At 47.2% G+C, this 64533-nt stretch overlaps 1 protein-coding gene across 5 annotated transcripts; it reads right to left on the bottom strand.

Moving 5' to 3' along the window:
- Window positions 1–28568: 28568 nt before the first annotated feature.
- ZDHHC7 (zinc finger DHHC-type palmitoyltransferase 7) lies at window positions 28569–62048 on the bottom strand. 5 transcript variants are annotated; one of them, XR_010024658.1, is made up of 9 exons: window positions 61834–62048; window positions 45341–45426; window positions 41064–41398; window positions 35189–35313; window positions 33076–33172; window positions 32438–32519; window positions 31486–31616; window positions 29897–30696; window positions 28569–29257 (listed from the first exon to the last, which is right to left on the bottom strand). XR_010024658.1 is itself a non-coding variant. In XM_063112125.1 (8 exons), exons 3-8 carry the CDS (start codon window positions 41379–41381, stop codon window positions 30520–30522), a joined length of 930 nt encoding a protein of 309 aa, XP_062968195.1. In that variant the 5' UTR covers window positions 41382–41398; window positions 45341–45426; window positions 61834–62048; the 3' UTR covers window positions 28569–30519. The 5 variants fall into 5 exon arrangements, 1 of the variants encoding a protein (XP_062968195.1); XR_010024660.1 differs by having other exon boundaries at window positions 28569–28951; XR_010024659.1 differs by having other exon boundaries at window positions 30297–30696.
- Window positions 62049–64533: the final 2485 nt, after the last annotated feature.

Raw genomic sequence — 64533 nt, 5'->3', positions numbered from 1 at the left:
TGCCGTACACAATCCTTTTACTAAACTCTCCCTAAATTACCCTAATTCAAGTGTAGGAACTGCTCTGCCCAGGCCCTGTCCACTGATAAGTGGCTCTCTCCTGTGACCTTGACAAGATGCCAAAGCCAAACAGAGAGACCCTTATTCTGTAACCACCCTGGTGCCAACCAGGGGCTCCAGCAGGAGCTGAGAACAGGCCCTTCATGCTGGTGAGTGTTTCTCATAGCTGAGGCTTGGCTCTTTGAGTTCCCAAACCCTGTCACCATTTTTAGGAGGGAACTTTCCAAAATGTGTTTCTGAAAGGTACGTGCACATGGTGAGAGGCTGGACATGAAATAAAGACAAGAGCGTGCACTTAAAAGTCAGGCAGACCTGACCCGCCCCTAAGTACCTATGAATGGTACCTCTATGAGCCTCCATTCTTCCCCAATAAAATGGGGAGAAACATCACTGCCCAGATGATTGTTGGGAGGAACATTAAGAGAAAGCACAGCTTTATCTAATGCCCAGGCACATCTCGCAACTGTGAAGACAATTGCTGATAGTCGAAGCTGCTGTGTGCACTGTGCCCGGTGGGACACATGCATTGCCACACTGCTGTTAGCAGGTACTGTTATCACCCCATTTTACAGAAGGGAAAATCGAGGTACAGAGAGATCAGGTGACTTGACCACAGCTAAGCTGATAGTGAGTGGCACAGCCAGCCTTGACCCAAGTCCACCTTGTTAGATGCAGAAACTGAACTTAGTTGAACCTTCTCCGGGAGAGTCAGGGTTCACTTGGTGAATGTCACACGTGTTAGTCACATCCCAAGGGCTCTGCATTGATTAAAATGTCATCTGCCCCAACTCCCACATAGCTCCTCTAACTCTCGGGTACATTGTATAACATTTCTGCCTCTGACGCGGTGGTGAGGAATCAGCCCTGATGCGCAAGTGGCCAGATTCCAGCCCTCAGAGAGGAAAAGACAGAGGCGAGTCCTGCAGACTCCAGGAGGTTGCCCCTTAGTTTGCCCTACGCACAGACATGTCTCTTCTTTTCACATGAGCACTCCCCCCTGCAGCCCAGCCCCCCACACACCCCACGGCACCCCACCCATCTGCCCACCAGGCTGAACTAAAATACCAACCACGCTGACACACACAGCTCGGCCCGGGACTGCAGCAGGATGGTTTGAGAAGATGTAACATGTTGGTGTGTTTTCCACATGGGTGTTGAACACACTCTCCATCTGACTCATTTGGGGAAGACACTCACATGGGCAGCCCCCCCAACCCCGGGAGGCCCACAGGCACCGAGAACCCAACACAAACTGCTCATCTCTCTTCCAGAAGCTTCTGGAGGCCTCGGTGCCCCTGACCCCCATGAGCCCCACCATCACCCAGGCCTCCAGAAGCCGGGGCATCTCTACCCTTTCCTCTCCCACCAACCCCCACCATCGGGGGTGCCCACCATCGTGAATCCGCACACCCCGAGGTCCTCTCGAGCCCCTCCCCTCCCGCCCTTGCCCGTTCCCGTCCGACGCACTGCAGCAGCTTCCCTGTCTCCCCGGGCCGGTCCTGACCACGGTGGGATGTTTTGTTTTGTTTTAAATAATTAATTGAGATGAAATCACATAACATAAAATTAACCATTTTAAAGTGATCAATTGAGTGGCATTTAGTACACGTGATGTTGTACAGCTACCAACTCTGTCTAGTTGCAAACATTCCCATCGCCCCAAAGGAAAACCCCGTGCCCATTAAGCAGCTTCTCCCTGTTTCCACCTCTCCCCAGCTGCTAGCAACCGCCAGTCTGCTTCCTGTCTCTATGGATCTGCCTGTTCTGGACACATCATAGAAATGGAGTCCTACAAGACGTGCGTCTCTTTTCTGCCACTCGGGATACTTTTTTTCAAGGCTCCCCCGTGTGGTGATGTGTATCAGAACTTCGTTCCTTTTCATGGCCAAATAATGTTCGATTGTAAGGAGAGACCCCTTTGGGCTTATCCATTCACCTGTTGAACATTTGGGCTGTCTCCACCTTTCAGCCGATGTGGACAGTGCTGTTATGAACGTGCAGGCACAATTCTCAACACCTGTCTTCAGTTCTTCTGCGTCCACACCTGGGAGTGGAATTGCAGGGTTATTTGCTAATTCTGGTCTAACTTTTTCAGGAACCCACTGTAGCAGTTTTAAAATATGTCTGCACATTCTCTGACCTCCTCCCTTTAAAAGCTGGAGCACGATTCCCTCCGCTTGAGTGTGGCCCAGACTTAGTGACCGCTTCTGAACGTAGAATGTGGTGGAAATGCTGCTGTCTCACCTCCGAGGCTAGTCCAGGAAAGGACAGCCTCTGCCAGGCCCCCTCTCTTGGCTCACTCCCTCTGGGGAAGCCGGTCGCCATGCAATGAGGACACTCAAGCAGCCGTGGAGAGGCCCACGCAGGAAGGAGCCAAGGCTCCCACCAAAGGCCGCTCCAGCCCGACAGCCAGGTGAGTACGTCTCCTTGGAAGCGGAACCTCTGTTCGTAATCAGGTCTTCAGACCAACATGCTAACCCCAAGAAACCCCAAGCCAGAACTGTCCCCCCAAGCCATTCCCAAATTCCTGGTCCATAAAAACCATAAGAGATGATAAATGTTTACAAATAAGTTTTGCGGTGATTCGTTGCACAGCAGTTGATAAATAATACACCCACCCACCCCCATTCATTCGACCCACAGCAGCGGAAATGATCCTTTCAAAGATCCTCCCCCACCCTGCCAAAAATCTTTCATCGCTCCTGTGGTTTCTGGAACAAAGTCCAGGTTTCCTGTCCTGACTTACATGGAGCCTACTTATCCTTCTGGGATCGTCTTTTGTCTACTTCAAACACAGGCACCCCAACTCAAGCTCCCAAAAGGAATTTTCCAGTTCCCCCAAACACATTCTGTGTGTCAATGCTGCATGGAATGTTTCTTTCTCTTCTTTTGCATCGATTTCTATTCTTCAAATAAATCACCTCCCCCAGGAAGTCCTTCCTGATTCTTCCCTACAGCTCTGGCTCTGGATCCTCCCGACTTCACTTTCCCGGCCCCATGTGGATCTCCATGTTGGATCATTCGTTACACTCTAACACAGTGGTTCTTGACCAGGGAGTGTTTGGACATGTGGGGGAGGGGATGTCACACCTGTCCTGGGGGAGGGAGGTGATTGGCATTGAGTGGGCAGGGCCAGGGATGCTAAATATTTTGCAACATGCAAGAAGGTCCCAAACAGAAAAGAGTTGTGCCACCCACAATGCCAACGGTACCCACTGTTGAGAAACCCCACTGTATTCTTATCACTCTAGGTGAGCTGGACCAGGCTGAGGACTGCACATCAAAGGCCTGCAGGGGCCAGAGAGGTGCTGTAAAGGAATAACACAGAGGGGTGGAGAACAGGGAGCAGGGGGTCTGTGGAGCAATGGAGACTGCCCTCCCCATGTGGAGATACACCGGTCCAAGTTCACAAGAATGCAATACTTGTCAACTACAAGGGACCAGAGCTCCTGGAGAAAAGGCTGATTCCAGGGTTGGGGCAGGAAAAAAGATGAGCTGAAGACGTCTTACTGCCCCAGAAAAAAAGAAAATTCTCAAAGAATGTTGGGGACATGTCAAAAGGAAACCAGCTTGCCCAAATCTGGAACAATATGAACATCAACATAAATATAGAAAAGAATTATAACCCGTTGAATAAAATAAGAATCCATGAGTCCATACTGATATCAATAAATGAAAGAATAAATTAATAAACGAGGGAGAAGAGAAAACTCTTTTTGAAAGAAAGCTTCTCTTTACCAACTGTATTTCTGCCAACTAATATATTTCCCGACTAACAAGTGTATTAGGAATAGTGGATTTCAATCACCGGTGCATGCTAAAAACTATTGAATGACAGTTTTTGAGTAACAGGATATATATGGTCTCAACATCTTTCCCCACAAATTATTTATTATTTACGAAGGGGGGATAGGAACTTTTCAGTGGAGAAACCTGCCAGACACAAGCTTAATCAAATGATCAAGACTGACATCATCAATATTGGCACAAACCAACATCACGGACCTCCCAATACGAGGGACCAAGGACATAACATCATTTCAGTGCCATTCCCACCCAAAACGCATGACCCACGTCTCTGGGAGACAAACCCAAACCGAGAAACATTTTACAGAATAATTGGCCTACGTGCTTCATAAATATCAGCATGATGGGAGACAAAAGAGGGAAAAAAGACCAAGGAACTGTTTTGGATTAAAGGAAACTGAAGAGACACGACAACTAAATGCAACATTGATCCCGGATCAGATTTCAGATGAGGAAAAGAAAACACAGCTGTAGAGGCCATTATTGGGGTAGTTGATGGCATCTGAGTAGGAACTAGATTATGAGCCAGAACTAGGATGGACTGGATGATAGAACTGCACAACATTAATCTCCTGCGTGTGACTGTCACAACATGCTTATATAAGACATCGTCCTTGTGCTCAGGAATTATCCACTGAAGTATTTATGGGTAAAGGGGTCTGATGGCTGCGGTTTACTCTCAAATTGTTCAGAGAAGATACGTGCACACTCACACACGGAGGGTCAGAAAAGCATGAATGAAGAAGCAAACGGGGCAAAATCCAAGCAATTGACGAGTTTGCATAAAGAACATACAGAGTTCCAAGTGCTATCCTTGCGACTTTTCTGTGAGTTTGAAACTCTATCAAAATTAAAAGTTACCAATTGAAAAAACATTCAGCTCAAGGTGGCCCTCAGGCTGCCAGCTTCAGTATCTGTTCTATGGCGCAAGCTCCACAAGGACAGACCCTGTGTCCTTTTTTCCCACCCAATCGCCAGCACCTAGCACAGTGTCGGTCACAAAGTGGAGGCTCTTCACTAGTCCTCGGATCAGAGGGAGAGAAACTGGAACAGGTGGGACAGGAGGAGTCCTGACAACTGTCCAGAGAATGGAACTGGGGAGTTTGAGCCCTCTCAGCATTCCTCCAACACACCAGTTGCCTCCTGCCTCAGGACCTTTGCACTTGTTGTGCCCTCTGCTTGTGAATAAAAGGAACAAAAACTCCTGACTCCCCAGTGCCTAGCAGAGTGCCTGGGACATGGCAGGCATTTAATATATTTGGGGAAACAAAAAATAAGAAGAGAAGGAGGGAGGGAGTGAGGGATGAAGAAGGAAGAGAGGGAAAGAATCACAAATCTCTCCACCTCCTAGGCCTGGCCCTGAAGCTTCTTAGGCCCCATCTGGGGGTTCCTCCAGGCCCCCCAATTTCCAAATGCCACGTAGGAGCTGGTCTCCAGTTTGGGCAGGCCACGCACAGCCTGAGGCTGTTGGCCAAAGCACAACTTGGCCCCTCTCCAGGGACTATGTCTTCTTCCCAGAGCCAATTGATATTTCCACTTAAAAAGACATTGTGCAGCCCAAAAAAGCCCGGGACACGCTTCCTGCCCGCTGCTTACTCAGCTGTGGCCTGGGCCAGGCCGACTCTGGCTTTTCATCCTATGAGTCCTTTTCAGTGAGGGCCTGGCCCCCTGTTCTGGCCCATTTGGGGCCGCCTTTCACCCACCTGCCATCTGTAAGTGATTTCCCACTGCTGCTCACATCTCATGAACAAGAGGTGAGCTGGGAGCCCGGCTGCAGGGCAGATCCCGGGGGGATGAGGGAGCTGGGCCGGGCCACAGCCTCGCACTTTGTCTGATCGTTCTTTGATTCCCCCTCACCCCTCCTTGGTCAGAATGGATTGTGGTTAACCTCATGCTGTGCACAGGCCCCAAAACCAACCAGAAAGAAGCTGCATGTCAGAGGAGCCAGGCTCTGATTTGGAATAACAGCTGACCTGACATGGTCTTGTCCATCTGAAGCTCAGCAGACCCAGCAGGCCAGGCCCCTACTCCCCATACACTTACAAGGGGGGAAACCGAGGATCCTTCCTGTGCCTCATACTGACAGAGGCAGCTGGGTAATTCCCTTTCCCTTCTCCTTCCGTATTGGGACAAACTTGTTAAGATGTTTTTCCTCCCCAGAGCATTTACGTGCATATCGTGTGTTGTGGACAATGCTGGTGATCCACGGAGGTCCCCAGAGATGCATGTGTGCTAAGGTTTCCCTGGGCTAGCACCTGCGACACCCCTTCCAGGGACTGCCCTGGGGCTACGGGAGGCTGCTTCTCCTGCAGACATGGGCAGACGTCCCTCAGGGGTGACTCGACGGACTGCAAGACACGGAGTCTGAAGTCCCAGCTCCCATATCCAAGGCCAAGAAACACTGAGGCCTATCTCACCTCCAGAGCTGCCTATGAATCAGGCTGCATCCAGGGCTGGGCCGAGATGCTGCCCTTGCTCGGCTCCATCCTGGTCCCCATTCTATGTCCCCACCCCCATACCAGTTCACCCAATGGCACATCTGTACAGCTTGTGCACAAAATCCTCATCTCGGGCAAACAGGGGAGATGTTTCATTAATGTATCATCATGCTCATTGCAGACACTCAGGGCCTGGCTCATCATGACTGTTGCCAAGGGCCATGCCATGCCAGAGGGTCTCGCATTGGCAATGAAATGCTCCAGTCCAGGCAGTGACATGTGTCTCTTGTGCTAACATGATTCGTTGGCTGTATGTAGGGAATGAGTGCCATGTCCCAACCATAGTGGGGCAGAAGGCATAATCCTAGCAGCAGCAATGTCTACCATAGGCAGCCTTCTGTTAGCATTCCATGCAATTCTGCTTTCCTGAGTATCTCCTACGTGCCACGTGTGGTGCTGGGCTGGGGAATCAGTGGTGAACAAGGTAGACTCAGACACCCACAGTCCAGCCGAGGAGACAGACAGTGCACATGCCTTGACAGAATGTGGGGCTCCTGAATAGCAAACAGAGTAACATGACCTCACGGGGGATGTGTTTGAAGGCCTCCCTCTGGGACCAATGTTAGAGATAAGACTTGGATAAGTAGGGGTTCTCTAGGAGAGGATGAGTGGAACAGCCTTCTGAGAAGCAAGCAGAGCATGTGCAAAAGCCCTGTGGCTGCAGGAAATGTGGTCTTTTCCAGCAACTGTGAGAAAGCCGGTGTAGCTGGAACTGAGAGACCGGAGGAGAATGACATGAAGCTGGAAAGGTCAGCAGCCAGATCATCCACAGCCTTGTGAGCTGGGTTTCTGACTCTGGCCTTTATCCCAAGAACCCAGGGAAGCCATTGAAGGTTTTCAGAAGGGCAATGGGGACGTGGTTTGGAACAGCACCCTCTGGTGGCTGCGTGGGGGATGGGACTCTTCAATGCACATGGGCAGCACCAGGCTGCAGAGACAAGTCCTGGCTTGGTTTTAAGCCTTCCTTGCAGTCCTTGCTTCTACAGGCCTTCTGAGACTTCCTGTCCCCAGTCCACAAGGCCAGACTCCCAGAAAAGGCAATAACAAAGTCTCCAGCCTGCAGGAGACATCTGAGATGGCATGCCACCAAAGTCACACTCTCCAGGAGACACCAGCGCTGCGTGGAACAGACCCAGACAGTGAAAGGTCTGACTAGCCAGGGTTTTCTCCACTGGGTGCCTGACTTGGGCCTTACTTCAGAAGTTGAGCGGCGGGGCTGGGGGGAGGCTGGAATGCTGACAACCTTCCCTTAACCATCCCAGGGGTTCTGTAATCTCAGACCTTTCACACGCATGTGCGTGGTTTACAGACAGACAGACAATGAGCACAGGTGCAGTGACAGCAACTCCAAATCCTCCTCACAACAGATGTGAGATAAACCCCAACCCACTGGACAAAGGGGATCCAGCAGCTGCCGCCGGGTCCTCCCTCACACGCTGGAGCCTGTTCCTGCTGGAGACCACGAACACTTGTCACAGATCACAGGCAAGTTATCAGTCACAGCTCACAAACTTCTCAAAGTACAGCCTTCAAGCAAAAAGACCTTTATCTGCTCTTTTTCTTTCTCCTTTCAGACAGGATGAATTGAGCCAACTGACCTTTTCTGGAAAGAGAAAAGAGAAGGGATTTTTTTCCTTCTTCAGTTTCAGAAACTCATGCACACGCCTAGCATAACAGTGCAAGGGGTGGTCAGAGAACAGAGTCTTCTCTCACCCTGAAGCCCATCTCCCTTCTGCATTAGGGGTCCCTCCTGTCCTTCCAGAGAGACAAGGCACGCAGCAGCAGATACGCACCTGTGAAAAGCTTTGCTCCCATGAATCTGATCTGGCCCTTGCTGGCTTTACTTCTAGAGGGGGGATGTTATGAAATAGCACATTAAGTTCGTTTTGGGGTTCCCCCATCAGTGCCCCTTCTATCACTACCAGGCCAGGAAATGAGGCTTCTTGCTCAGGAAGAGGGGTCCACACTCGGCTTTGAGCATCGATATAATGTCTTTTGAGGTTTTCTTTTTTAACGTTCTTGATGAGACAGTGAAAAGCCAGGCTTTCCCGGAATTCCCAGAGCTGGTCTCATGAAGAGCCCAACATGGATAACTGACCTCCGCTGAGAGAGTCGGGGCAGGAAGGCAAGATACAGCTCAAGGGAAGCAAATGCCCAAGTGATGTCCTGAGGCGGGTGAGGGAGAGCCGGCCAGCTGTGCTGCAGCCCCGGGCCCCCAGGTGGAGGGATAGAGACGGAGATGGGCAACAAATGTGCACCCAACAACAACAAAAGCCCTGTTCTCGGGCAGCGTGAAGTCAGATGCCCTCCCGTCCGAGAAGCCAGCCTGGGTTTTGGATTTCAAGCAGGTTTGTGAGAGAAGAAATGGGTCTGGTCCCGTGGAAATTTCCTAGTAAGGTTTATTTTGAAGCAAAGGTTTGGCAGAGCTGATCCAGTCTCCTTGGCTAGACAGGGCCTCTTTGAAAAGAGTCAAAAACAGCAGAAAGATGGGAAATGGTCCTTGGATGAGCTGGTTTTAGTGGGATCCTCTTCTTCCAAAAAGAACTGCCAAAGACCAGCCTGGGCATCCCTTGCTTTATGGAATTCAACTCAACTCACTGGTGGTCAGGAGAATAATGCCCCCTCGCCCCCAGATGTCCTCTCCCTAATTAATTCCTTGGAACTTTGCTTATATGACCTGACATGGCAAAAGGGACTTTGCAGGTGTGACTAAGGTTAAGGATCTTGCTATTGGAAGAGGAGCCTGGGTTATCCAGGTGGGCCTAATCCAATCACAGGAGTCCTTAAAAACAGAGAACTTTTCCTGGCTGTGGTCAGAGGGAGCAGGGACAGAAGGAAGTAACGCAGCTGGATTTGAAGGTGGAGGAAGGGGCCGTGAGCCAAAGAATACAGGCAGCCTCCAGATGCTGGAAAAAGTAAGGAAACAGATTCTCTCCCTGAGCCAGCAGAAGGAACCAGCCCTGCTGATACCTTGATTTTAGCCCAGCAAGACCCATGTTGGACTTCTGACCTCCAGAACTGAAAATGGTAAACGTGTGTAGTTTAAGCTGCTACATTTGTGGACACTTGTTACAGCAGCCATAGAAAATGTGTCCGTCACATTTCTTGAGCACCTCCTATGTGCCCACACCTAGGATGTGATCCCTACTCTTGGGACCACCTGTGAGACTGGGCCTGTGGTCCCTATTTCACAGATGAGGAAACTGAGGCTCCATGAGATGAACTGACACCCGCAAGCGCCTGAGTGGAGACAGGGACCCTTGGCTGACTCCAGGCCCCCTGAGCCTCCAGGAACTCACAGGTGCGATGGGCGTGTGACTGCCCCTCGGGGAGAGGCAGGGCTTGAGTGAGAGCATGCGAGAAGCTTCCAGGAATTCAGTTGTGTTCATCCTCTCACCCCTCCTCCCAAACATCAGGTGTCCCAGCTCCAGCATGGCTGCTAAATGGGTGATCTTTTCTTCCTGTCTGCCACTATAAAACCATTATAAAATCGACCGTGGGTTCCCACAAGCAAAACATTCCCCCACTGGGCACCATTTGGTGAGTAAAAGGTTAAGAGGCTCTCATGGGCAGGACTTGGAGTCAGGGGCCCTGGCCACTCATGTCTGCCCTGCCTGATCGCTGTGTGACCTCAGGCTGGTCACTGCACCTCTCTGGAAAGTGGGTTGCTTGGGCTGGCAGGGCTCTCAAGACCCCCTGCAGCTCCAGCTGCCCAGGAGCCAACTCTGCTCCCCACCCAGAGGACAGAGGATCAGGCCAGGCTGGCTGCTGTGATGTCCACACCTGTGGCCTGGGAGGTGACCCAGGGGCCCACCCATCAAGGTCAAACCCTTTGGCCATGAAGTTTCAAAAGACAAAAGTTTGGTTTCTTCCCACCCTGAATTCCTGCTCTCGCCCATCTCTTGGGTAGGTCCGCATCCTGGACTGGAGCTGGACTCTGAGCTCCCTCCCCAGGGGAAACCAGCTGTGGCCCGGCCCTAAGGCTCTGTGTGCCAGCCTGGCTTTGCCACCAGGCAGCTGGCTGACCTTGGGAGGCAACAGGCAGAGCTGGCAGCTCCAGGGAAGGTGGGATGGCAGTGGTCCCCAGTGGACCTCCCAGGCCAGGAGGGGCTCAGTCTCTCTTACACTTTGCTGGCAGCATGGGGACGGTGTGGCGGGGGGAGGGGAGGGGCATAATGCTGGTTGAATTGTGTCTCCTAAAAATATATGTTCAAGTCCTAACCCCTGGAACCTGTGACTATGACCTTATTTGGAAATAGTCTTGGCAGATATGATCAAGTTAAGGTGAGGTCCTTAATCCGGTGATTGGTGTCCTTACAGAAGAGAGAAATGTAGATACAGAGAGTCATGGGGAGGAGGCCGTGTGAAGACAGAGGCAGAGACTGGGGTGATGTAGCCACACACCAGGGAATGCCCAGGACGGCCAGCAGCAGCAGAAGCCGGGAGCACGAGACAGATCCTCCCCCAGAGACTTCAGAAAGAATGTGGCCCTGCTGATGCCTCGACTTCAGACTTCTGGACTCCGAGACTGTGAGAGAATAAATTGCTGCTGGTTTTGTTTGTTTGTTTGTTTTTGTTTTGTTTTGTTTTAAAAGATGACCAGTAAGGGGATCCCAACCCTTGACTATGCTGTCAGCACCACGCTCTCCCAAGTGAGTTAACCAGCCATCCCTATATAGGGATTTGAACCCATGGCCTTGGTGTTATCAGCACCACACTCTCCCAAGTGAGCCACGGGCCGGCCCTCCATTGTCTTTTTTGGAAGGGATGGGGTTCAGAGCTGGCCGTGGATCTCTGTCTGCTGATCTTTTGTTAGTTCTCAAAAGGTTCTTCTGAATTTGTATGAAACTCAAAAGCCTGGGGACATGGGCTTTGGGTTCAAGAGAGCTGGGCTCTGTGTGACTTTGGGGGGACTTGGAGGGGGTCGTCCTCAGGGTCTGCCAGTCATCCTGAGGTCTGGAGTGAGGACAGCTCCTGGCCAATCGTCAAGTTCCATATAAATTGGTGCCACCTCACACTGCTCTTCCCGCCTCTCCTGGCTCATCCTTTGAGCCTCCCTCGGGCACAGGCTGGGTGCCCCAAACAGGCTTGGTTTCTTAGGACAAGTGCACTACAAAATAAATAAGTAAATAAAAAGCAAAGTTCTTACGCTTGCCCTCCAGAAGCTTCGAACTCCCCCTGGGGTCTTGGCTGCTGAGGCGGCTTTCCTTCCCTCTCCCAGTGGTCTGGGTCAGGCAGGACTCCTGTGGTTGCCCATGACAGAAACTCAAACCAGAGGAAGCCTCAGCCCCAAGGCCACTTTGGGAGCTACAAAGGCTGTAACCAGGGACCTCAGTGCCCTGAAATCTCCTCTCTTCCCATCTTTCCCTGTCTTGGCTACTCTGTGGGACCCTCATTCTCTCCTAGAGTGGACAGGTTTTTCTCCTAGCCGTGGGAAACACAGTGCAGGCAGCTCTGTCTTAGGTCCTCAGGTGGGTGAAAAAAGAGAAGAGAGAGCATCTCTCTAATTATTGCAGAATATAAACTCCCAGGGAAGGACTTTGATGGGCTGGGCGTGGTCATATGACTATCCTGATCATGGTGGCCAGGGAGCTAAAATCCTATGATTGGCCATCCCTGGGTCACATGTTGGCTCAGGGGGAGGGATCCTGCGATTGGCAGCTCTGCCAGCATCACATGACTGAAATAAGGCAAGCAGCTCCCCAAAGGCTGGAAAGAAAGGTGGTCAGACCCAGGCCCCAGGTGCACTCAGGCCCCCTTCCTCTCTGCCCTCTCACCCCAATCCAAGGGGCCTTCGACTGGACATCAAAGTCACGAGATCCTGGACTGCTGGTCAATGGGTTTCTCACATATCTGTAGCCTCAGGACATATTCTCAAGTGGACTTTTACTTGGAAGACCAGCCAGAGAAGCTCTAGTTGAGGCAGAAAGGGGAGGAAAGGAGAAGGGAGGGCTCAGAGTCCCCTCCCTCCGCCCTCCTCCAGGACTCCGCAAGAGGCACCGAGCTATCCCATCCCCTGGGAAATGTGTGGAAGTGAGATCCCATTTTACAGATGGAAAAACTGAGGTCCTGAGAGCTGCATACCTTGCCCAAGGTCTCCAGCAAGGGAAGGAATGAGGCCAGTTCATGACCACATCTTACTCTGCCCAGTTTCGCTGATTACATGCAAGCAGGTCAGTCTCCTTTTGGCCCAGATGTTGGACCAAGTCCTCTGAATTCCCAGCAAAAGGGAGAGGTCCACGAGAAATTTTAGAGCTCAAATTAGGACAGTTCACTCTGGCTCAGTTATCTGCCATGTGGCGAGCTTGGGAAGGGACCCTGTGATCCAGCAGGCTGGTGGGTAACTTCATCCTGGGCCACATGGCTTTTTCATGAGCATCAACTGCCCTCAGCCCTGTAGAAACAGGAACCGGCTCTGGGCCTGAGGTTGTGCCCACAGGACCAGCCGAGCCCAGCAGGTCTGCCCAGCCTGGGACGTGGAGCCACCAAAAGCCACAGAGTCTCCCCACCCCAGTGACCTCTCCTGCTCCTGCAGACCACACTCCTGCTCTGTTGTCTGCTGGCAGTGCCCACTGTGGGCCCCCTCCCAGGAAGGGGGCATGCCGGGGGCGGCCACCCCGTCCCTCCGGAGAACACCTCAGGCACACACCAGCTGCCGGGAAGGCCCTGCGGGAACATGTGTGGATAGTGTCTGCAGAGCTGCCAGGGGCCGGGAGGGCCTCCATTAACCATGACCATGAAGCCCGTAGCCACCTTTGAGCCCTCGAACCCAATATTCCAGAAGAGAACACAGAGGCCCAAGAGGAGGGACAGGTTGCTGAAGGCCCCCATGTTGACACTGAGGCAGGGTATGTGCTGCAGGCTGTGTGTGGTAGGTGCAGAAAGTTTGTGGTGTGAATGGGTGTGGAGCCTGGGGCAGGGACTAGGAGATGACCGGGAGGGTGTATAAAGGCCGCGGGGACCACTTTGGGAATCAGAACTTCCCTCTCGAAGGACCACAGCAGGGTGTGATGGGGTGGGCTCTGTATTTAGTCCAAGCTACACTGGAGGAACAGTTCCGCCATTGGAGGCCACATCTCCATTCCTGAAGTTATGTCTGGCAGCTCATTGGCTGTTACCATGGAGGCTCCTCCACTGTCCTGTTTCTCAGGCTCAGAAGTCATCCTTGAGGACTCATGTCCATGCATCTCACATCCAAACGCTGGGTCACCTGTTGCTCCACCTTCAAAATACACCGAGTTCCCTGCTCCTCACCAGCCCCACTGCCCCCACATTGCCCAAGCCGCCTGGAGGGCAGCAGGGACCTCCCCTCCCCGCTGCTCTGCTGGCGAGTCCTCCTCTGCCCCAGTGTCTGTCTCACCACTGCAGGTTGAGGGTTGCTTTGAAAGCTTGAAATCACTTGGCCCCTGTGCTTCTGCTGCCTGGACGCCTCCAAGATCTGTCCTGTACTGGGGTGAATGGCGTCCCCCCAAATTTATGTCCACCCAGAGCCTGTGAGTGTGGCCTTAGTTGGAAATAGGCTCTTTGCAGATGTCATCAAGATGAGGACATACCTGATAAGAGTGGGTCCTAAACCTACTATGACTGGTGTCCTTATAAGAAGAGGAGAGACACAGAGATGCACAGGAGGAAGGGACACATGACTATGGAGGCAGAGACTGGCGTGATGCAGCCACAAGCTGAGGAGTGTCAAGGATCGCCTGCACCACCCAACGCTAGGAAGAGGCAGGAAGGATCCTCCCCTAGGGAATTTGGAGGATGTACTGCCCTACAGACACCTGGATTTCAGACATCTGGCCTCCAGAACCAGGAGAGGGTAAATGTCTATTGTTTTAAGGCACCCATTTTGGGGTAGTGGGTTATGGTGACCCCAGTACCTCACTGTCAACACGGAGCCTCACGGTCTGCCACTGCCCACCCCACAGCCCCCATCCTGCTCCCGCCCCTCACTCTTGCGGCTCCAGCTACTTGCTGCCCCTGGAACATTCAGGCACACAGTCACTTCAGGGCCTTAAAGGCACCCCCCTCTGCCTGCCACATTGTTCTCCATGACTGCGTGGCTCACCCCTCTACCCCTCAGTTTCCCTTCTGACCTCCTGTCCAGGGTGCAAGCTCCTGTCTTTGTTTTCCTCTCCTCGGCTTTCCATTTCCCCGGAACACTTGTCCCCATGAATAAATGATGTATATCATTTTTTATCATCAGTCTTTCCTTGCTGGCATGTCAGCTGCAGGGGAGCAGGGATTGTGTCACTTTTCTTCCCTGTGGAGTCCAGCGCCTTGTACACTGCCTGGCACACAATAGGTGCTCAATAAATAGTTGTGGCATGAACCCATGGCAGACTCCAATTCAAAGTAGCTTACTGGAATATGAAATTGTTCGCACTTGTATACGAATTATCTCATACCAGCACACAAACTACACAAGCAGAACACCTTCCAAACAATAAAATCAGTGCTGAAGTACTCGCTGCAACAACCCGTGCTCACCCGTAATTCTCAGTCCCTCTGGGCACCTCTCTCTGACTCAGTACCTCACCGAACGCTTTGGCAGAGGTTTTCAGACACATCCAGCAGGTCAGGTGCCAGACCCTGTCTTCAACACTTTGTAAATATTCTAGCATTCAATCCTTGCACCAACTTCATGAAGGAAGTAAAACGACCCTCCCATTTCACAGATGAGGAAACTGAGGCTTAGACAGAAGTGACTTGCCCCAAAGCACCCAGTGAGGGGGTATCAGAGTGGAAATACAAACCCAGTTCTGTCTACACCCAGAGCCCAGGCACTTCCCCTCCTGGCTGCACCAACAGCTCCTTCTGGAAGGGAAGGGGGCACTCTTCTAGTCCGGGGGAGGGAACTCATGGTTCCTGGGGCAGGTTGCTTTGCCCCTCAGGGCTTCAGTTCCCTTATCTGTCAAACAAGTTTGATGATCACGTTTTGCTACCAGGGATACGTGGTGGGTGGGGATAGGAGAAGTGATCGGGCACACCCAGGAGGAAGAGGGTGCCCAGCCCAGAAGAGACACCCACACACAACACTGCTCGCTGCGGTGGTTGCTGTGCCCCCAGGGCTGTCCGATGCAGGACTGGACCATGGCAACGTAGCCTCGCATGATCCTTAGCAGGACCGGCAAGCACGCCGTGAGAAGGCTGCGTGGTCTACAAAGCGAGGGGCCTAGGAGACCCGGCTCCGGCACAAACTAACTCTGGACCTTTGCACAAGTCCCTTCCTCGCTCCAGGCCTCAGTTTATCTACCTATGAAACAAATAAGAAGGTTGGGCCACAGCAGTTTCTGGTTGGGTATTCTTTGGGGCATCATCCCACCTGCTGTGGCACCCCAAAAGGCTTAGCTGCTATGGGGGACTGAATGGTGGCCCACACAATATGTGTCCACGTTCTAATCACTAGAACCTATGACTATTACCTCATATGGCAAAGAAGTGACTGATTGCAGGGTCTTGAGAGGAGATTGTCCTGGATTATTCGGGTGTGCTCTAAGTATAACTACCTGTCTTTGTTCAAGAGCAAGGCAGAGGGAGTTTGGAGACAGACACACGGAGCACTGAGACACACAGAAAAGGAGAAAGAGACTGAGTTTGGCGTGATGTAGCCATAAGCCCAGGGCCGCCAGGCATCACTGCCACCACCCGGGGTGAGGAGGCGGCAAGGGGCAGGCCCTCCCAGAGACTCCTGAGGGAGCATGACCCCCTGCACCTGGACTTCAGACTTGGGCCTCCAGGACGGGAAGGGAAGGATTTCTGGTGTGTGAGCCACCCAGTTTGTGGTGATTTCACACAGCGGCCCCAGGAAACTAAAACAGTGGCCAAATGCGGTGCTGAGACACGGGGTTCTCCACCTGCCTTGTGGAGTCTGGTAGTGCCCGTCATGTAGCAAAGGCTCTGAGGAGTCGTGCAGGGATGAAAACGTTCCAGTGTCCCAAGCTTACTCAACCATGAAGCATCTATTCCCAACCGCCCATTAACTTCCCATGGGATACACTTTGGGGAATGTTGGACTAGAAAACCCCTAAGGTCTTCTCCAGATAGAACATTCTGTGGCTTAAGAAGTTGGAAACCAAGTCATAAAATAAATAGAAATCTGCATGCATAATTAGATGCTATTTTTTGTAATAGCCAAAATGCTCTCTCATTTTAGAGGGAAGCAAAAATCAGTCCAGGGGAGAACATCTTCTCTAGTTAATCAGACGTGAACACCGTTGACCACGGAGCAGCCTCAGTCTGATTGGATCAGTGTGTGAACGAGCACAGTTGTACTGTGCAGGATTGTTTCCTTAGGCTGTGTTTCTAGAAGTGGAGTTGCTGAGTCAAGGCTTTGTATTTTTAGGACATTCGGTTCATCATGCCAAATTGCCCTCCAGAACATTACATGGATTGGCACAGATGCGTGGTGCTCCTTTCCCCATCCATGCCAGCACTGGGCGTTATCATATTTTATGTCTTCAAATTGCCCCGTGTGTTTGTACCACAAAGGTAAATACATGTTTGTGTGAGTTATCTGAGTTTCCATTCAGGTGTGCCCCTGCCCAGCACCACCAGCAGAGGACTCTGCCCATGGCCAGGCAGTGGGGCCCTGAGGTCAGGCCAAACTTTTCAGAGGAAAAAGCAAACCTCACTCAGATTTGGCTTGAAATATTAAACTCTGAAAAAAGGACCATTCAGAGTCATCGGATCCTTCCCTAGGGTCAGAGCTGGATAGAGAAGTTGGGATTCGGAGTCAGGAAAACCTGGGTTTGTCCTGGCTCAGCCCCTTTCTACCTCTGTGACCTCGGGAACTCACAGGACCTCTTTGTGCCTCAGTTTCCTCGTCTTTGATGTGGCATAACAACAGCCACAACCTCTCTGAGTTGGGATGAGCTCTACATTACTTCCTTGCTGAGACAAAGTCTTTGCAGATGTAACCCTAACATGGGCCAGGGCCCCAGACAGCCCAGTCCAGAGACAGCCGCGAGCCGCCATAGGGCCAGCCACCAGAAAGGACCGGGAGGAGTCTGGACTTGCACTCGCCTTTCTCTAAAACACTGAGAGGAATCCGCTTCTTAACCTGCAGTGACGTTTCTCAAAGTCCAGCTTCCTCCCTCCCTGATTCTCTTCTATCCTGCAGTGACTCCAGAACCCCTCGTTCGCTCAGCCCAGAACTCTTACCGATGTCGGCCTTCTCTTCTGCCTCTCGCCCCCTCCCCAAACCTCCCCTCACCCGCCCGTCTTTGTTATGAACACGAGCTGCTTCTCTCTCTCTCTCACTCATTTTGCTTATGTTCCCGTTGTCTCGTGTAGAATCTATTCTCCACCATAAAGGGAAGAATCCTCACCTGTGTTCTCCCGCCTCTCAGGGGTCCTGTGTCCCTCTTCTCATTCCCTTATTGTGCCTCAAAAGTGGAACCAGCTGGCAAAAACAGATCTCATTGGAAAGCAGAGGAGGAGGAAAGCTCAGTGGGCAGAGACAAGGTAGCCTTTCAGGGGTGGGAACCGCTACATAAATCTCGTACACGCGTGACTGTCCAACCGGCCAGCTTGCCCCTTGCTCCCATCCATCGCCTTCTCGTCTTCAGCTGAAGCATTTCATCATCTTTAAAGCTTTCCCCCTGGTGAGCAGGTTCTTTTCTCCCTCCCACTCTGCCCAAAAGAGAGATGAGAGGGCAGATTGTAACCTGAGCTTTGTGGCCTCACAATATGGCAGCCCCCAGCCTTGGGGGGGCAGGTGTCAGCGGTCTTCAGTGGCTGGCTCTTTCTCCAGCCCCTTTCTTCCCATTGTTGAAGGATCTTGGCTGGTTCCCAACCTCGGTGTGTGTTCAAATAATACCCCACCAGAGGGCCACCTCTTTCTCCCCCACCAGGACACCGGGAGGCCTTTCCCACCCTCTCCCTGAGCTGCATTCTTATCCTTATCATCTGGAGGATGCTTTGCTCTCATACGTCCCCCTCCAGCCCTGACGACAGGGTGGGAGCAAGATTTGGGGTGAGAAGGAGCTGGAGGGGTGGGATAATCCCACTCCCCCACTTAGGAGCTCTGCAGCCTCAGGTGGGAAGTTGAAACTCCCACAGACTCGGCTTTCTCGTCTATAAAATGGGTGTGATTATCTCTACCCACCTCCTCACAGGGCTCGGTGGAATCTGAAACTGCTAGGACCACTTTAGGTGTGGTGCTGATGACGACAATGTGACATTGGTTATCCATCCATTCCCTCACTACACTCCAGGCATTCTTTCCCTATTCATTCCCTACACTGTGCTAGGCGTCCATAACAGAAGGAGCAGAAGCTGGCCTGTTGGCACAGACTGACACAGCACCTTCAATTACACACAGGGGGCTTAAGTGCTGTGACGAGGGGCCTGTGGGACCCAGGTGAGGGGACTTAACCCTTTCTGGGGTGACCAGGGAAGGCTCCCTGGAGGAGGTGGTGTCTGAGCCAGACCTTAAACAAGTGAAAAGTAGCCATTCATTTTTTTTATTTATTTAATTAACAAGCATCTACTCCAAGACTACAAGATATGAATGGTGCATTAGGTGTCAGAAAAGCCAAGGCATGTCAGGTGCTGGTCCTGGGAGGTTTGAGGACATCTCTGACCTCCCTTTCCAGGCCAGCACTGGTTCCAGGACATGGCCAGGATGGGTGTGGGAGTGGCCAGAGCTGGCCCACACCTGAGGGTTACAGAGTCAAGGGGGCCTAGGGGACTCGTCCCATTAGGTATTGTATGGCCACACGGTGAAACTGTATGCAGCAGGTTACAAATAAGGATTGAGTTCTCTGATGTTTTGATAAGGAAGGATCTCCAAGACACAGTGTATTGTTTTTTGTGGGGTTTTTTTTAAGCTTATTTATTATTATTTTTTTACATTCTATGATGTTATTGAGCAGTAGTTGGGGAGAGGGGAAGGAAATAGGGTAGGAGAAGGATGAAGGAGGAGGAGCGGGATTGAGGCCTGTGGCACCCCCCTCATTCCTGCAGGGGACACCAGGGGAATTCCAGTGGTAGCTTGGCCATTGCTGGATGGGGTGCAGATGTCAAGGGGTGTGTGGCTGAAGCCCTCACCCCCCACCTCCCCAGCTCGGGAGACAGGGCATTTCCTGCAGCATCTCGGTGGTTGTCGCTGGGCTGGATGTGAGTGTCAGGGGAGCATGGCTGAGGCCAGAGGCCCCCCCACCCTCGGGACTATTTGCGGGTGTCAGGGGGCATGGCTGAGGCCCCCAACCCTCTCCTCTCCCTGGCTTGGAAGCCCAAGGAACTTCCAGTCCTTCTAGGTGTTATAGATGTTCTTTGGTGATGTGAGACCTATACTAGTTAATATCAAACTTTGTCTCTGGTTGTGGGTACTTTGTTTTTTCTTTCAGTTCTGCATTGGATTATTTGCTGTTCCCACCAATTAAACTCTGCAGTGGAACTGATTTGTTGTCCTTTGCTTACTTCTAAAATGGGGGAACTTCCTGTGGGGAACAGCACTTGAGCCCTGTGGTTGAGCTAAATTGCTGCTTTGCTGCTGATTCCCCAGGGAAGGCTTTGTGTGCAGCTCAGATTTTAATGGTTGACTCTGTAGGTACTTCCGGATCTGGTGAGATCTGGTGCACCTGGGTTGTATGGAAACTCTGGTCTGGGCCTTAGTCTTTTCAGCAAACTGCACCCCCTGAAGTTCTGTATTCCTGACCAGTCTCCACTGAGTGGTCCTTTGCTGATTGGGGGGCAGATCAGCTGTCCTTGCTGTGCCCCAGTGTTCCCCTGATGGGCCCCTCTCCCCCACTGCCCATGTTGCAAACACTTCCCATGGGGCAGGCTGTACACTGGTCCCTTGTGATGACTCACCGGCCTCTGAGTGGCTCCTTTTTTTCAGTTATTGTGTCTCCTTGCTCCTATGTGGGTCCACAGGAACCCTATTAGTGGTCTTGCTGGCCTGGGAGTCACCAAGGCCCTCTTCTCCCCTGCCTGCCACCTCCAAGCAACTTCATCTGAAAGGCACAGCTGTGACTTTTGCCAGCTCCTGCTCCATGTGCTCAGCAGCTCCAGCCTGGAAGTGGCCAGGATTCGAAACAGTCAGAGAGGTTCTTTCTTTCTCTCATCATGGCTTCTCCTACCTTCATGTACTCCATAGGTCTCTCCTCCTCCTCCTCTGAGCTCTAGTGGCCCCAGCTTGGCTGTCATTGCTTTTTCATAGTTGTAAATTGGTTGATTTGTGGGAGAGAGTGACACTGAGGACCGTCTATTCTGCCATCTTGACTGGAAGCCGACATGGTGTATTTTAAGTGAAACATTGCAAAGTGCAGAACAATGATATGCCACCACTTGTGCAACTGACACATACACATGTACACGTACATGCATCTAAATGTGTGTATGTGCACAACCACTGTACAGTCTTACAAAGTCACATGTCCATGCAAATCGTAATCTCACAGACATTCAAAATCACATACAAATCATTACATGTATGCAGATCACACTTATATGAGGGTACTTCACTAAGTTCAAGGAAAAATATATTAAAAGATAATGTGAATCTTTCCAAGAATTTTTTTTTCCCAGTGGTTGGCCAGTATGGGGATCCGAACCCTTGACCTTGGTTTTATTGGCACCGCAATCTAACTAAGTGAACTAACTGGCAAGCTCTGTGAGCTTTTTGAAGTACCCTCATATAACACAAAGAAGTGATGCTCACACAGTCACCCACGCAACCACACACACAGTCACACAGTCTCACACACCCACACCCACACAATCACGCAATCTCACACACATCCACACACACAATCACACAATCACACACAACCACACACACAGTCACGCAATCTTACACATACAACCACACACACAGTCATGCAATCTCACACACACACCTGCACACACACAATTCTGCAAGCCCAGCTGCTGAAGGGCTCAGCTCAGTTCTGGATGAACGGTGTACCCCAATCCAGCCCAGCCCTCACTGCCCACACATGAAAGAGGAGAGGTCAGGGAGGGCTGGGCCGGGAGAGGCAGCCCAAACAGTGTTGCCCCTGACCCACCAACCAGAACCCCAAAGGCTGGGCTCAGAGCCCGAGGCCCCAGCAGGGAGCCCGTCTGTAAGGCCCCCAGCCCTGCTGACCACTCATGAACCCCAGCTCAGCAAGGGCTGCTGCTCTGCCCTCAGCCTCCCAGGGAAGGATTGGGCCTAGGGGCCATGATGAGCCAGGACAGGGAGGGGCCCGACCCTGCGGCACCCACTGGGGTGGACCAGGGCAGAAGTCAACTCTGCGAGTGGTGCCTGTCTGCTTGGCCCCTTCCTGGAAGCACCGTGAAGCTGCAGTTCTCTGCAGGAGGCCTCACCTTTTCCATTCGAGACACTGGGTATGACAGGGCGCCCCCAGCTAGTCCCCTTCTTCCTATGGGCTGTGTCCCCCTGGAGAGGAGCACAGAGGGGCTTAAAACGCAGAGCACAGCAGAACCTGACTCTATTCCTAAGGAGGCATCAGACAAGCTGAAAATGAGGAATATTCTACAAAATAGCTGACCAGTACTGGTCAGGAAAGACAAGGATAAACTGAGAACTGCCCCCTGCTGAGGGGTCCAAGGAGATGTGACATCTGACAGCAGCATGCAGCTGGACTGGGGCTGGCCTGAGATGGCCCCGTGGGACAGCGGGCGGGTGTGGGGAGGGCTGCTGAGTGGGGATCAGGATGTCTCCAGGCTGGCTTCTTGCTTCCAATCGCTGTTCCGTCAGTAGGTGGGATGCTAACATTTGGGGAAGAGGGATGCTAACATTTGGGGAAGCTGCACTGGGAAATACGGGAAATCTCTATACTGTATTTGCAACTTTTTTGTAATTCTGAAGTTATTTCAAAGTGAAAAGTTAAAAAAAAACGTTTCCTAACAAAACACAGCACACAGCTAGGAAGGTAAACACGGGCTGCCTCAGGCATTGGAAACTGGGCTCCCGGGAGGACGTTTGCTGACAATCTGAGTGGCTCATGGAGGGCAGCCGGCCAGGCCTGCTGGAGGAGGAACAAGACCCAGAGGGGGCAAAAAAGAGCCCACTCAAGACCCACCCTGCCATAGAGGGTAATGCCTGATACCGTGGTTAGATATGCCTTTACTTAGGTACAAACACAGGTACAAACATGTTAGTGGAATATTACTCAGCCATGAAAAGGAATGAAGTTCTAATCCAGATAACACAGGATGACACAGTTCTGACCACATGGGCGAACCTCAAACACATGGTGCTGAGTGAGTCAAGCCAGATGCAGAAGGCCACAGATCACACGACTCCATGCATACGAAATGTCCAGAATATGCAAACCCTGGGGACAGAAAGTAGTTCGATGGTTGCCAGGGGCTGGGGGGGGGGGGGGGAGTAAGGGATGGGGAGTGACTGCTAATGAGGACGGGGTTTCTTTTCAGGGGATAAAAAAGTTTTGGAGCTAAAGGTTGTACAACATTGTGAATGTACTAAGTGCCACTGAATGGCTCACCTTAAAAGTTGTTTTTATGTTACGTGAATTTCACCTCAATAAATTATCTTTTTTAAACTAACTCAAATGTTGTCCTGGGTGAGCGTGCACAGGCACCCCCCGCACCACGAGCTCCAGCCAGTTTGGCCAGGAAGAACTGGGGCCAAGAGAGCTACGAGTTTGAATTTCTCAGGGAAATCTCATCTTAGAGATCTTAGCCACTGAGTAAAGGCATCTCATCAGTGCTGTTGGGGGCAGATCAAGGTCATAGCCACCAGCTTGTAGCCTCAGCCCAGGATGACCCAGGGTGAAGCACCCATGCTTGGTCCAAGCACCTGGGAGACATTGCCCCTGCCCCTCGCCTCCTCGGGCTTTGCTGAGAGAAAGGAGGACAGATGGAAAAGTACCTCTAAGCTGAAAGCAAAGCCCCAAACACGAAGATGTTAGTGGTTTTAAAAGACAAGAGCTGCAGCCTTTAACATTCCACAGGCCTCTCTGCCATGGATAAAGCGCTTTCTGGGGAGATTGTAAATGTTTGACCTGGTGGGACTTTGTTATAAATGGACTTGGTTTTGTTTAGTTGGTTAAGTTTTTATTTGGTTTAAAAAAAGAAGAAACCCACAAAAAAAAAACCTGCAAGACCATCTTAACAGAGAACACCATGTTAGTCCAGAAAAACCAAGTAAAGGGTAAACAAGATTGGCCAGGAATGTGACCTCCCGCTCACTGCTCCTCGGGTCTGGCTCATAGTCTTGCCGTGGCTGCAAAGCCCTTCGCTGGACCATCCCATAATAGTCACTCGTTTCTCGAGTGCCTGCTACGTGCCCAGCATCCTCCCAGCCCTTCACAACTCATTGCACAAGGCGGGGGCTGCTACTGGGTGCCACAGATGGTGAGCACAGCACTGGGATCCTGGACAGCAGGTCCATGACCCGACTTGGTGTTCTCTGGCACTGCTGAGCTCGAAAGACCTGCTCCCCTCCACTCTTCTTTCCAGTCCTGTGTCCCATCGCAGTGTTTCTCAGCCCAGGGTATGTTGCCGCAACAGACTGCCAGCCCGGCCATCTGAGTGGAGTGTCTGATTCAGGAGGTCTGGGGCGGGGCCCAGGAATTCCATTTCTAACAAGCTCTTGCTGGTGACACACTTTGAGAACCACTGGCCTAGAGAACGTCATCAAGCTCCTTCACACCAAGGTGTGAGTGACATAACAGCTTAACTTAGAGCCCTCCCGCAGTGAGGGGGCTGGGGGAAGGAAGCCCCCCCAACTCCATCCTGTCCAGGGGCCTGCAAGAGAGGAGGAGGTGCAGCAAGAGTCCTGGCCGCTCCCCCAAGCCCCACTGACATGTGTGTGGCTATGTGGGGTTGCTCTGTCTGGCCAAATGGAGCACAAGCCCCAAGCAAGTGTAGCTGTGTGGGCCCAGGGACCCAGCCCTTCCCCTGTGCTTCTGGGAGGGGGTCCCTGATTGGTCAGATCAGGGAGATTTCCAGTGCCTGCAGCACCATTGTGGGGGCTTCCTGAGATCTCCCGGGGGGGCTGGGCCACAGCCAGCCTTTGAGGCCACCCAGTGAGCAGTTGTCCCCTGGTGCTGCAGGTGGCCAGGCTTCATCCAGGCAGAGACTAGAGAAAGACCATGTGCAGACCCTCCTGGCCTCTCACACCCCCACCCACCCTGCAACTGCCCTAATCTTCCCACCCAAGAACCTAACAACCCACCCAAGAAGGAAATGTCTTTGAAGTTGCTTATCTTCAAAAGTCTGTCTGCTTTGTTCCTGGGCTTGGGGGGAAACAGCTAACCCATCCTTTAAGAAATCTAGTTTAGATGAGTCTCTGCCCCAAGGAGCCCAGTGACCCAGTGACCCTTAGTGCTCATTAACCCCTCAGTACCTGCTTTGGCCCGGCAGGCTGAGCTGAATGGATTCTTCAGCTCTTATAGCCCCAGTATTCTGCAGTTTTACCAGCTCTAATTCAATGTTGATTTTAGAGACTAAAACTCGCTGCCCACAGCGGGTGAACTGCAACTTGCCCAGCCCTTCCCTGCCCCAGGGCCTTTGCACATACTGTTGCCACTGCCTGGACTATTCTTCCCTGATGCTTCCTCCTCCACGATGTCCACCCTGATGTGTCCTCTTCCAGCTGCTCTTTTCTTTCAGAGCACAAATCACAGTATATAATTATGTATTTAATTTATTGTATTAGTGTCAATTGAGGGCAGAGACCTTGCTGGCCCATAGTAGATGTTCAATAAGTATCTGTGCACCAACTGATATTAATAAATATCTGTGGACCAACTGGATGGATGAGCCAGCTGTGGATTCATTTTTTGCAGCCTGAGCAGTGTGTGGGCATTTGCTGTCTCGTGTTGCCCTCTGGTGGTCATTATGCAGACAAATGCTGAGGAGCCAGCCCTCTCTCCGCCTTCCCACAGCTTCCATCCCTCACCCAGCGCCCACCTTGGATGTGGCCACACATTGTGTGTGAGTCCATGAAACAGCAGCTCTTGGTTGTCATGGAGTTCTCTGCCTCTGGATGATCAGGTGAGTTGGTAGGCGGCCCCCCACTACACAGCTTCTCACATTATTATTATTGATATTAAATAGGAGTGTGCTTCAAAAAGTTTGTGGAAAAACTTGTATTATCTTTTAGTTCTATTTTTCTACAAACTTTTTGAAATACCTTTATAGCTAATGTTAATAATGTTAAATGTAATACAAACATTGTTTGCTACGTATGGGTCCCTGACCCATCTATGAAATGCTGACAATAGGGTCAGGGAAACTGTACATGTTAAATCTTAGCATGGGACAGAGACAAAGTAAGTTTTCTATAAGCAATTGCTGTCATGAGTATTGGGGGAAATGTTCACCTGAGTGTAGGCTAATGTACCATGAGGAAACGCAGCCCTGTCACCAGCCCAGCTGGGCATGTCAGGAAACCTTTGCAGCCTCTATTTTCCCACCTGTGAAATGGCCACACCAGCTATGCCACCTCCCAGGGAAGTGGGGAGCACTGGGGAAGACTCGGAACTCGACAAGCAATTATTGGATATGCAGCTGGGGCTGGAAAGAGGTCTCCATAAGAGGAGGTCAGATGCCTAGGTACCACTCCCTGATCCCAAAAGAGAGGGGCTGTTTATTCCTGGGAGATGCTGGGTTCAAGGACCCCAGGCACAGTGCAGAGCAGAGGGGAGGCGCTAGCCTGAAGCAGGGAGAAGGGGCTAGCGAGGCCTCCGGGCCCTTCTCCACCAGCCCCAGGAGGGCCAGTAGGCATCTTCCACCCCAGGCAGGAGATGAGGGGACCTTCTGGGAGAATCTTCTGGGTCTTCCTCGTGGAAAAGCTGGTTCCCCCTCCCTGGTCCTGCCAACCAGCTTGCTGGTGTCTCACTCTAGGTTATTAGGCAAAACCTCCAATAGGAACGAAAGCCAGAGAACATGAAAATAGAGGAGAAAATGAGGTGGGGTAGGAGCTGAGAGAGAACAAGCAGTCCAACCAAGCACCAAAGGAAAACTCAAAACAAAGCAAAACTCCAATATTCTGAGAGAGGAGACGATACTGCACCCTAGAAGAAAACCAGGAGGCTGTTTCTTGAAAAGGACAAAGGAACAATAAAAAGCTCTATTAAAAGCATCACGACCTGAAATATCCAGTAGCGGGCTGGCCGGTTACTCAGTGGTTAAAGTGTGATGCTGATGACACCAAGTACAGGGTTTGATCTCTGTACTGGAAAGCCACCAAAACACAGACAAAAATATCCAATAAAAGAGTCAGAAGACAAAGTCACTTTCCAGAAAACAAAGAGTGCAAAACAGGAAAGGAAATTAGAAGATCAGTGTAGGTGGCCCAAGATCCAATTTATAAGAGTTAAAAAGAAAACAGAGAGGAGGAGATTGCCAGAGAAGTAGCAGGATGTTTCCAGAACCAAAAAGCTGTGTTTCAGATGGCAGGGGTCGGCCAAGCACCGGCACAACAAATGGCAGGGTGAGAGACTACTGTTAAATTTGAGAATCTGAGTACTAAAGAGAGGATATTAAAGGCTTCCTGAGATTAAAAAAAAAAAAAAAAGTCACACAAAATAGGAACCAGAAGGGCATGCACCCACTCAATGGCTGTACTGGGAGGCAGGAGACGATGGGGTTTATCTTCAACGTTCTGAATGAAACATAGTAGCCCAGAATCCACGGTCTAGTTAAGCCAGCAACCAACGGTGGGGGCTGAATAAGGCATTTCCCGACAGGCTACGGTCCTGAAAAACCTGAGTAACACGTCCTTCTCCAGCAACTACCAGGAGATGCATCACACCACTCGCACCAGAGTCCAGAAGGTGTGGGAGCCGGGACATGAGGAAGCAGTTGCACAGTGCCCCAAGACACAGGGCTACCAGGGGTGGAAGAGCCCAGTGATGGCTTTAAATGGCAACAGGAGGCAATTTCACCTCTAGGAAAAGCAAAAAAAAAAAAAAAAAAAAAAAAAAAAGCATGAAAAAAAAAGCCATAGAACCTTACTTGCTTATGCAGCAGAATATCGTCATAACAATCTAAATTGTGCAATGAATAAAATGTGACAAATACAGATTGGGTGAGTGGGGAGTTGAAGGGAGAGCAGGTGGTGTGTCCCAGGGCCAAGAGGAGCTCCGGGAAGCCATGGGCTCTGGAACCTTCTTCCGTAACTTCCTGGACCCTTCAGGAAGCAGTCTGTCCACTTGGCCTGCCGCCCAGCCATCCATTCTCTTACAGATCAGACTCTGGCTCAGCTTTCAGATCACTGGACTAGCCGCAGGTCCATATTATCACTTGTTTGCCTTTGTGTCTTCAGATTGTGACTTTGCTTAAATTACCAACTGGATAAAGAGCAATTAGTCTTAAATTGCGTCCTCAGTAGATGCTGTAGGGAGCTTACCCTTTTACTGGGAGATCCCAAATGCTACTTTGGAATCATCATGGATTTTATGGGCATCCAGCTTTTGATGTGCTTTTCCCTGGCTATCCCTTGAGTTATCTTTTCTGCTTATGTAGCCAAACTGACTTCACACACAATAGAAGACAGGATTTAGCCACCTTCCTATTTGGGTATTATTTTCATTTTCATTTCCTTCCTATTTGGGTATTATTTTTCATTTTTCATCAGACTTCTATATAATGAGCCTACATAGTATCCTAATTGAAGGAATCAAATACTGCAGCAAAATCCTGCAGAGCTACAAACACAAGCCCGAGTGCTGCCGCCTGCCTGGTGTCCTGCAACTGTCCTTGGCATGTACCTTCGTGTTCCAGGATCCTGTTTCTGAATGTTTGGAATGGCAGCAAGGGCCTGTGAGAGTGCATGTGTGTCACATGCCCCCCCACCCATCTTGCCTACACAGAGGTAAGAAGGCTATTTAGGACCCGCACAGCACAAATATTAGACAAATTTATTGAATGAATTAAGTTGTAGGTACCTGAGATTTTGACTGTAGAGAGATTTTTTTAAAAATTGTTTTTATTTCAACATGCACTAAAAAAATGATTACAGGACCGCTTAGGATAACACTAAGTAAAATGATGTGAGGCAACAGAGTAAGGTATTCCACAAACAATGGTATGTGGGCAGGGCAAAGTCTGAGTAGCACTTGAATGCCCAAGTCATTTGTCACAGGTGCAAAAGCACACAGAAGGTTTTGGATACTGTAGAGAAGTGACTGTAACAGCCCCGTCCAGGTCAAGAAACCAAGACAAGGCCAGTCCCTGCAAACACACTGGCATCCAGTAAGAACAGCGCCACTTAGTAAACTGTTTGAGAACCATCAATTAGTGACTTTATTTCATATAAAAGTTACACTGAGAGAAGAGGTTGAAAAGTCAAGTACACTTGATTTGCACGTACTTGCCGAGTCTCACAGGATTCAACCACTTGGGTAATTACTTTATTGATTAACAAGATATACATATTAAAGCCTCACATTGAAGCCCAGTACACACGTCCTCCCCAGACAACAGACGTGCAAATAAACACGCAGAACAGTCTCTGTGTCACCCTCGAGACGCATCCCATCCTCTGGCTGTGAAAGTTCATCCCTAGTAGCTCACATGTCTTCAGTGACTCAGTCCATTTGAAAAGCACCTACAGGTCTGTTCACTCGGCCACAATTGAGTGTCGGGTAGGTCCATCTGTGGTTCTGCGCGGACAAAGGTAGAAGCCCTGATCAGAATAGGGTACAGAGTAACTAAAGACAAAACCAAACAGCTCACAGATGAAGACATAGGCCAACAGTTCCCAGGAGGGAGACACCAACTTTTCTCAGCACAGGAGGCAGGCTAAAAGGAAGACCCTCAGACCGTGTTTGTGTCAGATTGCTTCTTGATGCGTCCAGCAAAAAATGTACAAACCAGGCAAGTTTAAGGCAAGTCCCCAAGGAGGGGAGCTGTTTGCTTTCTGGCATAATTGTAAGCTCCACACCAAGGATCCGATTTTATCACCTGTGCTGTGGGTAGAGAAGTAAACATAAATGATGACAGAAAAACACGAGCTGTTGCCATCCCGACCATTCTCAGCATCAGTGCTGCCTGCGTGGAGGCACGCAGTGGCCCTGCCAGGGGCTGGCTGCCTTGCGGCCCCTCACCTTCCCAGAGGCACCAGAAGGCCAACCCTGGCTTCTCGTGTCTCACGGATGACATGCCTCCCTACCTCCCAGCCATCAGCAGCACCGAGAGGCATGAGGCAGGAGGCCACCAAGAGACTTTGCTCTTCTCTTTCTGAGGTGCCATTTATGCACTGCTGATTTGGCTGGAGCAACAAAAAAATATGCTCCAAGGCCCTCGTGCACTCCAGATTTTTAAAATAAAATTTAAAAAGGAGGGCAACAAAGGACCACACAGGAATGATTGTTCTTTGGATCAAGATATTCTCCAGTATGCAATACATTCATAGTAACCCCACCAGGGGGACCCCACTGGGGAGGACCCCGCAGCAGCTCTCCCCTCTTCCCTGAAACATCTTTTCTAAAAAATAGCTTGTTTGCTGTACACAGCTGTTAAATGTTACATTGTGTGAACAACACTGCCAATTTTGACACACACATGCATGCACGCACACACACACACACACAGACACGCACACATACAGACTTGCTGCAAGGGTCAAAGGGTGCCTCTTCCAGGCAGTGGGGAGTACCGGAAGCCGCCTTCACTGTTTAGCACACACATCTTTTGCAACTTCAGTGCAAGTGTCAGAGCTAATCAAGTCCAAAATGTCTTTCTATGTAAACGCCCCTTCTGTGATCAAGGGAGTGCACTAATGAATCACAGGGTCAACAGGAACTCCCTGAAATGACTGGTCTGAGAATTCTTGTTCACTGGATTGACATTTTTTTTCTTCATATTGAAAAAGCAGCTCAGTACACAGGGTTTTGATAACCCATGTAATATCCCAAACATCTTCTTAGAAAATGCAAAGTATTGTTAACAAGAATCCTAACTGTGCAGGAAGGTAATGACATTTGGCTTCTGTGCATGGCCACACACCTTTACACTGGTCGTACGGGTGAAAACTGAAGAGAGCGTCATCATCCAGTTTGGAAAATCTGCAATCTGTGACTAGAAATATATAAAATTCTGCTTGCTGCAAGCAACTGGTTTGTGTAGGTTCCATTTTGCCCTATTGGTCACAGATGAGCTGCTGATGCCCTTTCAGACTCCAAATAAATAACTGCCAGTCATTTACAAGTTCCAGCATGACAGGAGGGCCTCACACAGAGAACTCCGGGCCTCCTCTTCTGGGTCTCATTTGCAGTCGCCTAAATCGGAAGCCAACAAAGGGATTCATCCAGAGGAGGGAGGGGGGACCCCCAAAGACAGACTTCATCCCTTCCCATCGCAGTCGCCGCTCCCACGTGGGTTTCTCACTTTTCAGTCTCTCGATCTCCTGGGAGCAGAAAGAAAACCAAGTGAGTGGCTGCTCCAGGAAATCCCCAACAGACACAGGGCTGAGTGGTTACAACAGGAACAACACTAGGGCTGGCTGCTTAGCTCACTTGGTTAGAGCATGGTGCTGGTAATACTAAGGTCAAGCGTTCAGATCCCCATATCAGCCAGCTGCCAAAAACAAAACAAAAAACGGGGCAACAACACCAAACTTCAGATTCCCATTTCATTTTAGAACCAGTGTTTAGTTAAAGTGTGGGTGCAAGGTGGTCAGGAGAGTGGCTCTCCTTCCTGATCCAGACCCCCACGGCCTCTGTGAGCACAGCCAGGCTGCAGCCATCTACCGAGACCTGTATCAGAGACAGCTGGGCTGTGGCCTCAATCTAGGCAGCTAGCCCAGACAGCCACAACTGGCCTCCAAGCCAGGGAACCGACAGTTTTATTCACTTACTACTCTGTACAAATATTTACCAAGCACCTACTCTAGACTTGCAGTGCAAGGGCATGAAGGCGATCAATTCCCTAACACTCACTGAGCTGCTCCAGGTGGCCGGGAACGTGCTGGGTTCTATCTGCCTGGCTCTGTTGACTCTCCAATCAAACTGATATGTGAAATATGCACTGTGCATAATGAAAGGAATAACAAATACGGGGAACTTTTCGAGCTTATCAAAACTGCCCAATTAATCTCCCAAGTTAATACATATGCACCTGTTGTTGACATTAGGGTTTTTCATTTACTCAAGCTTTGGCTAAAAACTAGGCAAGCACAGAACAAAGCAAAGCATACCGTTTCATCATTGCATATGGAGTGGATCTGGGTGCCAAACATAACTGCAGTGAAAGTGAAAAACAGAAGACCCTCAAGGCACAGGAAGATCAACAGGATTACAGTTATTGGAGGTGAAAAATCACTGCATTCTGTGAAAAAGAGAAAGTTGTCTTATGGCCAGACATAGGAGCATAATGAACACCCCAAACTGTAGGGCATTTAGCTCAGAGCAGAGCCCTCAGTGCCAGCGCTCAGCCAGCTGCCACAGAGGAATGTGCTTGCTTTGGAAATAGGCACATTCACTGTTCTCTGAGGAGCAGAGGAAGGTGGCCCTTCCAAGCAGAAATTCACACACCACCATTTATTTCCTGGTCAGTAGTTTCAAAAGATTCCATATTACCTGAGGTATCCACTGACTCTGTTTGTATACTGAACTGCTTATTAAAATGCAACTAAGGCTACACAAGAAGAGTCATGTGTACCTACACTTGTGAAGAGTCCTCATGAGGCCACCCTCCACACCCCCCAAGGGGCAAGACAAACCTGACCATGCCTAACTGCATATCTGCGGCTGGGCAAGTCACACCCATGTTCACTCTACTTGCTGGGTTCATTTATAGTGCGCTATACAAAGGATTGTTTTGAGCAAGGGTTAGCTAGCTACCAGAAAAAAAATAAAAGATTTGGTGGGAACAGCACTAATTTCCCTCTAGCTGAAAAATCTGCAAAATACAATTATTTAGTAGATGTTATTAATTGACTAGGGAAGAACAATTATATGGCTTCACTCTACCAGCAAAATGGCAATGTTAAAACTTAACGATACTCTTTTCTAAAAAAATTCAATTAATTCCTAATATAACTGCAAAGATTTCCTTCAAAATTGGAAAATCAAATCTTCCTTTAAAGCTTTCCCTTTTTCGTCCAATAGCATGCACTTCTAGGAATGATCCACAAAATTTGAGCTTACCTGTCCACTGCCCACGGACACAGGAAATGAACTGCAATCCACAGAGAATCAGAGCATGGACTGAAGACAGAGCTATATACATCTAGAATGAGGAGAAATTGGTAACTTAAATCCTTCTAGGAGCAAAGGCTCATGAACATTATTATCTACACAACCATTTCATTTATTAGGAAAAAAATAACAAGGGAAGGAGTAAATTGCAGCAGTTGACATCTGCCTACCCACGATTGTATCAGACCAGGTAAAATAATTTTATAGAAAAATATACAGAAGGGAAGTAAGTTCTAACATACGTTAGGAAGATATTATTAATGATGGTGATTTAAGGCATCTGAGAGAGAATTAAACTTCAGTGAACACCTAAAATAACACAAGCAACATATATTTACCTACTGGGACTGCTTCCTACCAATGACAGCACAGTATAAGAATTTGAATCCTCATATACAGTCTTTGTTGTTGTTGTTATTATTTTATAGGACTAAATAAACATACCATTTCTAAAAAAAAAAGAATCCTAGAGAAAAAGCTGGAGAGAAACTGGTCTGATGTTAGAATAAATTCCCCTGCTCCAGGCAAGATTCTAGTTAAAGAATTTCAAATTCAGTGTAAGTCACTACAAAAATATTTTTACTTACAGTGAAGAGCACAAAAAATCTCTGATTCTTTTCTCCTACACAATTGTTCACCCATGGGCAGTGATGATCCATTTTCCGAATACATCTTTTACAAATACTGAAAAGGAGAGTTTGGTTCTCAATATTCCATGCTCTGAGGAAACCAGAGTACCATATCCAAATAAAACCAAAGGTGGAAAAACACTAGAACCCATGTTCTAATATAGCATGACAAAAAACATCTATAATATATACTCACTATATTCCTTTACAGTTGATCATTTTAATTAAGTTAAATGTCTTCTGTTTCCTAAGGAAAAAATTCAGTGAACTAACAGTTTCAAAGCCAAAAAATTACACTGAGCCATATTTCACAAGTTTTCAGATCTTCCCAGTAGAACTGGGTCACACACACCTATAAATAATGATCCCAGTTTTGCAAGCTTATAAGTCTATTTCAATAAAAACAAAAATTGAACTTTTACCTTTGGGAAAAGAAAAATCCTTGGTACCTTCAAATGATTCCGACCACTCAATCTATATTCATCACAAAACATAGAACTATGCACCTGTGCATAAAGTTGTCTTGTGTATTTTACTTTTATCCAAAATATTCCATATGTCCAATTTCTTTTTTAAAAATTTATTTTTGGTTGGCTGGCCAATATGGGGATCTGAACCCCTGACCATGGTGTTATTAATACTGCACTGTAACCAACTGAACTAACTGGCCAGCCCCCATATGTCCAATTTTTATTAATTTATTAGTTTATTAATTATTTATATGGTAGCTGGCCAGTAAGGGGATCCGAACCCTTGACCTTGGTGTTATTATAAGGCTGAGCTCTAACTGACTAATGGGCCAGCCCTACATATGTCTAATTTTAAATAACTAATCTGCTATCTATTATTTTTTAGAAATAGCTTGCACCATATTTAACTACATCAAGCTAAAAATCTATGGCAGATTTCTTAACTGCGGGTGGACTTTCTGTAACGGTGTCACCTGTTCACTGACTCAGTTTCTCTGCCTGACTTGTACTGCACCAGTTAATACAATAATTTCCAATATGTTCCCATTTCATCATTTTAAACAGATTTAAAAAGTATAATATACATACCATAAAAGTTCACCCATTTTAAATGTACAACTCGATGATTTTTACTATATTAGCAGAATTGTGAGACCATTGCCATCTAATTTTAGAAAATTTCTATCACACCAAAAGAAACATCATGTCCATGTGCAGTCATTTCCCGATTCCCACTCCCAGCCCAAGACAACCACAAATCTACTCTCTGTCTCTATGCCATTTCATTTTTTAAATTTTCTGGCCAAACTTCATGGATATGAATCTTTTAAAATTCACTATTGCCATAAAGTAGACAAACCCCCCTTCCTATCTATCTGTCTTCTGTTGGAGTCCACGGAAGGACCTCCAGCTCACCCTCTTTCATCCTGGCAAATCATGGCACACAAGGAGAAAGGCACTGTTTAGGTATGGCCACACTCTATCAGTTTGAAAGCACAAGGATGCATGACCACTATTTCAAGAAGTGAAGTAGGCCCGGCCCCCCAGCAGCAAAAGACTCTCCGAAGGTCAGGAGTTGGCAGAGCTAGGGGAAGCAAACGAAACGCAACAAAGCCAAGAGAGCTAGATGTTCGGGTACACATGCACAACTGGACTGGGCTTATGTTCCTGCTTCTCAACATGAGAGTGGTGTTTGAGTGCATGTCCAGAAGAACTGAGCATCTACATTGCAACACCACACCAGGTGAGGACATGTGAACACTCAATAACCCTCAGTTTATCTGGCTGGGAGAACCAGGAGAGGGGTGAGGGGAAGATTCTAAGCCTCCCCACTGGATTCCACACAGGATGTGCCCAGCAGCCGCATGTGCCAACCTGTGGCGCCATGCCACTGAAACAGAAGTAGACGCCTGTCACTTCTTCCTCTGGCTATTGTCCTACAGTGAGTTTCCCCTGGTGAGCAGGGATCCCAAAGTCTGTATTCTTCCCAAACTCCTGGCAAGTCTCTGCAGCACTGATCTGACACTGGCCCTTGGACTCAGCCCTCTATCATGGAGACAGAATGACACCTACAGGTCCCGCTGTGGCGGGGGCCACAGTACCTGCAGTGGTGGGCGCGCTCTGGCTTGATACAGCAGCACTTGGGGCACTTGTAGATCACTTCACCGGGCTTCAGCTGCAAACTCTCCATGTATTCTTTCGTAGCGTTTCCTTTGGGTACTGCCCCCTACAGTAAGAAAAGAATGTATTTTAGTTGCGGAGAAGGAAAGGTCAAAAAAAGTCAATAAATGTAGGAATTCATCTTAGATTTTCTATTCGATCAAATACTTTATAATGCTGTGGTTGCCACTTAAAGCATATTAAATATGGAAAATGCATTACTCGTACAGGACCAGAAGTTGTATTTTCCACAAAAATAAATAAATAAAACAGGCCTTTTTATCCTTTTCATAAATGGAGAAATGGTGTTTCCTAGCTCACTGTGGGACACACTGGAGGCACAGCATGTGCCAGCACGAGGGCAGGTGGCTGCCTCCAGACGTTCTGTGCCTGGGACGTTCCTGTCAACACTGCCTCCCTCTCACCCCATGTGAAGGAGAAGGGTTTACCTGGCAAGTGCTGCCAGAGAGTGTCCTATCAGCTGCAGCAGGGGAACGTGAACAAATCAGTCTCAAAAAGGACTTTATCTCATGTTGTTCAAGTTATGTAATGCATTTGTCTCTTTGCCAACCTCATCAGGAGCATTCACACATAATTTACATACAAAGGGGCAGAGGGCGGCCCAGACCACCTGACCCACTTCATGAGGCAGCCCGGGCACAGCAGCATCAGGAGCTGTGGCAGTGCATGTGCCCTTGTCCAAAGTGCCAGAGGAGCTGGACAAAGACAAGAAAGGGAAAGCCATGGAAAGATAAGTTAGGGGAGCTGGGAACTGATGGCAAGAGGCAGAGCACTGGAGGCAAGAGCCAGCGGACAGAGCCTGCAGTCGGCTGAAGACCGGATGCAGGGAAAGGCAGGCATGCACAGGGCAGTGGAGACATGTAATGACGAACATGTTTGTGGGAGATTGTTCCTGAAGTTGTGGCAGGGTGGAAAAAGACTGGCAGACCTGCTGGGGGTCCTAAATGCCTCAAGGTAGGGAACAAAGTCTTATATCCTGTCTGAGCCCAAAGCCTGAATTTCACACAGAAATGCACACTTCTGGAGAATGAGACCCACCAACACATCAGGAAGAGTCCAGAGAGCAGTGACAGGCAAATGGAAGGGTGGGAACTTAGAGCCTGGGGGACAACGGAGGGGAGGTCAGGGACAGTGAGTGAGTCTGACAACAGCAAAAGCACAGCTGGAGCTCCTTAAAGCCAGATGCCCAGCTGGACACAGAGCTACAGAGCTGAACTTCTGCGGTGTAAGGGCCAACATCCAAATTTTAGAAAGCTCAGCAGCTGAGTGTGCTGAGGAGCTGGAGACTGAGGCCCACTGGATTCAAGGCCCCCACTAGGCCAGAGCCAGAGCCTCGGGCAGCAGTGGGCAATGAGGCCCCAAAGATGCATGGGGCAGGGAGGGGCTGCAGGGCAAAGCTGAACCTTCAATGCAGCTGACTTCCTCCAAACAAGGACCCGCCAGTTCTAGCACTCTAACATGGGAAAGCTGTTTTGGTCAAGATCCTAGAGTTTGTTAACGGTCAAACTGTCTCCTTAAAGAAGTTCAGAAAGTTAAGGGTTCAAACTTTCTTGACTTGGAAACTTAAATCAGAATAAGTAAAATATTTTACTTAACTTACTTACACACCACTATTTGGAGTCCTTAATCATCAATGTTCTTTCACCAATCCAGGAGGAGTCTTATTGATTCTATGATTTTACAAAATCCTGTAATACTGCATATACACCCCAAATAACAGTTCAGTGTTACAACTTTCCTCAATAAGCGGAAATGGACCAGATTTAAAAACTCCAAACATCCTTAACGTTTATGAGACACGCAAGTATTTTTCCATGGTAAAAGCAAATGTGATACAATATGGCATAATACACTCCAGAAAGCAGACACCCCAGCAATTCCCATTTTTTCTGGATCAGTTATGATGTGTTAACTGAGGAAAGATGTTTCTCGAAGGGGTAAGCCAAGTACTCCATTAGGTGATCCCTAGGATGTTAGATCCTGCAAGGGGTTTTGGACATGTTCTAGTTCCAGGTGGTCCTTTTTGCTGCTCAGAATCTGGGCTGACAAGAGAGCTCCCCAAGGGCACAGTCTCCTCAGGGCTCCGAGGCCATTCACCAGAGGACCCCACAGTCCATCATCTACATGTTCCTTCTGAGCCTTTCAAGGTGTGGTTTGGCAGAAGCAGAGACAGCACATGGAAGGGCTGGCCCTGTGGCCACTGGCTGTCACTTTTACAGAAGGCACTGCCAGGAGATGCCCATGATGACGGCTGCAGGGAGAGCGCCCTGTCACCTCTGCACCAATAGGGGACCACACTTCATTCCACCAAAACAAACCTTCCAAATAACCAAGCATGTTCCGCAAGCCCCAGCTGGAACCATTTTCAGCGGGAGGTCTTTCTAAAGTGCTCCTTGACTCTTTCCCACCCCACCTTCCCACAGGACTGAGGGCAGAGGCATCAGACCACACAATGCCTTTGGGGCTGCTTCCCTTTGGAACTGCCTTTTGATTTACTGCTGCCTCTTCTAGCAAACCCTTCTTCACACCTGCCCACGACCCACCTCCAGTCTGCCCTGGTGAGGGAAACCAGATACCCAGGCTTAGGAAGCACTCTCAACCATGACATGCTTCCACGGAAGATACGCCTCGCAGAGCACGCTTCCTCTACTTTCTTTTTCACCCTCTCTTTCCATCTCGACTGGAGTAGTGAGTTCTGGATCACAGGGCCTAACCAAGGGGAGCTAAGAATAGGGCTGTGCCTCTTGATCCAGTTTACCAGGGACAAGAAGCATGTTAAAACCGGTTCGGGCATATAAAACGCAACCTCCAGTTACAAGACAAAGGACTGTGTTTCTTTGACCAAAAAATCCCAAGGAAAAAAGGAGATTGCAGGGACCACTGAGATTAAAAATATGCTGAGAGATACATAAACCAATCACAACATTCGGATCCTAATTCAAACAAAAAAGAATGTAAAAGAACTGAGACAGCTGAAGAAATGTGATCTCCAACTGGACAGAAGGTATTCAGGAATTATTAAGTTGCTTAACATGAGCTATTGGTATTACGGTCATGTTTATTAAAAAGAGCCCTTACTTTAAAAAAATACACACAAATATCTACAAATGAAAGTGAGACCATTATAGTCCTTTTTTTCTACTTTTGCATATTTTTGAAATTTTCGGAGAGAAGTTAATAACAAGCAGAGGCTTTGTAGACAGACAAATCTGGTTCAACTCCCAGCAGCTCTGTCTCTTCCTCGCCATGAGGCCTTGTTCTTTTTTTTTTTTTTTTTCTTTTTCTTTTTCGTGACCGGCACTCAGCCAGTGAGTGCACCGGCCATTCCTATATAGGATCCGAACCCGCGGCCGCTGGGAGCGTCGCCGCGCTCCCAGCGCCGCACCCTCCCGAGTGCGCCACAGGCTCGGCCCATGAGGCCTTGTTCTGATGTGCATACACCACAGAGGATTAAGGGAGAGCGCCTTTGGCAGAGCACCTGGAACAGGATCAGCAGCTCCACAAAAGGTACCCTTTACAAGGCACATGGTCAAACGTCTGCTGAGAAGGCTGACGTGCTTAAAATGGGGTGGGAGAAGGCTACGGGTTCGGGTGAAGGTCTGTGAGCTCCTGGGTAGTAGGTGCTCTTTCACAGTGTTCTCCGTGCACTTCCAAATGCTAAGATGGGTCAAAGTCTCATCTGTCAGCAGTGGGGCTGGCTGCTTTATTACTGGATCAGACATGTCTTCCTCTCTGCTCACCCCTCACTCAAAGGACCAACCACTCTCCTCAAGTAACAACGCAATCCCCAGCCAATCCCAGCAAGGACTGCTGAGGCCTGCTGGTTTAGGAAAATGACATGAATTGCCACTGGGGTCTGCCCTGACCCCTCAACTGCCCTTGCCCAGGGGTGGCGTGATGGTTCTAGTACAGCCCAGACTGCACCCTGGCATGGTCAAGAAGACAGAGAGTGGGCCTCTGACCCTCCTGCGTCACACTGTCTCCTTTAGGAATGTGGATTTGGAACTCAACACTTCGAACTCAATCTGGTCTGTGGCGCTACCCTTCTTCCACAGACAGCAGGGCGAGCCAGGATTCTGAGGGACAGGAAAAGCCAAGGGCATCTGTCAGTCTTTCCGCTGTCTACCTTCTGGACAGCTTTCATAGCCTGCCAGCACCTCATGCCTTCTCGCCCATGAGGTCCTCAGACTCCCTGTGTACTCGGTTTTATTCACTCTGACTCCCAGTGGTTTCTGTAACTGGCCACCAGAGTCATGTGGCAGTTAAAACTGTGACATCCAAATGGACAAAGGACTCAAATAGACATTTCTCCAAAGAAGATATACAAATGGCTGATAAGCACAAGAAAGATGCTTTCTTTCTTTTTTCTAACATAACTGGTCATTAGGGAAATACAAATCAAAACCACAAGGAGATACCACTCTACAAAAGCCAGACAAAAACAAGTGCTGGGAAGATGTGGACACTGCTGGTGGCAATGTAAAATGGTACAGCCACTTTGGAGAATAGTCTGGCAGTTCCACAAGAAGTTAAACACAGAGGTACCATAGGACCCACCCAGCAATTCCACTCTTAGGTACATACCCAAGAGAAATGTAACATATGTCCACACAAATGTTCAGAGCAGCATTATTCATAATAGCCAAAAAGTGGAAACCACCCAAACACACATCAACTGATGCTGGCTATAAACAAATGTGGTCTGTCCATACAGAATGATTCAGCCATGAAAAGGAATGAAGTATTGATTCACACTATAAAACAAATGAACCTTGAAAACATGATGCTAAGTGAAAGAAGCCAGACACAAAAGGCCACATATATTATTCCATTTAAATGAGATGACCAGAATAAGAAAATCCATAGAGACAGAAAGTAGATTAGTGGCTGCCAGGGGTGGCGGGGAGGAATGAGGAGTGACTGCTACTGGGTATGGGGTTTCCCACATGGCCTGCGAGAACCCTACAATCAGCTGTAATGCTCCTCCCTAACTGGAGGACACTTTAAAACTCAGAGAAACAGCTTCAACCCCATGTGGGAGCTCTGAATCAGGGGCCTTCAAGACATCAAGAACTAGGGGTAGTTCACTAAGCCAGGTCCGGCCTGTCTTTCTTCTTGGCTAAAGGCCGTCTGCTCCAAAGATGAACCCAATGGCTCCACACACCCGTGGCATCTCGCTCCCCAGGCCCAGCACCTAAACTCTACATGGCAGTCGCTTCTTACAAAACAACAGCATGCGCCTGATGCACCAGTGATTGTGGACTCCTTCCTCTCTGCCTTGCAGGACTATTGGACCTTTTCCTTTCACCAGCGAGCTGACTGCAGCGCTTGCTTCAGACTTTAGCTAGACACAACAAGAATTACAGAGCTAGGAGGAACTCAGAGATAACATCTAACCTTTAGCCCAAAGAAGCTGAATTAGTTGCTTATGGTCAAACAAGACTGAAAAGATTAGGAAAGTGGTGAAATCTAGAACCCAGGCCTCTTAGCTTTCAGTGCATCTTTTAGAGAAACAAAACATTTATTCTAGAAGGAATTTTAGACATTACCTAGCACAATCTCTTCATCTGAATAAACAGCCCAATGGAATAATATTCTCCATCAATATACCATGATGTCACTTCTATTTAAGTAATGTTTATACTCCAGTTAGGACGTGAAAAATGCCACAAGTCTGTACCCAGGAATGAAAAAAAAAACCTGAGGTTATTCAAACAAGAGATGCTTTGTCACATGGGCTGTGGTGCAACATAAACCCAGATCCAACAGAGACCCAGCGGTGTGGCGAGTACTCACAGGGTCGGTGAGCATGGTTCTCAGGTGGGACGACAGGGCAAGCACAGCCAGGCAGTTGAAAATGATCCCATTGACCACAGAGTACCAGAAGTCTTTGGAGGGGAGCAGCATGACGAACGTCACCACAAAGTCTGCATAGACAACCAGAAGCCACGTCATGACAGCGCAGATCATGCCACATCCATCGCGGATGAACCAGACCCTGTCTGCCACATCAGCCTCAGAAGAGGAGGATGACGACGAAGAGTCATAATTGTCATTTTCGGTCAGGAGAGGATGATGCTCGACGTCCCGGAGCCTGTGTCCTGATGGCTGCATGATTTCCCTGACGCGCCCTAGAGAGGGGTTGACACAGCGCTGGTGAGGCTCACGGGAACACAAGCACACGCTCATACTCACGCACACACACATACACACATGCGCGCGCGCACTCGTACACACTACCCGCCTTAAATGTGATGTTTTAGGTCTGCACTTGGCCATTTTACAAAGTTTGTCTAAATACACATAGCAGGAAATAAAATAAAAATCTAACTAGTTAAGATCTGAATTTTTAAAACTTCTATCTTAACATACCACTGTCTACAACAAAATGAATCCCACAGTTTAGGTTATACTTATATATGCAAAACTGTCACCTACAGTTAGCCATAGTCACATACAAACAAAAATAATGAAAAGGACAGGCCATATGCAAAATCACAGCACCCTAGTCCCCTGCACAGCAGAGGAACCCTGTCGCCCACTGTTGTATCCACTCCAAGCACCCGCAGCCCACCATCTGTGCTCCTTTCAGCAGGTCACCTCCAGCACACCTGAGCAGACACTCCGTACAGGTGGCAGCAAACAGCATGGTATAAGCCTGGTAACGAAGTGGGTGGCTCTCCACTCAATTTTATACTGGCTCGTGAACACTGAGCTCACGTTTCTTACCTGGCTTTTCTCGATGTGATGCTCAGTTTACCCCCGTTTCTCCCCTGTTGTAACTCAGATAACACACATCTCATCTCCATATTACTCGACTCTATGTCCCATTTCTACAATGCGCTTCGTCTCTACTTTGATCTTTTTAAGTTTCCTTCATTAGTAATACATTCGTTTTTAAACTGTTCTATTGACACCTCTCCTCTGTTTCATATAACATCTGATTTCCAAGAATACACAGAGTCCAAAGAAACTAAAAACAAAATTGCTCTTTCGTAGTGACTATTTTGACTGCTGCTTTAAACGTCTGGCCTTCTTTTATCAGTGTCTGATGCGTGTAGACACCATATTCCTGACAAAGAGCAGGAAGAGAAGGGTCAGAGCTGATTTTATCTTCACTTCTTACAGGGGAGAGAAAACACTGACAAGCATTTCAACAAATTGACCAAGCAACTTCTCAGAGCAGGAGCTCTGCCTGCCTTTGAAAGAAGTGGCGCATAGGACTGCGGCTTCTGGGGTGTGAAACGGAGGGGGCAGCAGGAACTCTCTTGGATTTCAGGTTTGCTACAGCTGATTGACATATTTTCAAATCTGGGTGTGCCTTTTTATTCCTAAATGCAACTAGAACACAGAGATCAGGAAAATGTTTAACTTGCTGATGAGAGTTCATACTCCAAAGACTTTGCAGAATTCCTTGGCCATATAAAAGGTAATGACTGGTATGAAAGAAAACTAAAATTGTTCTCCCAAGTCAGTAAAATAGCCCTACTCTTGAATTACACAAAAATATTTTTAAGTGAAATAGCTCAAAAAAATTTTTAAGTGATACAGAAGAAACTAAAGATCAAAAGAATTTGGATAGACCTTAACCAGCCGTTCTTTCAGCTAGCATCTCTAAACTCTACATCTTTCAGATTTGTCTGCTCAGTGTCCCCTGTAAACCCCCTTTGTGAAGTCTAGCCCCTCTTCATTAACCCCATTCACTCTACACAGCCTAATTTTTCTCTCTTCCAGGCAAGCCACCCTGAAAAGAGGTTTCCTCTTCCTCTGAGGAGCACTTTGAAAAGTGGTCACTACACATCAGCATGACCATCTGTAGATGAAGGCTGAAACTGCTCTGCCTACACCCCTAGTATAGCCTGAAGCTGTCAGGGGGATGAGAAAGTCTCTGCAAGTTTCTGTCTCCCCTGGATTCCCAGGCACGTGCATTGGCTCTACTTCCAGGGTACTTTCCACTTCCCAGCTCAAAGAGCCTCTGCACGTCTCCCTGCCCTGCCTGACATCTGCCCCTCCTAGGGGGGTCTATGTCTCCTCTGCCTGGGTTCCCGTCTGTGCCTCAACAATGCCTGGCACACAGCAAGGGCATGTTGGTTTAAAGGCATATGCAACAAAAAGAAGGTGGTCCCTTTCTCAGATTCAAATAGTTTCCTAGGAAATCATCGTGTCAAAGGGAAACCTGCATGCCCATGTTCATCTCAGCTCTGTTTACAATAGCTAAGACATGGAACCAACCTAAATGTCCATCGACGGATGACCAGATAAGGAAACTGTGGTAATATACACTATGGAATACTACTCTTCCATAAAAAAAGAACGAAATACTTCCATTTGCAACAACATGGATGAGCCTGGAGAAACTTATGTTGAGTGAAATAAGCAAAGCACAGAGGAATAAATACCGCATGTGCTCACTCACGTGGGAGCTAAGAGAGAAAGAAGGAAGGAAAGAAAGACCACAGTAGTGCATTGGATTTGCAGAGGTAGAGAACATTCCTTAGGCTACAAAGTGGAGTGGGGAGGAAAGAGGGAGGAGGGGAAGTTGGGGATAATTGGGTGGGGGACACGAGGTACAAATGCAATTTGTGGTAATGGGTATGCTGCCAGTATGAATCTGGCCCCTACATCATGGGCATGAGGGGTGACAATCAGCTTTGCATCTCATGAATATTCATAACCAATAAAAAAATTAATTAAAATTAAAATTAAAACAAAAAACAAACACCAAATAGTCTCCTAGGGATTCCATACAAGTTCCTTAGTGAATCACAAGTGCAGGCCCAGGTATATAAAGGCCTTAAGCTGAAAAATACTGACCAGAACCACTTTGCTTTATGGTCACTTCTCAAGTAGGATGCACTCCATGAGGAAGGGGACTGCTTACTAGACAGAAAGACAATAAGCTACTTCTGTCATAGCACAATGTCTGTGCAGTCTGAATTCCTTCCAGAAAGCGGGACCCCATGGGTCTTCTAAAGGAGCACAGGCCGACCCCTGAGCCAGGTCAGCTCAGCTTCCTGGCCCAGGGCCTGGTAAGAATTGCCACAACAGCAGGATATGGCCTCTGGGGTGCACCTTCCCTGGGAGCAGCTGTGCATGAGAGTATCCACGAGCACACCAAACACTGCATGTGGGAGGACGTTCCTTAGAAGTGCAAACTAGATGGTGGTGTGACACACAGTGTTTGAGGGCTTTGGCGCCAAATCTGTAAAATCCACTAGAAGTTAACAGGAAAATAATCTTGAGATCCAAAAATCACGTTATTTTCAAGAAAGCAGTCTATGAACATAGCAAGGCACGGCCCGACAAATTCAGCTCTCTGCAATAAAGTGCACGTGCGCTCGCTGAGTCACTGTGCTTACACTTCATCAACTCAGCAGGAAGGGTGGGGAGGAAATGAAGAAACCATTCCTTTACATGAACCTAATCTAAAATGATTGGGAACATGGGAGCAAACAGCACAGCGATTTGATATGCAGTAACAAAATGCACACACTCAGGAGCAATCAGGGCGCAGGCTTACTCTACACGAAATACCAAAATCACGATCGATTTTGTACTCTTGAAGCCCATTTCCGAGAGAACCCTGAAGGGACTGTGCACTGACTGAGAGTAAACAGATGTCGCATCATCATTTTTCTACTTTAATGGCCAATTTTAATAGGATTTTTCCTACACTGCTGAACCTAAGCTCTTTATCATCATGTTAAATAAAGCCATTTCCCAGAACTCTGAAAGCAACACTATGGCTCTCCACTAGTGAAGGGGCAACCTCAGTGAAGAGCAAAAACTCTCTATTTTATTTGCACTTGAAGATTCTCCTCATCTTTCAATACTGGCCAATAACTTATCATTCAATTCATGGACTCCTCCTCCAAAGACACACTCTCCTTTCAGCACAGGCGGTAAGCAAACCTCAGACAACAGGTGAAAAGAAACTTCACCTGTCACCGTTAGCCTCTGCGCTGCTTCTGTTTCACCATGCGCAGAGTAACACACAAGTATTTCAGTAACACGTAAGTGCCTGCTGTCACACAGGAAGTAGTAATCACACACCTCCATATTCACACCCTTACCTCACAAACTACTTCTGAACATCACTTGAACACTTTGCGCCTTTTCTTCAGGATCTTAAGGTGCATGCTGTCCTATGTGATGGGATCTGAAAGACAATAAAACCTGATTAGAAAAGTTATTTATTTTCTGACAGAAAAGTGTGCAATATTTATTGGGGTATGATTGAGTTGGGGAACATATATATGCAACATAAGATTTTACACATAAAATGCTGTCATTCAGAACCATCCATAACTATGAAATCATTGTTCTTCTGTTTTGATTACTAGTAATTGATAGACAGTCCTGGAAATTAAGTAATTTATTTTATATCTGTCCACTTTACCCTCCTGCTCTATTAGTCCCAGTGTTAAATACAAATCTCTAAGCCAAAATCTCTCAAGAAAGATCCCCAGGGATAATCCAGACCAAATCTGGATAGCTGCATTTCAACCATCAACAAACTTTTTTGCCAGCCACATTAAAGGAATTATAGAAAATGGGAGAGTGAGCCTGAGAGACGAGATGTGTGGGACTAGACGGGACTGGATGAGATGGGACATCATACTCCGCTGTGGGAGGGAGCCAGGCCCATGAAGGAGAATGCTGGAACTGAGTGGTAACACTACTGAGAGAGCAAACTCCCTGCACTAATCTCCCACGTGCCTCCCAGAACTCTACCAGGTGGGAGCGTGGATGAATCCTCTTTAGAAGCACTTATCTGGCTCAAGAGCAAAGGTCTAAAGGTCCCAAGATGTGGGCAATCCCAACAAAAGGTCAGATTCACTGCCACCAGGGGACACCCTACCCATGGACAGAAAGGCTCCAAGTGCTTGTCATAGCTCAGTCCTAAAAATGAAGAAAACCTGAAATATGTCTCACGAAAGAGAGCCCAAAAAAGAAATAGGGAAGAAAGGAATTCAGAACAGGCACAATGCACAGAGAAGAAAACGTCAACAAAGCACAACCTTAATTAACATCCTTAGCAATGAGAAGAGACTGTGTCTGTCAAACAAAAAGAGGACCATTTTGAGAACTTCCTGGTTACTGAAAATAAAAATACAACGGTAGAATTTTAAAATTTTAAAAATAGGATTGGATAAGAGAGTGAGGAAATCTCTCAGAAAGGAGAACTAAAGGACAAAGCCCTTAGGAGTGAATATAAAACAAAATTAGAGGCTCGACACAGGAGCCCACCTTCCACACACAACGAAGGTCTAGCGCAGACCTCCATAAGGAAAAGGCAAGCACATCGGGCCTCTTGGTGCTGGAACTCTGGTTTCAGTTCTGGCTGCCTGGGGCCTGTCAGCCCTCCATTCCGTTTTTACCCAGTATCCTTCCAAAAGAGTGTTTTTCTGCTTAAGTTCCTGTTGTTTGAAATCAAGAACCCTGACTAGTACACCAGGAGGCTGGAGTGGAAGAGGGTGAAGGGGTAAGGGGGCCAGGGGAGAATCAAGGGGTGGGAAGGGGTAAATTTCCCATTTCTGCCATCCAGCATGTTTCTCCCAATACCTCAGAGACTGTGCACTGTTTCCTGCCTCAAGTGTGCCACGCCTGCACCAGGGCCAGGCGCTGCTGTCAGCCTGTGCCCCTGTCCACTGCAAGACTCCCTGGAGGCTATCCTCTCTCAGCATTTACTAGGCAACCTTCTGTCCCAGGCCTTCGAACACCTACACACCAATGGCTCCAGCTGAGTCCCTTCTGAGCTTTTAATACAAATGTGGCCATGAATCCTGCTTACACTAATGGAGGTGATTTTTTAAATACAGTATTTCTATATAGTAGTTTTATTCAAATGTCTATGCAATAGCCACCAACTTTAAAAGCTTAATAATATTTTGAACCGTTTTCCAATGAGCTTATCTAGCAATGTTTTAAAATATAAAACTATAGGACTACCAATTGCAGGCATCAGATCAACAGAATTTCTACAATGAGACCAAATCCCCAATTATTTTTATAAATTAAAAAATTAACCAACACAATCATCACTTTGGAAAACAATCTGGTACTCTCTCAAAGGTAAACACCTAGGCTATGACTCCACTTCAAGGTTTTTACCCAAGAAAAATGCGTATGAATATGAACACAAAGCTTGTACAAAACTGTTCCTCACAGATTTGTTCAGAATATCCTCCACTGGAAACAACGCAAATATCAATCAACAGAAGAGGAATAAACAAACTGTGGTATATTAATACCATGGTATACCTCTGAACAACAAAAAAGGGAAAAAAGTGCCGATATAAGCAACAACATGAATAAATCTCAAAAATATGCCAAGTGAAAGAAGCCAGACAGAATAGTATGGTGTGATTCCACCTGTATGACGCTCTAAACCAGGCAAACCAATTTATTTAGAAAGAAATTAGGTTAGAGGTTTGAGCACAAGGGGCGAATGACGGGGAACAGACCATGGAATGTTCTGAGTGGGTGTACATGTCCACATCTTGATAGGGAAACCCGCTACACAGGCCCATGTGTTTGTCAAAACAAAACTCAATGAGCAGTTTAAAAAAAAAAAAAAACACCTCAATGAACTACATACGTAAAACTCTGCATTTCATTGTATATCAGTCATGCCTCAATAAAACAAAGTAGGAGGAAAAAACACCCAGCACAAGTACAAGTTGCAGGTGCGGAAGTAAAAGGGTGCAGCCAAGGCCAAGTCCTGGCCATGCTAGAACAGTTTTCTTCCTGTATGAACTGTACACATGAGTCAAGGCCCTGTCTGAGATTTACTTTTGTCTGTAACTTCATGCAAGTTTCTTAAGCTTTTCCCCTGACTTTTTTTCTTGACTACAAACAGAAAATATATTTCTCATAGACACAGTGAAAACAAACAAAAGACGTCAATATCTTTGGTGATCAGTTACTACAAAAAAGAATCAAGGTATAATTATTTTTACTCCTGCAATACTAGGAGTATCTACCCAAGAATCTGATATTCATAATTAGTTAAAATGCAGTTTAAACTTGTCATTGCTTTACTATTTGTACACCCACTGATGACCCATAAAAAACAGAAATAAGCAAATCTTTGTTTCAGGCACAGAAGTGTATGAAGCAAATGCAAACCCTGCTGCAAGAGATCGATTTCATTCAAACAAGGGGGTGGGTGTCCAAGCACCACACTCTGTGCAGGGCCCCAGGCATGTGCAGCCCAAGGCATGAGCTTCAGCCACAGGAGTTCACAAACCAGCAAAGTGGGAATCAGCCTTGTAAATAATGTGCTGAGTGCTGTCCCCAAATCAGGAGCAAAGTGTGATAAGGGAGAGAGATGACAACAGCTAATTCTGTCTGGAGGAACCAGAGCAAGTGTCGATAAAGACAGCAAAAGCGGACCCTGACAGACAAGCAAGCTGTGGCCAGGAAGAGAGGACAATATGAGACGGTGCACAGAGGTGGAGAGGGAATACAGTGTGCAAAGGGAAAATATGACCAGAAGGACAAGATTGAGGTCCACTAGAAAAGTACTGTAAATGCCACGCTAAGGGGTGTGAGATTCTGGATTTCGTTCTGCTTGAATGGGAGGCATCAGAACTTTGGCGAATGGACAGATGTTTTACAAACACAACTGGCAACAAAGTGAGACAAGGCTGGCAGCAGGAAGACTAGTGCAGAATGCTACTGACTCTTACCACATAGAGCTGAGGGCTGGGAGGGTAGCAGGGTGTAGTGGACTGAAATATGTCCTCCCAAAACTCACTGAAGCTTGATTTGCACGAGTTTATATATTAGAATCTTAGCCCCACTGTGACTGTTAAGACTGTGGGAAATCCTGTTATGGTAATTGAAAGGTGGAGCCTTAAATAGGTGATAGGATTGTAGGAACATGCCATAGTGAATGGATTAGAAATGGTGGTGAATGGCATGGTTCTGAGGACTTTAACAGAAGAGGAGAGTCTGTTTCTCTTTGCTCTCTCTGCTTCCACCATCTTGCAATGTGAGACCCCTGGGTCACTGTCACCACCACCAGATGGACTTCGGACTTCCCAGCCTCAGAAACTGTAAGCAACAAATGTCATTTTTCTTTATAAATCACCCAGTTTCAGGTATTTTGTTATAAGCAACATAAACGAACTAATACACAGGGCCTGTCTGGGGATCTCTGAGAGACAGGGACAGGAAGAACAACAGTACAATGACCAACAGGATGGGACGGAAGGGAGCACAATGACAGCAGAGTAAAAGGGACAGCGCTCCTCTGGAACAGGGGAGCCGCAGACTCAGGCAGAGTGCTGAGACCAGGGCCCAGCGAATTTAAGGTGCCTGCAGGATAAGCTCGCAGAATGGACCAGAGGACAATGAGTGCTCTGACCTAGAATAGGAGGCTGGACCACAGTGGTGACAGGCAAATTGCGAATGGAAGAGCTCACCCAAGACACCATGGAAGTGTGGAGCTCACTCAAGACACCATGGAAGTGTGGAGCTGAGAGCGTGGGGAACAGACACTGAAGGAGGGAAGCCGGGAAAGGCAGGGCAGGGAGTTAAGGGAAGTACAAGGAAAGGAGAGACCAGTCGGGAGGGCTGAAGCAGTCAAGCACCCCCAGTGAAGCACCAGGAAAGGCCATCAGAGCACCAGGGACGTCTCCCAGCAGTCTCAGTAAAGTGCCAGGAGCTTGAGAGGCTCAGTGTTGAGAAAATTAAAGAGTAAATTTTTTAAATTGCAGTTGAATGACAGACATCGGTAGCTAGAGGGAAAAGTGGAGGAAAATCTTTTTATTTTTAAGTGCCCCTCTCATATATTATCTCATTTAATGCTTGTGACAATTCTGCAGAAGTTCTTGGTCTCCCCACTTCACAGATGAGCTCCCTTGGATCCACGGGATTTAAGTACCCACCCAAAGTGACTATTAATCTGAGGTACCAGTCTGAATCCCAGGTCCTTGTGACTTCACAAGAGTCCCACCCATGATGTATTTTGGTATAACCACATTACTTTTAAAAAGCCTAGGATTTCCCCAAAAGTGGATTAAATAGAAACAGAATAAGAATATATGCCTACTTAAGCCAAATATGCTATTAGACTAAGAGCACATAAGCTAAGAGGCCTTGCCACAGTGGCTTCCATTTCTTTCTTCTTTCTAATTCCTTATTCGAACCCTTCTTGCCAACTACAAAAGCAATATAGGCTCACTGCAAGTTTCTGTTTATAAGGAATACGGTCCAAGTTTGCAGACCAAGAGAATGAAGCCACAAAGAAGGAAAGACAAAAGGTGAAAGAGAAAGAAAACTGTTAAAAGACAATGAAGTGATAAGCCATAGGCTGCAAGAAAATACTGCAATCATATATCCAATAAAGAACTCAAATGTAGAATACATAAAGAACTTTTAAAACTCAGCAATAAGAAAACAAACACAATTTTTAAAATAGGAAAAAGATCTGAATAGGGCTGGCCAGTTAGCTCACTTGGTATGAGTGTGGTGCTGGGGACATCAAGGTCCAGGGTTCAGATCCTATACTGGTCAGCTGCAAGGAAAAAAAAAAAAAAAAGATCTGAACGGAAACCTCACAAAAGAGGTTATACAGATGGAAAACAAGCATATGCAAAGTTGTTCAACATCATGTTGGGAACTGCAAATTAAAACGATGAGGTACCTGCCTGTAAGAACAGCTAATAATAATACAAAACTGACCATGCCAACCGCTCACAACAGTGCTGAACAGCAAAGCACCTACCTCATTCATCCCAAGGGAATGCAAATGCTACAGCCACTTGGGGAAGAACTTTTTTTTTTTTTGGCACAGCCACTTTGGAAGACAGTTTGGAAGTTTTCTACAAAGCTAAGCATAGTCTTACCATACAACCTAGCAACCACGCTCTTACTGAAAATTTAACATCCACACAAAACCCTGCATGGGAGAGTTCACAGCAGCTTTATCCATACTCACTAAAAAGTGGAAGCACCAAGATGTCCTTCAACAGGTCAATGGATAAACTGTGGTATGTCCACAAAATTCAGCAGTAAAAAGAAACTATAACACACAAAAACATGGATGAATCTTAAAAGCATATTGTTAAGTAAAAGAAGCCAGAGAAAAGGCTACATATTGTATGACTCCAATTATATGACATTCTGAAGAAGGCAAAACTATAGAGATGGTAAACAGATCAGTGGCTACCAGGAGCTGGAGGGTGGGTAAAGCTCAGGGGATTTTTTTTTAGGATAGTGTTAACTATTCTGTATGATACTGAGATGGTGGATAGATGACATTATGAACTTGCAAAAACTCACAGAACTTTACAACACAGTGAACCTTAATATATGCAATTTCTAAAAATCACTTAGGAAGTCAGGGGATCTCAGAAAGAAATGCAGACTGTGACAAAAGAATCTAACTGTATTGCAAATGTATGAAACAACTGCAGAGGGCAGGAGAAAGATGCTGCCTTAAGAAACTTGGGCAATGAGTAGAATCTGTAAGACTAAAGGCCAAAAAAAAAAAAAAAAAAAAAAAAAAAGAGCCATAAACACCTTATTTTATTTGACCAAGTTGTTTCCCAGAGAGTACAATGAACAATTCTGAAACCATTACACTCATATTCTGGAATTGGACAATTAAGTAAATGAATGGCAGATGGCAGGAGTCAGGTGTCTCACTTTCGGAGTGCAAGGCTCCAGATAAGCGAGGGTAGGAGAACAGAATGATCCATGTGGGTTAGAGTTGGAGACATAAGTATGAACTCACGGTTAGTTTAATATAGATATAGTTACACATGGAAATATTTATAGACCTGTATATACATGGGTTAGTACACATATATTTACCTGCTCTGAGGACCTAGAAGAAACACCCCAATAGCCACCAGCACACCTAATCCCCAGATCTTGGTTTTCAATACCATTCCCTAATAAATAAAAAGAACCAAGACTTCTTAGAGAAATGGCTGATTCCAGGGCTAAGGTAGGAAATATACAAGATGAGCCTGGGGCATTTTGTATTGCCAGGAAGTAAAGAAGTGCTCAAAATACCCACAAAATGATGGGGGTTGGGGCATGTCAAAGGGACACAGGAACTAACTCAAAGAGCTACTAATGGCCAAAGCTGAAACAATCAGAGCAAAAACATAAAACAATATTGCATTATATCCCAAAGTATAAAATAAATATCCACTTGTAAGAAAATAATCTAAGTGATTCATTTTCAGAAATAATTCAGACCCAGCCTGAAAGTTGTCTGATTGGTTCAGCCCTTTATTGCCCTCTTCATTCCCTAATGTTTCACCTTTCACAGGGTTTCAGGGGAGCTTTTTTGCGGGCTTGTCCTGAGCCCTCAGACAAAGAAATTTCCTGCAAGGGGGTAGTAAATTGAGGTACTTTTTAGACGTCATCTGGGAAGACTGTGAACCCCGTAGTACTCTCAGCCAATGAGGAGGCAGGGGCAGGGACTTGTGCACTAGGAAATAAATTGTTACAGCCCTTTTCTGTGTGCCTGCCTGTCAGACACCCAAACCTTGCAAGGCTGTAAAGTCTCGCTTTGCTGTACCTCGCGTCTCGGTGTCCATCCTTTGGCATTGGACGGCTGAGGGTGTTTCTCACACACTGATAGAAATGGTTGAATAAATATGAGAAAACATACAAATTTCCTGTGCTGAAAAATTCCAAATAAATTATATAAATACTCCTCTGCCTCAAGGAGGTGGAGCATAACTCCCCACTCCCTAAGTGCAGCTGTTCATAGTGACTTCCTTCCAAAGAGAAGGGAAAGGGAAAAAAATAACTTTGTAATGGAGAAATATGACAAACTCGACCTCAGCCATGTGACCAAGGTTAATATCAATGTTGATAGTATGTAGCTGATATGGATTAGTAGCTTGGTCCCCACTGTGACTGTTAAGAGGCTGGGAAATCCTATTATGGTAATTGCAAGGGGGGACCTTGAAGAGGTGATTAAGATTATAGGACCACACCTAGTGAACAGATTAATAATGGTGGTCATGGCGTGGTTCTGAGGGATTTAAAAGGAGAGCACATGAGGAGCTATCTTTCTGCTCTGCCATCTTCTGCCATATGAGACCCCTGCATTGCTGTAAAGCCACCACCAAAGAAAGCCCTCACTAGATGTGTTCCCTGGACTTTGGACTTCCCAGCATCTGAAACTATAAGCAATAAATTGTTTTCTTATAAATTACCCAGTTCTGTCTATTTTGTTACAAGCAACAGAAACAGACTAATAAAGAAGCCTTGACAACATGTGGTGAGGGCACATTACCTCTATGGTCTTCCTCCCAAAAAACCTAGAACCCAAATCTAATCATGAGAAAAACATCAAACAAATCCCAATAGAGAGGCATCCTACAAAATACCTGACCAGTACTCCTCAAAACTGTCAAGGTCATCAAAAATAAGGGAAGTCTGAGAAAGTGTTACGGCTTAAGGGGAGCCAGAGGAGACCTGACTACTAAATGTCATGTGGGATCCTGAATGGGATCATGGAACAGAAGGAGGACAGTAAGAAAAAACTGAGGAAATCTGAATAAAATACAGATTTTATTAATATGAGAGAGAGAGAGAGAGAAAGCACGGGTAGAGGAATGGCTGACAAAGCAGAATGACCCTCCTTCCTGGGACTGGAGGAGGAAATGGGGGGCTACAGAGAAATGTGGAGATGAGCAGAAGAAGCTAAAGCAGTTCACACTAGATAAGACAGTTTCTCAGCAAAGAGCAGGAGGTGTGGCTGGGGGTGTTAACAGTGTAGGAAAGCTTAAGGATAGCTACTGAGATTGGGGAAAAAAAACAGGGGAAGAGGGAGGACAGCCACCCAGAAAGGACTGAAACATAACCCTGCAGGCCCAGACAATGCTGAAAACCTTCAGTGTCTAATTAAACGATGGGATTGGCCAGCACTTCTATCCAAAAACCCTGTCTTGGCAACCCCAAAAGGCTTGGAGACTAGCAGAGATGATGGAACAGAAAAGCACAGTACCAAAGGCAAGACTGGGGCTGAAATGGCTAACCTTAGAGACCATGATGGCAGAGGCCAGGTGACAGAAATCTCCAGGCACTGGCAGTCCAGAGGAAACTGAGAAACAGATTCAGAAAAATGTGAAAGGCAGGACTGAGTCTGGGTCCACAGGGGAATTGTAAGACCTCAAAGGAGGTGCCATTCGTGATGACAGTAAGATCATGTACGTGGACCGTGCAAACAGGTTGATACACAGAAGCAGAGGTGAAGGGAGAAGACCAAGTGCCTGTGGCCCATGTACATCACCAGTCTTGCAAGATAATGTGAACCTCAGTTAGGATGGGGCAGACTACAGAAGCCGAAAGCCCAGCTCAACTTGGTAAATCAATACAGCATCCAGATAATCTACTACCATGTAATACTGCAATTATGTCCTTAAATGTTCTTTCCATCAACGTGCAATCATGAAATATTTAGTCTATCCTTTCAAACCCTACCAATAATGTATGCCATATGAAACCATTACTTTCCTCTCAAATTACTAAATTTAAAGACGAGAACGTTAACCTTTAAGAGAAAAACAACAGAATATTAACCCAGATAAAGCCTAGTCTCAATAATATGCTGGCACATTATCCATACTGTGAACAGTAACCTTACTTATCCTTTTAAGAAAGTTCTTTTATATCATACCTAATCACTCTATAACAGCACATGGACACTGCAGATCAAAAAGATGGCAAACTGAGAAAAAACACAAACAAGGAACCAGGAGAAGGAAATCCAATCTTATGAATGAGGATGAGAGAGTCCCTTCCAGAAAGGAGGGACAACACTGAGTCTCTATTTGTCACTAGCCACACCTCAGCCTCTTACTAGATACTTCTCCAAAGATATCTAAAAGTCAGAGTACTCCTGCTTAGTCCTGGATTTTCCCTTTTATCTACATGCTCTCCAGAAATGACCTCTGGGGATCTTAGACCCTTGAAGTTTAAAACAAACTAGGTCTGAAAACTCCCAGACTGATAACACATCACTGAATATATCCAACAGGCTACTCCACAACTCCACCACAGGAGAATCAAAGCAGAACCTCCCCCTAAATTGTTATGACTCCATTTTTCCCTTTCTCAATAAACAGCACCACTCCGTCTAGTTGCCAAGGTCAAGAAACAAGAACCTGCCCTTCATGTATCCCTTTTCCCATTTCCCCACAACCAAAACCCATCAGCAAGTCCTGTGTGCTGTACCTCCAAAACCCATCCAAATCCGAACACTTCTTCCACCACCCCCCACCCCGCCCAGATCAAGGTACTCTCACTTGGTAATATTCAGATCACCTCCTAACCAGTCTTCTTTCTATTCACCCAACAATCCATCTCCCCATTCAGCACCCAGTGTGATCTTTTACTGATATAAATCAGGGCTGATCGGTTTAGCTCAGCTGGTTAGAGCACCAAGGTCAAGGGTTCAGATCCCTGTACCAGCCAGCCACCAAAATAAGAATAAGTTTTAAAAAGTTTTTGTTTAATCAGAAAAAGAAAAGTATATCAGACATAAATCAGATTATGTCACTCCCTGCCTAAAACCAGCTATGACTGCCTTTTCAGCTGGAATCAAATCCAAAGGCCTTCCGTGGTCTACAAAGCCTACCCCATTTGAAGCCAGCTGATCTCACTTCCCACCATCCTCTGCCTGGCTGCTGTCCTCACTTCAGTGCAGTGTTCCTCGTAATATCCCCAGCACTGTGCTAACGCAGTAGGCGCTCCACAAACATGTGCTGAGTGAACGAGGGAGAGAAGCAAGGATGGCCCTTGAGGGAGCTGAGAAAAAGTGGGAACGGAGCCCACAGGCCAGTGAAAGGAAGGATGAACGAAGGCCAAAGGCTGAGATCTGCCCTGGGGGTGGTTGGGGTCAGAAGGTCCAGGGGAGCCCTGGAGAGAAAGAAAAGAGAAATATAAAAGGACCAAGGGGAGAAAGGGCAAAGGGATGAAAAGAGAGAAAGTCACATTTGTAGGGAAGTCTCAATTTCGGAAAGCAGGTGCACGGTGCCTCATTCAGGGCACGCCGGCCGGCCAGATGAGGCTGTCTCCGAGGAATGCTCACACACACACACACCAAAGTTTCACTTTTACCCTTGCACTGGAGCCAGAGCCTGACTCTGACAGGCAAACACAGCAGCTACCATAAAAATCACAGCGCAACTAAACTCTCAAGAATTCTAAATCCAGAAATAAAAAGAACCCTACTGCCACAAACCTCTTTTAAGTGTCCTGTCCCAGGGAATAGCTGAGCCTAATCAGATTGGTGTTCCCTATCTCTTTCCATATCTTCCTAAACAGGGTTTCCTTGTTTAATATGAAACGAACTCTCATAACATCAGATTCACCAAAATCACAAATACTATGAAAATTTGACGTGCTAGTAATATATTTAGCTCTCAGTTACAAGTTAATGACAGTGTAAAATATTACAAGGTGAAAGGAAAGGCTATTTACTGAACATCTACTGAGCCTCAGGAGCTTTATGGACATGGTTACATTTAATCCTGCCACCACCCTAAAAGCTAAGCACTATTAGCTCATTTTTAGGATGAGGAAATTGAGTCTCAGAGAGAGGTTAAGTAACCTGCTCAAATCTCCAGCCAGTAAAGGTGGAGTCAGGACTGTTTTGACTCCAAAGCCCATGTTCCTCCATTAAAATACACTGCCTTCCAGAGAATTTGGTTTTAGAAAGCACATTCAGTAATGAATAAATTGAATATGGGAAATATGGACTTGAAAACATTTGATACTGTAAAAGCTTGCCTCGAGAGAGACTGGAAGTTTCTCTAGCTGCCTACCCCCTTCTCATTGGGGGCTGCAAATGAACTGCTCCATTTCCCAGTGAGCCAAACCACCAGCTTAACACAGAGCTAGCCTTTCTTCCTAAACTAACATTCCTCATGCAACCAGGATTTATTCAGCACCTTTTAACCTCTAGACACGAAACTCCTCCTTCTCCTTCATTCCTCTTGCTTGATGACACTTCTCACTCATAGCTCTGATCCTTCCTTTCTCACCTTTTCCACAATCCAGGTTGAGGCAGCCCTCATTTCTGGCCTGTACCTCTGCAGAACTCTAACCTCACTAGGTTCCAATGACCTCTACGGGCTGCAGGAGTTATTGTTCAAAACCACTACACAGCTCACAAAATCAGTCTGGTCCAAAGCCTTCTAGCATTGGCTGTGGCATTCAAGGCTCTGCTGAACCCAGCTCTCCCACTCTTTCCAGGCTCAATCCTCACCACTCTCTTCCACACTGTGCTCGTTTGGCGAAAGTACCAACACTTCTGTTATTCTCTCCCTGTGGACTCAGAACATGTTACCCTCCTGGCACTGACATGTGATAATATTCATGGATTGTTGCCAACTGGGGAAGTTCACCTGAGCCTTGGTGTACAGTTTTTATTGGGGCTTCATTATGTAGGCATTGATTGATTGCCCACGTGGTTGATTTCAGTTTCCAGGTAGACGGAGGCTGTGTGACCTAAAGCTTCCACCCTATAGCACATTATTGGCTTTTCTGGTGTGGCCAGACAAAGGTCAGACCTCTTTCTGGGAGGTTAAGTGCTTTACTGCACAGCATTTTCCCCTCTTTCCTGGTCCCTTACTACTTGAAAACATACTTCTCTTTGCTTTGCCATTGGTGAATGACTGTCCCTTCTAGACCGTGGAGACAGAGGCCACTGGGAGAGCTTTAGCAGCCATTTCACACCTCTGTGCTTTTGTTACTGTTTCCTCCAACTGGAATTCTCTCTCTCTTTCTCTCTCTGCTTAGCCAAATTATTCATTCATCAAACAGTTTTCAAGCACCAACTACCTACAAGGCAGTGTAGGATAACACGAGTGTTTTCAAAACTATAAGGTGCTGTGCAAATAAAGGTATTATCTTGGCCCCATAAGGAGTCTGGATTTTATTAAAGAATTAACAGGATTCTACTGAAGTTTTTCAAGAATGGAATAGAACTTAGTAGCAAGCAGGGCTAAGATTAGCAAGACAAGAACATGCTTGTAGATTGAGGCAAACAAGTCGAAGAAAGAGAAAACAAAGAAACAAGTGATGGTAAATGGTAATTCAGTCTCACAACAGCCGACCAAAGCACAGACACAGAGTCAACAGCAGGAAGGACAGATAATCTCTTCCTCAATGGCAAGGGGAAGGACAAAGACTGAGGTTCAGAGACATTTTAGTTAGAAGGAAATCAAGGTTGAAAGAGCTCTCCCAGTGCCCTCTGTCTCCATGATCTGGAAGGGACAGTCATTCATCAATGACAAAGCAAATTAGTATATTTTCAAGTAGCAAGGGAGCAGGAAAGAGGGGAAAATGCTGTGCAGTAAAGAATTTAAACTCTCCCAAAAAGATGTCTGACCTTTGGACACACCAGAAACGCCAATAATGTGCTATAGGGTGGAAGCTTTAGGTCACACAGCCTCAGTCTACCTGGAAACTGAAATCAACCATGTGGGCAATCAATCAATGCCTACATAATGAAGCCCCAATAAAAACTGTACACCAAGGCTCAGGTGAACTTCCCCAGTTGGCAACAATCCATGCATTTTATCACATGTCAGTGCCAGGAGGGTAACATGTTCTGAGTCCACTGGGAGAGGACAACAGAAGCCTTGGTAACTCCCCATTTGGTACTTACCTGGTGACTCCCTGGACGCCACCCTACGAGCTTCTTCCCTTGGCTGATTTTTATTTGTGGTCTTTTTCTGTAATAAACCTTAACCGTGAGTATAAGAGCTTTCAGTGAGTTCTATGAATCCTTCCAGAGAACTAGTGAACATGAGGGTGGAACTGGGAACACCCACAGACCTGCAGTTGTTGTCAGAAGTGAGAGGACAGTCTTGTGTGGACTGGGACTGTTTCCTCTAAAATGTGTACCTCGTTAACTCTCAGCTGGCCTAAATTCTTCTTAGATGTCACAACTGAGAAGGGTTATACGGCCAAGCTGTTGACACCGACCCTGGAGACTAGCTTAGGAAACAAGAATTTCCAGTAAGAATGAGACTTTTGATTTTTTTTTTATAAAATAAGGTGTATGACTTTTGACTCAATATAGAAAAAACACAGTGTTTTTCCTATACTTTTACTCAGTAACAATCAACACAGAAGACATCTGGGACTAAATGTGTGAGGATTTCTCCCCAACAGTAAGCAAGCCAGCAATTCAGCAGCAAACACCAACTGGGTGTCCTTCAATTTAATTCTGACACCATCCCACAAGTTGAGGGCTCAGTTCCCAAGACTGCCCCCAACTTCTGATACCAATCGCAAGCTCCAGTTTGTTTTGCCTGTGCTTCTGACCACTGGCTATATATTGGGGTTCCCACAACCCATCCTTGGGTTCGATTAATTCACCGAGCAGCTCACAGAACTCAGAGAAACACTCACATTTACTTGTTCATTACAAAGGATGTCACAAAGGATACAGATGAAGACATGCAGATGCATACAGCGAGGTATGGGGGAGGGGTGCGGAACTTCTGCCCTCCCTGGGCACTCTACCCTCCAGGAACCTCCATGTGCTCAGCCATCCGGAAGCACTCCAAAACCAGTCCTTTTGGATTTTAAATGGAGGCTTCATTACATAGGCATGATTGACTAAGTTACTGGCCATTGATAATCAAGTTAACCTTCAGTGCCTCTCCCTTCCCCAGAGATTGGGGGTGGTCTTTCCGGTGGCCAGCCCCCATCCTGAAGCTACCAAGGGGCTGACAACAATCAGTCAACTCTTTAGCATATGAAAAGACACCACTTTAGAGATTCTAAGGATTTTACAAGTTGTAAATCAGGAGACAGGAAATGGGACAGGAACAGGGACGAAGGCCAAATATACATACCGTATTCCAAAATATCATAACTTTTAAAATTAAAACGTTATTTTTAAAACCCAAGAAGCTGCTTTAGGAAAATTATCCATGTTCAGCATGGATTGGAAGCTGGGAAGTTCTGGAGTCATAATGAAAACTACTTTTCAACACATCCCAAACATTAACTTTGTATGTGAACTTATTTCTAGTCTCATTTCCTCAAATTAACGAAGACTATATTATTTATATCATCAAAGAGTCCAATCCAGCAGATAACAGTTTCAGTAAGAAATGTAAAAGTATGTCCATACTTTTCACTAAATCGCTTGTTTTTTTACATACAGTTCATTTTAGTACTTTCTCTCTCACTGAGAGGGCCATTCTATTCATGCTAATGCTTTTCCATTCTTGAAGAGGATTTCTGTTTTTACAGATTAGCAGGGCGGTAAAGTTCTATTTCATTAACTCATCAATAGAGGCAGGCTCTGAGCGATACATAGCAGAAGTGTTCCAATTGCTTAATGAAGGCTTTAGGAAATTACCTTTTCAGATAGTCTTGTTCTCCTCCAACTCTCAACTCAGCAGTCAAAGTCAACCTACCAGTGTTAACTCCAAAACGTTCACAATCCAAATCATTTCCATAACCCTAACCCTCCTATTTTCCAGAATGTTCAAGAAACGCAACTTAGTTAATACTTCTGTTCCATTCCATTTTTCAAATAACCCAAGGGCCTTTCACTTTAACCAAGTTCTGACTTTCTAACAAGCAAATTTAACAAGATGACATTTTGAAAGGTGACTTTTCCGGTAAGTAAAAGCTGTAAAACAACATCAAAAAGATCAGACTCATCATCTGTCAGGTGAAGAGTTTAGGAAGAAATACATATTGACCTAAATCTCTAGACCATCTGAGTCGGTAAAACAGATAAACGTGTGTGTTTAAGTACATACTTAACTAAGCAGATTGCAAGCGCAACACCGTAGCATCGATTTGGACAGCACTGTATACAGTCTAGACAGTAAAAGAAGCTACTAGGCAAGCAGCTGCATCAAAAGTTCTTCTCACACTACAAATTTAACTGCCACAATAAACTGGTTATTCATAGCTAATAAAGTGTGTGTATCCAACAGCGAAAAGGGACTTAGTTCTAGAAGCAATGACACTTCAGGAGAGATTAGCCTTATTGCCCTGAAGGTTGTCTTGATTGTCCCAAATGCCCCCCAAAGATCACTGACGGGGAGATGGGAGGGATATCAAGGAAAATACGCAAAGAATAAAAGAGAAAAAAATCAAAAACTTAAAAGGAAGGGAAAAACAGGAGCATTCGAGAAGCCACAATGCAACGTGCAAGGAAGCCCATTGTAATAGTTGCCTATAAAAAACTCTTTACGGCTTGCAAAAGGGTTTATAGCCACTGTCTACCAACCACCCCGTCATTAGCCACAGAGAAATCCGTGGCTCGAAGAGCTGAGCGTTACGCCCAAGGTCAGGCAAAGAGCTGGGGCTGCAATCGGGCCCTATCCCGAGAGATTAACTAAGGAGTGACAAGGGGACACCAGAAGGAAAGTCAAGCGCGGGCACAGAAGTGGCCCGAGGAACTTCGGAAGGTCGCAAGTGCGCTGTGGGGTGGAGAAGCAGCAGCGGGGCCGAGGAAAGAGCAGGGCGGGCCGGGGGCCGGGAGTGGCCGGAGACCCGGGCGTGAGCAGCCGGCCCGGCCCGGCCCAGCCGAGCCCGCCGCACTCACCCGAGGTCAAGGCGGGGTCGCCCGGCGCTGCGGCTCCTCCCGGCCGGCGGCGACGGCGACTGCAGCGACCGAGGCAGGGACGCATCATGCGGCCGCGCTCATGGCCGGGCCAGAGCGGGCCCCCTGGCTCGGCTCGGTCCCGCCGAGCCGGTCGGATGGAGGTGGCCGCCGAGCAGACGCCGGAGCCCAGAGCCCTGCCTGGAGAGCCGGGGGGCGTGACCCCGGAAGTAAACCCGGCGGGGTGAGGGGCGCCGCGCCTGCGTATTCTGGCCGTTCTGCTCCCGGCCTCGGAGCGGGGCGCTTGGTGCGCTTTGCAAGGACGCGGAGGCCAGGCTCCCTATGGGACAGAGGCTCTTAAAGACTGGCAGTTCCTTGAGAAAAGGCAGCTCTTTGTCGAAGCCCTCCTCGTTGAATTAAAGAGATCCATCCAAACGGATGTCCGGAAGCGAAAGGACGGGGGCTACGGGCTGCCGCAGGGTCCAAGCCGTGCCGCGGGACTGTCAAGCAGGTGGAGAATTCTTTCCGAGGCGGGGTGGCCCGAAGCCCGCGACAGCGTCTCAGAGCCAGCTTTGAGTTTGCCTTGTACGGTGTGCAGGAGTGAGAACAAAGGAAGTGGGAAAATAAAGGAGCGGGGTCGAAACGCCTGAGCCAGAAAGTACTTGGGGAAAGTGGGGAGAGCCCCGGACTGGGGATAGAGGCCTGATTCCTGGGGTCTGCTGAGCCTCGGCGCCCTCTCTGAGGGGCTTGGACACTAGAGCATCGCAACGTCCCATTCTAGATGTTAAGTCCTAAGGTTTTTGAAGGTAGAAACATGTATTTTATTTCTTTGGATTCCCTACCCTATCGGGACAGTTTCTCCAGGCCTGGGAAGTAGGTGCTGGATTAGTGTTTGTGGTTGAAAACTGGCAGGTACTCAAGACGCGCTTTTGTAAGATTGATGAAAGCAGTAAGGACAGCTAAGGCGCTTGTTAAGACTCACTGTCTGCAGGCCACCTTCTCACGTTTTACCATTCTTGCTCTCAGAAACTCTTATTCCCAGCTAGACTTTTTGGAAATAAGGGGTGAATTAAATTATCAGAATCTCAGCTTTAAAATTTTTTAATTTTTGCGATTGTATCTTGTACATCTGTATATTCAAAATAGTGCTATGTATTCAGTCAACTCACTGATAACCAAAAAAAAAAAAAAAAAATCTGCTCTGATCAGGTCACCTAAATTACAGTGCCTTGGGAGATTTGGGATAAGCCAGCAGTCACATGCAGCTGAACTGGAAAATGTTCTCATAAAACCATTTTACTCAAAAGCAGCCATAATGGCGCCAGAGAGCCATAAAGATTAGGAGCGCTATCCTTTGATTACTCTCCTTTCTTGTGATTATAAAACGCTAAACTCTGCTGGCCTTTTTCAGGGCTACCTGATTCATGTGTCTCCCCAGTTGCAATTGTCATATTGGCTCAATAAATCCTTGTTACATGTATTTGGCCTCAGTTTCTTTTTAGGTCAACACCATGTTGGGCCTGCTATTTCCTGGTATCTTTGATTCCATAAGGAGGTAAGCCTCTAATCAGCGGTCAATTCTTTTTGTAAATGTTGAAAGAAAGGGTGGTTATCACTGGATAACACCAGGATTGCAAGTGGCTGCCATACTTGGGGAATACTTGCTATTAGCAATGCTAAAAGCTTATCTTTTTTTAAAAAAGGTAAAATCATGATTCAAACAAATATAAATGAACACATGTCAAAGATTTAATTTAATTAAATCATTAATTAATCAGGGAGTATGTAAAATGATACAACTGGTTCAGAAATGAATCCAAAAGGCAGACATATGTAAGCAGTCAGGAATGCTGAGATGAATTTGCTTAATAATGCAAAATTGGCTTCTTCCACAGTGGGGGAGAAGTCAATTGAACTTCCACCAGACAAGATTCATTTGTATGTATCAAGTCTATGCAGAAGAATCAATCTCTGGTCGTTGCTATCAATTCTTTATGAACTCTAGAGTTATAGATAGCTTAAAGACAAAAAATAATAATCATAGAACCAGATAACCCAGAAGGGTATGTCAGACAATGCCTACTTGTTCATTGAAAACACCTGAAGGAAACCAGTATACATCACTCCAAAGTATGCCTCTTTGACATAAAAATTATTTTAAACTTAAGGCAATTAAGAAACAGCAAATGCAGGAAAAGCTTTCTCCACCCTCACTTTTCTGCCTGAAGGCAGAGTGTAAATTCTCCTTTACTTGAGACTCCGGTTTCATTAGCCAAAGAGGGCACCATAGGAATGTGCAAACCTTACTCTTATATTAAGTTTCCTCACACATACAATATAAACCTTCCCACAGTTTGCCACCCTTGGAAGCTTAAAACCACTTTCCTTTGTCCTGTCATTTCTCTGTAAATTTATTGTTCCTTGTTGAAGCTGCTATATAAACCTGAATTCTAAGCCACCTCTGAAACCGGGACAAAGCCCCAATTTCCCCTGGCTTTTCCCCCAGCCTCCGTCAGTCAGAGTGGGCCTTGGCTGGGGAAAGGGGGAGCTATGAAAGAAAAAAACTGCTTGATCAGGCAGGATAGGCTGGATTCCTAGGAGCAGCAAATTCAGTTAATAATAAAATAAGAGTAGAGTTGATTAAACATAAACTTTCTTAGGTTAAGACTTCATCTGGAGGTCAGGATATTTGTTCCTTAGGCT

This window comes from Cynocephalus volans, chromosome 10, assembly GCF_027409185.1.
Source record: "Cynocephalus volans isolate mCynVol1 chromosome 10, mCynVol1.pri, whole genome shotgun sequence".
Lineage (NCBI taxonomy): Eukaryota > Metazoa > Chordata > Mammalia > Dermoptera > Cynocephalidae > Cynocephalus > Cynocephalus volans.
The sequence above is the reverse complement of the archived record's forward strand: the minus strand, read 5'-3'. Positions and strand labels throughout refer to the sequence as shown.

Bases quoted from the DNA above. Each gene is read 5' to 3' on its own strand.
- ZDHHC7 (XM_063112125.1), bottom strand. From the start codon at position 41,381: ATGCAGCCATCAGGACACAGGCTCCGGGACGTCGAGCATCATCCTCTC. The intron at 35,314-41,063 runs GTGAGTACTCGC...TTCTTACTGTAG, and splicing joins GAACCATGCTCACCGACCCT to GGGGCAGTACCCAAAGGAAA. The intron at 32,520-33,075 runs GTAAGTAAAAAT...TCCTCATTCTAG, and splicing joins GATTTTTTGTGCTCTTCACT to ATGTATATAGCTCTGTCTTC.